The sequence below is a fragment of the Phoenix dactylifera genome, chromosome 12 (assembly GCF_051530095.1).
Source record: "Phoenix dactylifera cultivar Ajwa chromosome 12, Ajwa_hap1_PhDact_Kaust_v1.1, whole genome shotgun sequence".
In the NCBI taxonomy this organism is placed as follows: Eukaryota; Viridiplantae; Streptophyta; class Magnoliopsida; order Arecales; family Arecaceae; genus Phoenix; species Phoenix dactylifera.
The window spans coordinates 11715857-11776804 of record NC_143201.1 but is presented as its reverse complement, the minus strand read 5'-3'; the positions used below and the strand labels follow the sequence as shown (position 1 = coordinate 11776804).

General features: G+C 41.0%; 3 protein-coding genes and 1 non-coding gene across 4 annotated transcripts; 2 read left to right on the top strand and 2 right to left on the bottom strand.

Annotated features, from left to right (window-relative positions):
• Positions 1-8317: 8317 nt before the first annotated feature.
• On the top strand, positions 8318-8426 carry LOC120106751 (small nucleolar RNA R71). Its single transcript, XR_005508799.1, has one exon. It is a non-coding gene; the product is annotated as a small nucleolar RNA R71 (small nucleolar RNA).
• A 10710-nt stretch (positions 8427-19136) lies between these two features.
• Positions 19137-21088, bottom strand: LOC103698542 (pentatricopeptide repeat-containing protein At5g56310-like). Its single transcript, XM_008780573.5, has one exon. The coding sequence runs from the start codon at positions 21086-21088 to the stop codon at positions 19253-19255; it is 1836 nt and encodes a 611-aa protein (XP_008778795.5). The 3' UTR covers positions 19137-19252.
• A 2-nt stretch (positions 21089-21090) lies between these two features.
• LOC103698539 (pentatricopeptide repeat-containing protein At3g18970-like) lies at positions 21091-22980 on the top strand. The gene has a single exon (XM_008780571.3). It carries the CDS (start codon positions 21091-21093, stop codon positions 22462-22464), a length of 1374 nt encoding a protein of 457 aa, XP_008778793.3. The 3' UTR covers positions 22465-22980.
• A 25714-nt stretch (positions 22981-48694) lies between these two features.
• Positions 48695-49923, bottom strand: LOC103695862 (uncharacterized). Its single transcript, XM_008777292.5, has one exon. It carries the CDS (start codon positions 49731-49733, stop codon positions 49113-49115), a length of 621 nt encoding a protein of 206 aa, XP_008775514.1. The 5' UTR covers positions 49734-49923; the 3' UTR covers positions 48695-49112.
• Positions 49924-60948: the final 11025 nt, after the last annotated feature.

The following is a 60948-nucleotide window of genomic DNA, read 5'->3' as shown; positions in this document are numbered from 1 at the left end:
CCGCCCATTTCTAGCTACTTCCAATGCTTTGATCAACTGTCGAAATGGAATAATGAAAATGTCATTCGGAAATATGACTATAGATTTTAATATATTTAACATTTGCAAACAACCCGATAATGATAACGAAAATGATGAAATTCATGGAGTTAATCTGATCGACTCCATTGTAGAAGATGCTCTTGTCCCATCTCTTTCTTCTGATCCTTTAGAAACATGCCTAACTTATTTCGGAAATACAGATATCAACCAAAACTTTAGAGAAATCAGTGCTATATTAGACTCAGCTCCTTTGTTGGATACAGATAGGTGGAAATCTCGTTTTGAAGAATTGCCCACACGTAACAATAGTCCTCTACCATCTAGTGTTCAAGCACCTAAACTTGAGCTAAAGCCTTTGCCATCTGAGCTCAAGTATGCATACCTTGGTCAAGAAGAGACTTTTCCTGTGATCATATCATCCCAACTCGAACAAAGTCAAGAACTAAAATTATTGGAAATTCTCAAAGAGCATAAGGGAGCAATAGGGTGGACAATTGCTGATATCAAGGGAATTAGTCCCTCAATTTGCACTCATAGAATCCACTTAGAAGCTGATGCCAAACCTTCTCGTCAACCTCAACGTCGATTAAACCCAAACATGAAGGATGTGGTTAGAGCAGAAGTTCTGAAACTTCTGGATGCGGGTATGATCTAGCCAATTTCAGATAGTAAATGGGTAAGTCCAACCCAAGTGGTTCCAAAAAAATCTGGTGTTACTGTAGTCAAAAATGCCAACAATGAATTAGTTCCAACTAGGGTCCCCACTAGTTGGCGTGTATGCATTGACTATAGGAAGCTTAATTCTGTCACTAGGAAGGATCATTTTCCTCTACCTTTTATTGATCAAATTTTAGAAAGGTTAGCAGGTCATAAATATTATTGCTTCCTAGATGGCTATTCAGGTTACAACCAAATTGCAATTGATCCTGAAGATCAGGAAAAGACCACTTTTACATGTCCTTTTGGCACATTTGCTTACAAGAGAATGCCTTTTGGATTATGTAATGCTCCTGCAACCTTCCAAAGATGCATGCTCAGTATTTTCTCCGACATGGTTGAGCGTTTTTTGGAAGTTTTCATGGATGATTTTTCGGTTTTTGGCTCCTCTTTTGAAAACTGTGTGGACCATTTAAGACTAGTCTTAATTCGGTGTGAGGAGAAGAATCTAATCTTAAACTGGGAAAAGTGCCATTTCATGGTAACTAGGGAAATTGTTCTCGGGCATGTTATTTCATATGAAGGAATTGAAGTAGACAAGGCTAAAATTGACTTAATTACTAACTTACCCAATCCAAAAACTATCAAAGATATACGCTCATTTTTGGGTCATGCAGAATTTTATAGGAGATTCATTAAAGATTTTAGCTCAATATCTAAACCCTTATGTAATCTCCTTCAAAAGGAAACCCAATTTGTGTGGTCTGAAGAATGTCAAAAAGCTTTTGATAAACTTAAAAGCTTGCTGACCTCTGCTCCCATCATGCAACCACCTGACTGGTCACTTCCTTTTGAAATTATGTGAGATGCTAGTGAATATGCAGTTGGGGTAGTTCTAGGGCAAAGAAAAGAAAGAAAGCCTTATGTTATCTACTATGCAAGTAAGACTTTAAATAGTGCACAAAAGAATTACACCACTACAGAAAAGGAACTACTTGCCGTAGTATTTGCACTAGACAAATTTAGGTCTTACTTGATTGGATCCAAAATCATTATCTACACTGACCACGCTGCCCTTAAGTACCTTCTTTCAAAAAAGGATGCTAAGGCGCGTTTGCTTAGGTGGATCCTTCTGCTCCAAGAATTTTTTCTAGAAATAAGAGATAAAAAGGGGGTAGAAAATGTAGTAGCTGATCACTTGTCCCGTCTGACTCTTCCAGATTCCTTAGACAATTCACCCATAAAAGACACTTTTCCTGATGAGCAACTGTTTGAGATCACATCTTCACCCTGGTTTGCAGACATTGCAAATTTTCTAGTCACAGGTGAACTACCAAGTCAATGGAATAAACAAGACAAAAGAAAATTTTTGACTGAAATAAAATTTTTTTTCTGGGATGATCCTTATCTTTTCAAATACTGCCCAGATCAAATTATTAGGAGATGTGTACCTAATGACGAATTTATTAGTGTCATTTCCTTTTGTCATTCTGAAGCTTGCGGTGGTCATTTCTCTGCTAAGAAAACGGCTGCAAAAATTTTACAGTGCGGTTTCTATTGGCCCACCTTGTTTAAAGATTCCCATAACTTTTGCAAAGCTTGCGAGCGTTGTCAAAAGTTAGGTGGAATAACTCGTAGGAATATGATGCCCCTCAACCCAATTTTAATTATCGAAATATTTGATTGTTGGGAAATAGATTTTATGGGCCCATTTCCTCCTTCATTCGGAAATTTGTACATCTTAGTAGCTGTGGATTATGTCTCCAAATGGATTGAGGCAATTCCTTGCAAACATAATGACCACAAAACTGTTCTAAAATTTTTAAAGGAAAACATTCTTTCCAGATTTGGAACGCCTCGAGCCATCATCAGTGATGGGGGTTCACACTTCTGTAATAAGCCTTTTGAGGCTTTAATGTGAAAATATGGGATCACCCATAAAGTCGCCACCCTTTATCATCCACAAACAAGTGGACAAGTTGAAGTATCCAATCGATCAATTAAGAATATTCTGGAAAAAACGGTTAACCCAAATCGCAAAGACTGGTCTTTGCGTTTAACTAATGCACTTTGGGCTTATCGTACTGCTTTTAAAAGTCCGATTGGTATGTCTCCGTACCGTCTTATTTTTGGCAAACCTTGTCACTTGCCTGTGGAATTGGAGCATAGAGCCTACTGGGCTATTAAGAGATTTAATTTTGATATGGATAAGGCTAGTTCACTACGCAAACTTCAACTTAATGAACTAGAGGAAATCAGGAATGAAGCATATGAGAATGTTCGAATTTATAAGAACAAAATGAAAGTCTTTCATGATAGAAATATTATGAGAAAAATATTTGAGCCTTTCCAGAAAGTTCTATTGTATAATTCAAGACTTCATTTATTTTCAGGAAAATTGAGATCTAGGTGGACCGGCCCATTTATAGTTAAAACTGTTTATCCGTATGGAACTGTTGAGATAGAGAATCCAAACACCGGTAATATTTTTAAAGTAAATGGCCAACGTTTGAAGTTATTTTTGGACAACTTTACCCCAGAGGTTGAATCGACCAATCTGGGAGATCCTGTTTATCAGGATTGATCTCTATATCTGCTAGAGATCCTCTGTTTGTACATAATTTTTCTTTCTTTCATATGACAATTGGTGAGCAACAACAGTGTGCAGTCATTCTATCAGGTAAATTCTAACCTTCAGCCTTATTATCCTTCATACAATCATATTTAATGCATTCATGTTGAAACATTGGGGACAATGTTGAATTTAAGTTGGGGGGAGAGATTACTATATTTTTCTATATATCATACCAATTGTCATATATTTCATATATTTCATAAAAAAAATTCTGTTTAAAAATATATATATTTATATATATAAATAAAAAAAATAATACAAAAAAAATATAATAATAATATATAAAAATAATAATAATAATAACAAACATATATTTTGTTGCATCTAATTACCACTATATTTTTTTTCAAAGAAATAAACATGTGCAGCTATTAAGGCAAGGAGCATATTATGACTTATTAGAGACCTATTATTAGATCCCCACACAAGTATTCAATGACAATAGGAAAACCTTAGAGTTCACTTGTGTTACCTATTTGTTTGTTGACCTTATTCACAAGAGAAGTACGAGTGTCCTTGTCTTAAAGTCCATGTTTTGGTTTTCACATAAAGATAGAGTTTGAAATTTCCGGCTAGACCACCTGGGTGCCTTATGTTCTGACCTTGGTTGACCTATAGTCACAATTCAGTCATGTTACATATGTATATATATATATATATAGTAAAAAAAAAAGAAAAAAAAAGAGAGAGAAATAATACTATTTGTCTTCACTGAGTAACTGGGCCTCTTGCCTACAAAGCAGCGACTGTTCGCGTAAAAAGGTGAAAATGACTGAAATAAGTGACTAGTCTGGTCTCGTGGCGTAGTCTGGTTCGAGTAATTAAGTCCGAGGGGTGTTTCACCTAATGCCTTGAGCCAACTGGATCAAGAGTCATTGACCCAAAGCTCGTTACATGGACCTTACTAGAGCCTAATGGAGTTGGACTGTTGTAGTCACTATGTGAAAAAAAATATATAATAAAAAAAATAAAAATAAATTAAACATGAGTAAGTTAGTTAAACTTAAACCAAGTGACGTGTGGATGACTAGTTTGACTCCATTGTTTTAGAACTCTGTATACCTGGGATGTCTAGTTGGGATTGATAGCTTCATTTTTATATGCGAACCATTCTGGATAAAAAACATGTGATATTCAGAAAATTTAGTAGATCGGGAGCTAACAAATGGTAGTTAACACTTGTGAATTTGAGTAGTGCACCTAGAACTCAAAGGGTACCCAATTGTGGTGGAGGTATAGGTATTCTGAGACGTCACATTTACATTTGCCTTAAGAGTTGCTATGTTTTAAAGTATCTTCTAACTTAAAAACGATGTTTATGGGTAACATCACTGCAAATCCTCATGAGACAACACTCGTCCACTAGGGTAACCTAGGGGTTTAACGGCTTGTTGCACGTGCTAAGTGCAATCGTAATGCTCTACGAAAGTGAGTATTTATTTTAATTCATGCATATTAATAAACAATACTTTTGCACTCTCATTTTATCATTTTCACACTAAATTGCTAGAGACCAGCAATAAGCTAGTTGGGGGGGTGTGATGAGAGTACAAAAGTAAAATTTTCATATTATCTTAATTAGTATTATAGCTAATCTTTATTAATAAAATTAATTAATTAATGTTTTATCTGTGTCTGAGTGCATGTAATTCAAAAGACCCAATAATGCTGGATTTTAGCCCAATGCCTGGTAGTTCGAGCTTAACAAATTCCCCTGTGTCCGTGATGAGGCGACTCAACAGTTCCTAACATAAAATTTCCATGTATCCACATCAATGAGTTGAAGCAAGTGATTTCCCAACATCTTCAAGTGTCCCTGTGCCGTCTCGAAAGTCCCAAAACAATTCAATCCGTTTGCCATCAACTTCCCAATGTTTAAGTCCTCCAACCGACCGTGGCAACATTCCATTTCCTCTGTTTTGGAACAAACCCAGCACTCAGCTCTTCAACCGTCGCCACATTCCATCCGTTCGAGCACACGAGGAGTTTCCCACTTTTCCCAACCGATCATGGCATCTCCTCAGAGTCCTTCCATCTTCCCTGTTTCTTCCCAGCTCATCCACAAATCCAGCAGCTGTGAGGAGTCTTCTCAACACCCCAACGGTCATCTTCTTCCACACTTCCCAGCCGCATCCCAACCGATCATGGCATCTCAAGCGTTGTGGCATCAACCAGCCACATGGCTTCTTGTCTTCCAACGGATCATTCCAAGCAATAGTGGAAGCATCCCAGCAGCCGAAGATCCCAGGCGATTCAACTTCATCTACCCCGTGCTCATCCATTCCCAAACTTCTACAACGTTTCCAGCTGAAGAATCCCAAGCGATTCAACTTCATCCCGCATCTCAAGCAATCGGATCATCCCCAAACCTCCACGCGTCTCACCAGCCGCGCCTTCAACATGCTATAAAAAGGGGAGTCATCCGGTGGAGGAGGGGAGCCGACGGAAGAAGAAGAGGAGGATCTATCGGCATTATTCCCAGCCGGACAGAATAAAACAGAAAGGGAGAAGGCCGGATACATCCAAGTTCGGGCGAGATAGGAAGAGAGGAGAAGAGGACAGCTAGCCGTGCGACGAAGGAGGAAGAGGCCAAGGGAGGATCTACCAGCGAAGCTCCCTCTTCCGATCAATCCTTTCAGCCGAGCAAGAGAGGAGGAGAGGCCATGGGAGAAGAAGAAAGGAAACAGAGTACTCTGTTTCCTAATAGAAGAAAAAAAAAAAAAAAGGGTTTATGTTTATTTTATTTATTCTATGCTAATCCCTTTTATAAAATTGCTTGCATCTCATATGGATAGCTAAATATCTTTTAGCTAAGGCTAAGGAAAAGCCTAGCATTTTCTTCATGTATTTCATTTAATCATCAATGGGATTTTATTGTTATTGATTTGATTTATGGTGCAGTAAATTTATAGAAATTATTTCAAACTTATATATTTTCTTTGATTTGTTATTTCCCCCGGGTATAACAGATGCTTAGAAATCCTTGTAGTTTAAAATAGAATTACTATAATGCTGCCCATAAAAACTAAATCTATTTTATTATGATTAATAGATGATTTTAGGAAAGCATGATTAAGTGCTAGGCTGAATCCTAATGCCTTAGTTATATTTTTAAATCTGAATATTAGTTAGCTTTAAGTTTTTTTTTTTTGTTCACTGTCAAATCCCTGTGGATTCGATCTCGGACTCACCGAGAATATTACTTTGCTACACCCTATACTTGGGGTATTCTACATTTAATTTTCCTTTTTAAAAGAGCAAGATTAAAAACGTAGCACTTTAGCTAACAAATATTCTTTTGCGATGGTTTCAACCCAATCAACCTCCTTACTCTCTTCGGGATCATTGGGTTGTTTGCACACATTAAAAATGTTCAGTTCTAAGGTCATGTTTACCAAAAGAAAGCTTCATGACGCCATTCCTACAATTAATCAATGCATTAGAAGTTGCAAGGAATGGACGTCCTAAAATGACTGGAATCTGAGATCGTGAGTTCGAAGCCGGATGTGTGTCCAATATGATAAAATCGACAGGAAAATAGAACTTGTCTACTTGGACTAATACATCCTCGATAATCCTCCTTGAAATTTTAACTGACCTGTCAGCTAATTGCAAAGTGACGGAGATTGGCTTCAACTCACCTAAACCAAGTTGCTCATATACAGAATATGGCAACAAATTCACACTCGCCCCTAAATCTAACAATGCTCGCTCTATCCTAAAGTCGCCTATGATGCATGAGATGGTTGGGCAACCTGGATCCTTAAATTTAGGGAGAATGTTGTGCTGCAAAATAGTACTCACATTTTCAGTTAAGAATGCCTTCTTCTTAACATTTAATCGGCGCTTGACAGTACACAAGTCCTTCAAAAATTTGGCATATGAGGGTACTTATTTAATTGCATCAAGAAGAGGTATGTTGATCTTTACTTGCTTAAAAAGCTCAAGAATTTCAGAATTAGGTTCAAGCTTTTGCAATGGCTTTAACCGTTGTGGAAAAGGTGGAGGAAAAGGACATTCTACTTTCTCGGTAGAAGTTGGGACCTCAATTTTTTCTTTGTCCCTTTCATCGGCTTTGGGAGCATCAGAATTAGAAGTGACCTGCGGTCTTAATGGGACGGTCTGATTAATGACTTTTCCATTACGCAAAGTCATGATGCTCTTTGCATGTTCTGTATGCGAACTAGAGGGAGCCGTATTATTACTACCGTGCACTTGTGGGTTAGGTTGGGGTTGAGCTGGAAGCTTACCCTTCTCTTGGGTACTTAGGACGGTAGTCAACATTGACAATTAGTTCCTTATGTCTTCAAAATTTCGAGTATTTGAGCATTGATATTAGCGTGACCTTGTAGAAAAGTTTGTATGGATTGCAAGGTATCCTCGATATTTGGCTTTTGAGAGGGTGGTGATGCAAAAGTAGAATGTGCAGGTGGAGGAACTGAATGGTGTGACTGTTGAGGATGATCATTTCTCCACCTAAAATTTGGATGATTCTTCCAACCAGGATTATAGGTATTCGAGTATGGATCGTTATAAGGCTTTTGGTAGGAGTTCATAGCATTTGCTTGATCGTGCAAGACTTTTTTGAATGCCGGTATGGTGGGACAATCTGTAGTAGTATGACCCGATATATCGCAGATACCACAACACTCGTTTCTAAGCTCTATAGTCTTGACAGGCTCAACCTTCCTAAGCTCAATTTCTTCTACCTTCTTAGTGAGGGCTGCCATTTTAGCGTGAAGATCATCCTCAGTTCTGAGGTTGTAAAGGCCTCCCTGTACAGAGCTAGTAGGCTTAGGCAAAGACTTGTTGTTTCTATCCCCGTTATCCCAAAGTTGGGCAGTCTCAGCAAGGGAATCCAAATACTCCCATGCCTCATCAGGTTGTTTTTCTAAGAATCTACCATTGCACATGGTCTCTACAAACTGTTTCAACTGTGGAGATAAACCTTCATAAAAGAGGCTAATGGTTCTCCAAGTTTCGAATCCGTGATGAGGGCATGAGAGAAGAAGGTCTTTAAATCTTTCCCAACATTCATAAAATGTTTCATTATCTTTTTGTTGGAAATTGCTGATATGTCTTTTCAAAAAGTTGGTCCTTTGTGTGGGGAAGAACTTCTTTAAAAATTCTCTCTGCATATCTTGCCAAGTTCTTATTGATCTAGGTCGCAAAGAGTTTAGCCATGTTTTGGCCTTATCCTTTAGAGAGAAAGGAAACAATGTCAACTTGAGGACATCCTCGGTGACGTTTGGCACTCTAAATGTAATGCTCAATTCTTCAAAATCCTTTAAATGAAGATACGGACTTTCGGACTCTAACCCATGAAACTTGGGCAGCAATTGGATTACCCCAGGTTTGATGTCAAAATGTCCTACATTATCAGAAAAAATTATGCATGAAGGCTGACTAGTCATAGCCGGTTGTAGGTATTGTCTTAGAGTCATAACATGGGGTTCTCGTTCTCGATTGTGGTGACTCCCCGCATCTTCATTTAAATCAGCCATCTCACAAGGTGTGAGATATTGCGAAGGAATTTCAGGGGTATGTCCTAATGGATGATCTAAAGTTGTACGATTTAATCGACCGGTGTCGTCCCTATTCCACTTTAGCATGCAAAATATTTCCCTCTCTTTTTTTTCTGTTTTTTTAAAAAAAATAATAATAAATATAAGTACCAACTAAAGATACCCTAAAACGACACCCTAAAATAAAAATCTATTCACAATCAAACATGCAACAAAACATTACACCTCAATTTCTAATGTTTTTCTTAAATTTCAAGACAGCTCCTAACTGGTTTGAAGAGGGTACCTAAGCCTCCAATCCGGTCTAATGAACCAAGTTGACCAGGTAAGCTCCCAGGTAAGTGGAGAGGTCACGATGCGTTCGCAAAGGTCCCACTTAAAACCCACTTGCCTCGAACAGATGAATTGTCTCCCTTATAGGGACAAAGCTTGCCTAGACATCAACTAAGCCACAGAGCAAAATTGGTGCAACTTTCGGTGGTCTTCGTCCTATTGAGCTCGAATGTCCTTAGGGGCCAATGTCTAGTTGATTTTAGTTAAGCTTAGGATATTTATGCACTGGGGTGATTTTTGGGCTAAGGACGAGTGATGAAATCCCGACCTTATCTTTTTAAATGGGTTCAGCCCTTAGAATATTTTATGCTGATGCTTTATACTATATGCAACAATCAAGAGATTTTTTTTTTAATGTTTTATGACATGACATTAAATTTCATTGAATAGGTGATTAAGCAAATTATTTTTTTTTTAAATTTTATGAGTTGAAGTTTGAAATTTGAATTCTGAAATTTGAAATTTGAAATTTTAGTTTTTCCTCTTTTTTTTTTAAATTTTTGAATAATCACCCTTGATCTTTTCTCAATTTTTTTTTATTGATTTTCAATTAGCAACAAGGGGTAATGAGATATAATAACAATAAAATTCTGATTCTAAAAAAAATTAAATGCAGAAAATTTAAAACAGAAAGCAGCAAGGTTTCGTATTAATCTAATGGTCTTAAAGGTCTCAGAATGTCAATCAGACCGTTAAAATTATTGAAAAATGTGTCTTTCACTAGCTGACCAAATTTGAGTCCAATCAGACGGCTAATTTCTATGATATCAGAGGTTGATGCAAACTGTGCAGGGAATTAAAAATAGTAGTAAAGATTTAATTTATTTTTTTTTCAAAAGAAAAATACTAACTACTAAGGTAAAAATTAAATCTAAAATTATACTAATAACTCAGCCGTTCTCCGGCAACGGCGCCAAAAATTTGGTGCAAAAATAAAATTGCTCTCCCAAGTGCAGGAGAATCGCACAAGTAATATAACTCAGGAGTCCGAGGTCGATTTCTCAGGGAACGATCTATAGATTATTAGCGTAATTTTTAGATGTAATTTCTAGGTGATTTTCAAAAATTAAAAGCAGAGGATTAATAGATAATTAAACAAAGTTCAAGAATATAGAGAAGACTAGGGATCTGGAATCCTCCTTGACAATATTACTTTCAATAAATAAACTCGGCGATTCTTGATTAAAGATTAATATGATAGAGTAGTTCTAATCATGGAGTATACAATCTGAAAACATGAATTCAACATCTGAGTATTTATCGTGCCGGTTACGTCTACGACAAATCAAACATCGAAACAATCCATGCATCAATATATATATAAACCATAAAAGATCCATCTAATAAATAAATATTCAAGAATTCAAAACATACCAATGGATATAAAACAATTAGAATAAAAGTTTAGAGTATACTTGATGAAAGCAACATGGCAAGGATTCATCCATCACCCTTTGCCAAAAGAGTTAGCAAGCTATTACAAACATCAACTCCCCTATTTTTTTTTCTTTTTCTTTTCCGAAACAGGGCATACCCTGTTTCTTTTTCTTTTTTTTCTTCTTCTTCTTCTTCCCACAAATCAGCCCCTCTGTTTTTCCGAATCAGAGCTCCCTTTCCCAGTCGAGAAGGCCCTTTTCATATAGATCGCCCCAGAGCCCATGGACAAGCTAGGATTCCCCTGATCGCGCGTGGAGAGGAGGTGACAACGGAGCGGATCCGGCGCTGATGGGTGCGACGCTTCACGGGATGCTGGGGTCTTGGGCTCAGGCGGACGCTGTGGAGGAGATTGCGGGCGGATCCGGCGCTGAGGGGGTCTGATGCTGGTCCGGCACGTGAGGCAGGCTCGTGGAAGAAGAGGAGGCAGATAGCTGGGAGATTGAAATGGATGAGAGCTGCGGCAGGATCTTCGAACGCTGGGATCCTGGGACGCTGCTCACGGACGGCTGTAGGCGGGATCACATGCTGAAGAACGGACTCGGAATCTTTGAAACGGTGAGGGAGGCGGATGCTTGGGAGGTGATCGTGGCTGCTGTGGAGGAGCGTTGATCGGGTTGTGAGGCTGAGAAGGAGGAGAACACGGACGAGACGAGTGCCGGAGGTGATCGCGGACGCGGACGACGTGCGGATGCTGGGAATGAACACGGGAGAATCACGCTGAGAGCTGGACGCGTGAATGGAGGAGGCGGACGCTGGGGGGTGATCGCGGTCAAGACGGGAAGGGAGCTGATCACTGGTGCGGATGGAATCAGGATGCTAGGATTGGGTGCGGGAGATCAGATCACAGATCCTAGCTCACGGACGGCTGGAAGCTTTAGTTGCATTACGGAATTTGGGGAGTCGCTTGGGTGCGCGGAAGAAGAGTCATAGACTCTGTTCTGCAGTTGGAAGGATGCATCCTTTTTAGATGAATTTATATAAAATAATGTTAAAAATTATAATAAGTGCTAAGGATAAAATATTAATCATGCAAATGTTAACATCTATTATTTATCATTATTTTGCTAGCATTAGGCTAAGTTAATTGGTACTTAGATCGCACTTTTGTGCTCTCATCACAGCTCGCGATCGCAATCGCCCGTGGGATTGCCAAGGAGATCACCCACAGGATCACGATTGCGATCCCGATAGCAAGAAAAGAAGACGGGACAATAACATAATTTCAAAATTTTATTTTATTTTTAATTAATATAAATATGATTTTTTTAACGGTGTTAGAACAAACGTTATATTAGGGTAGGGCATTTATATAATAATAGTGTTTTATGATGGTATAGATACAAATATAAATTTTAAGAGGGTATTCACGCTAAATATTTAGAAGGATATCAATGCAAAAAAAATTTTTTTTTTAATATCAAGTTGAGTTCGAACTTAGATATTAAGATTCAATCAATCTTGAGTCAAGTTTCGAGCCTGAGTAATTCGAATTAAGTCGAACTCAAGCCTCTAGCTACTCGACTCGCCTCGGCTCGATTGCACCCCTCCTTGTTACAATCTACCTGAATGTTGATATTAACTTGTTGTAAGAATAAGTGCAAGAATATTAGTTGACTAGTACCTGATTTGAAAGCCCATGAAAATGTGCATATCCTTCTAATAATACTTGAGAATTGGATGCTGCGGTGCATATTGGCGTGGACTTTACCGTTGTCAATGCAACCACTTTATGATTAGCCATAGGCATGGGAGGTGATGATTTGGCTTCCTATATATTGCTTAGCATTTTGGATTAGAACTTCTACAGATCTGACGATATTCCAATTGTTAATTAAAGTAACCAGGATAATCTTGCTGTCTGTGTGGTTAGAGATAGTTAATGATTATAATCCTATATACGAATGCCAGTTAATTTCAGAATAAGGAAGAGCAAAATAAGTAGAATAAAATGGAGTGCATGCACCCCAAGTTACAACCGATAGGATATGTGGTAATTTATCTAGAAAAATTATCTACGAATATATTCTTCCCTATAATTTCGATTATACTTACATCCGAAGATTTTCAACATTATTAGAGAATTCTGAAGAGATAACCGTGCATGGATAGGATGGCCAAAAACCAGGGCGAAGCAAAGAGACAAGCTGTGCAAATGAATGGTGGTTTTTGCTGCTTACCATTGATTGGTTTTATAGTATTCATTAAGTTGACCTCATGCATAGTTGATGCAATAGAGACAAGGATATAATAGGGGGCATTTAGTAGAAGATATGTGAAGGGAATTGATGATGGTATAAAGACTTTTGGGACTCGTTTGGTTCGCGGGAAAAGAAAGGGGGGAAGTGTGGTCAACGGGAAAGTAATGAGATGCCTCTTATTTAGTTGAAGTTTTCAAATGAGAGAGATGGAAAAGTTATATTCCCATGGGAATATAATTCCCACATTTCATGAGAAAGTCTTTTACATGAGAAACATGAGAAAGTTACTTTCCCATGAGGCGGGAATCACTTCATCTTTATTTTTTTTCCAAAAAGACCCTTCAGCATTAAAGAGGCATTAAAGACCTAATTTTTATTAAAGGTATAATAGAAATTACACATAATATTTCCAGGAAAGTGGATGATCAACCAAACATAAGTACTCTGAAAATCTGTCACTTTCCCATGTTTAACCAAATATGTCAAAAGTACATTCCTAGGCATTATCTTCCTAGGAATTTTCTTCCCAAGAATCATATTCCTAAGAGAAAAAATGCTTTTCGCGAATCAAACGAGCCCTTGGCTAATGGCCTTTAAGGGTGCATTGCACAATGTCTTGTTCCCCGATTATTAAATGCTTCTAGGCATTTGGCTCAATTCCTTTATGGATATTATCTGCGTAATTATCTGTTTTGCTTAGACTAAGCTACCCATCACGCTGATTTGGCATTATTTAGTTTAATAAGAGGTGCTTGGCGAGGACTCCATGCATGATGCCTTGAATGGAAAGCTGATATGCATAAATTACCAAGGTTACTAAGGTATGCGATTATTGGTCCAGGGAGCCCTGTCCATGAAATAGTTTTCCATCAAATCTCATGGATAGCTCTTTTTCTTTTTCTCTTTTTTTTTTTCTTTGTTGTAGATATTGCTATCTCTTTTCCAACTTCATGCAGCCATTATCCTGTTCTATGAAAATATAAGAATATACCGCTAGCTCTCAAAGATGGAGAACTTCAAACCAGTCAATACATGATACTGTTCCAGTGATAGAAATAATCATACATGTCAATAATATTGATCGAACATTGCTAATATGAGATTTTTCTGTGCAGGGTTTAATATTAAATATCTTGTATATTTATATACTACATTATTTTGATAACATTACCATAATACCATGTAAAAAGTAATATATTATGGCAATACTAATAACATATTTTGGATGGTACACCTGCAAAAATAGGAGCATGTTAACATTAATATTAATAATAACCCTTAATTAAATAACATTCTATCTGGACTTATCCAAATCAAAAAACAAAATTTGTCATGCCAAATGAATTTCCTAGGAGTGGATCGAAAAACCATTCCTAATTTCACTTCTTGTCAATTAAACATGGCCTGTGCAATGCTAGGTAAGGAGGAACTTTCCTTGTGCCCTAGGTACTTAAACTATCCTATGCTAACCTCTCCGGTGACAATGATTAACTATTTAAAACTTGGTTTCTTTTTCTTAATAAACTCCGTCCCGAGCTACCAAACAAAATTTAAAAATATTCATAGACAATAAGAAGTACGGTATAAAATATAGGTGAATTTCTCCATATAGGAGAATAGGAGAAGTGGACTTTATGGAAAAGGTAAAATAGTAGGCAGTTGCTACGATGCTCTAATTTTTGTGCATAATTCATTTTCTAACTAATACTAATCTTTGTGTAATTGCAATATGGTGGCCAAGATGGATCATAGTTCAAATACTAGTAGCCGGACTAAATCAGTAATTAACAACTACAGTAATTAACATAATTAAAATAAAGTAGAAGGGCTATCTTGTATGAGACAGTGAAGAACTTTTTACTCATCCCCAGTTCCTGACTCCATATAGAGAAGAGGTAATGAAAGAGGTGATTGGGATGGTGTCAGAGGCAAGGTGAAGGTGCATGACCAAGGTTGAGGAATAGGGTAGAGAAGAATGAGAAACGGTTGTCATTTCCCGTAAGAGTATAAACAAGCCAAACATGAGCCAAGCTCAAGCTAGCTAACCTAATTTCAAGTGGAGCATGAGCTATTCACAATCAGTTTGTTTATGATTTTTTATGAAAAATTGAGATTAGTTTGTAGTAATCAATCTAATTTAATTTAATTTTATAGTTACAATAATTCCATCTATATAATTTATATTAATCTGTACTAAATAATTATAAAATTATTATATTACTATTTTATATAATATAATAATAAATAAAATAATATATAGTATATAAATTATTTTAATTATTATTTTGTGCTAATTCGAGCTGAACTCGTGCTAGCTCATGAATTGCTTGGACTATTTTCTAGCCTAACCGTAGGAGTAAAATATAGAAAAATAAATGGCAACCATCAATCTACCAATTGATTGCATGTTTAATTTCATACATACTATCACTTAGACTAGGATTCAATTATTAATTTCAATAAAAAATAACAAAAAGTTACTATAACCAAACCCTAGATGGTAGTCTAATGAAGGAGGAGTCGCATGAATCTCTTCGCAATGGCTTCTTTATTAGACTTAAATTCTTTGAAGCCCTGCAGCCGATCAAGTTTACCATTTTGTTTCCACTAGAGGAAGCCAGGTTATTCGTTAGTTGATTCTTTTCATCCTGAATCACGAGGGCATTATATAAACTATTTTAAAGCATGTAATTTAATTGAATGGCCACAATGCCGAGTTAAGCTCTCAGAAGAAGGGCCACCCTCTTTCAAGGTGGAAAAAAAAAACACTCTCAGAGTGGAACACTACCTGCAGGTTTCCATGCTAACGAGGGGCATCCTCTTTATCTCCGCCAAAGTCCTCGGAGGCCTTTGAGGGAGAAGAAGAGCAAGCACCTCGGATTTCATCGCCGACTAATTAACAATCTGTTTCTGATAATCCTCTCCAGTTGAAAAGATACTGCATAACTCTGCTCCTCATTTAGCTTGGTAAGATTGAAGGACTCGACAACTACTCTTAGTTGCCAAGCTAAACGGAGCACATCCATATATTTATAGTAGGATAAAGGAGTTGAAGTGCTGTGCGCCAAGGCCATGGATTGTTCCCTCTAATCTCAGCCATTTCTATATTATTCTTTATCTTACCTGTTTAGGGCCACTTGTTTTTGAACTTCCATGATATAGATGGACTTTGATCATATATGGTGAAGGATGTTCTAGGTGATTGTTGTAGTACTAGTAACTTCGATAGAATCAGTTCTTAACTGGGGTCGGCAGAAACTTGGATATCGAGTCACTAGGTGTCCATTCTTGTTCATGGGAAGACAAGATACACTTCTAATGCACGTTCACTAGAGACTATATTCCTAGTTGATCTTGTTAATGAGATCTTATCCATAATCTAGAAAAGTGAGCGCAAGGTCAATTAGCATTTAGCTATAGCCCTGAATTTTTCGACAATGAATTGTTCCAAAGTATGACAAGATTTTGTAGACACTGAGGTGGGGCCAGAGCTAACCAATATCTTCGATTTGGGTGTTCCTGGCCGCATCATCCCCAGGGAGAATTGGTTCATGAGCTAAAGCTAGTGTCTAGTGGAGCCCAAGTGGCTTGTTCCCTTCACGTTGACTTGATGAAAAATATGTCAAACAACATTATTTTCTTTCTCTGAAAACAAAAAGTCGAGCACTAGAAGTTGCCCACAAGTTTTGGCACTTGTCTTCATCAGGTGAGGAATACCAATATTCTCGTTAGTGGCACCTCTCATTTTCGTAAAAGATAAGATAATTTGTTGGAGTATCTAACACGCCCCCGACCCTAGAATCACAATTCGAGGTATGACAGCCGCCGCATACTCACAGAGCTGGCCCTATAAGCATGCAAGATGTTCAACTTGCCAATGAATTCAATATAACCTGTGAACTATACAATTCATACATAGGAGATAGTGAATATTAGAATAAATAAACTATTAACCCAAAATATTGCATATATTATACACGCCACACAAGTCATACCACAGAGATTCTTCTAAATTTTACAACCCTAAACTTTTAGTGTTTAAGTTATTTATACATCATTCGGAAAACATTATAATATACACACACTAATCAAACCAATTATACTATCTACAAGAACTGCATTGCCTCTAATATTTTTCTAAATGTCGATACTAGTCTAGAGTCTGGAACCTGGATCTGAAAAAATAGATGAAGATTATGAGATTCACAAGTTAGTAAGTAACATGTATACTTTATAAAACAAATTCAAGCCATATTAATAATGCGATTCCTTTAAATCATATGACATAGCATTTATTATCAACAATTTCCATGTTCTAAAATTGCATATTATCTTTTCAATAATATCAACAAAAAGAATCAATACATCATATTAGAGTCCAATATGGGCCATTATCATAACGTACTCATATTTATATACTAGAATTCAGGTACCCAGTCCTTTTAGCTCTACAACCCTAATTGCAGCGCATGTATACCCCTATGGCTAAGGTATCACCATGATAACCCTTGTGGTGGGGTCACCACGAAGACCCCCATGATAGGGATCACCACGATCACTCCCATGCCAGGGTCGCAACACTATATCTCTATGGCAGGGTATCACCATGATCACCCCCATGGTGGGGATCATTATACAATCAAGTCCGAACTTATACATAGTTGCGCTAAGATTTAGATGATACATACATACATACATACATACATACATACATACATACATACGTGCATATATATATATATAATTATAATTTAAGCATTTTTTTTTATGAAACTGCTTTGAAGTGTACCATCCAATATGCAATATTTATGATTTTATATGCCTGATCCAATCATAATAGGTATCACCATCCAATTTAATTAACAGAACCAAAATCACTAGTTAATTATCCATATTTATAGAGATTTCATACGTGACTATATTTGAATTTATCATAATAATTTATACCATTTTGAATAATTTATATGACAAGAGTAACATGTAAATCAGACAGATAAAATATGGTTTGGACTATTCTCATCATGGAATAGCTTCCACGAGCTTATGCATGTAATAGTGTCCATGGGCTTACATGTACGATAGCTTTCAATGGTTTACATGTGGGCTAGCCTCCACAAACTTATGTGTGGGATAGCCTTTACGGGTTTACATGTGGAATAGCCTCCACGGGCTTATGCGTGGGATAGGATCTACGAGCTTATGCATGAAATTTCGTCAGTTATGGACTGGGTCATGATTTTGGTTAGTTCAAAGATGGAAAAATATTGCTATGAAACATGAAAATCAAGTTAATGAAAAATAGATGATATGACATAAGAAACTGTTCCTCTGAAAGGTGGCTTGGAGCTGGCTGCCGACGAGATTGGTGCTATGAGGGCGGGGACTAGGCATTCAACCTCAGTGCCCTAGGTGCTGGTTGGATGAGACCGTGGACCACGCTCTATTTCAGTGCGAGCTAGCTAAGAGGATCTAGAGGCTCGTCGATATCCTGCTGAATGCTCGATGCCATTCGGGCCCCTTAATGCAGGCGCGTAGATGGTGAGCCACCACCCCTCAGACTCGGTACGTGGCTATAGTAGTGACTTATACTGCTTACCATATCTAGCTGATCATGAATTTCTGGACATTTAGAAAGAAAAACCCTACACCTAGGTTCGTCGTGCAGTGGGCCCACGTATAGGTGGAGAAGATCACCCATGTAGGTCCATTGGATGAGCCTTAAATAGCCCGAGGCATCTGAGGCTCTACATCTTCTCTTGTAGCACCACAGACGATGTTCTTCACCTAGGAGCCCTCGCCCATGAGTTTTCTCAAGATCAATTTCAATAGATGCGTGTTAGATGGTGGCATGGCGAGTGATGTAAGTTTCGCCATCAGAGGTCCGGACTCTAGGATAATTGTTACTGGTGGGTGCCAGATCTTCGACACTTTTATTCTAAGGGCAGAGCTGAGAGTGGCGTAAGCTGGTCTGGGTCATGCCCGACGTGTTATATGGGCCAGAGTAGTCTTGCTCGAGAGAGATTCGGCCATGGTGATCGGCTGGATCTAGGAGGCACTGTTGCATGGGTGGGTGTCACCCATTGCTCCGGGATATTTGGACCATGGTTAATGGTGACGTTGCCTTTCAGGCCGAGCATGTTTATAAAGAGATTAATGGAGCCACGGATTAGGTGGTCTTGTTTGTGGCCGATCACTCGAGAGAGGAGCCTGTGGGTTGGAAAAAGGGAGTTGCCTAGAGCACTCCAAGACTTGCTATTTTATAGCTTTTTTGCATATATCTATACTAGAAGTATATGAATTATCCACCGCAAAAAAAAAAAAAAAAAAAAAAAAAAAAAAAAAAAAAAAGGGCTACGTCCAAACAGACGAAGCACCAACAACAGGGACTAACCCCATCCAAAGCACAGCGTATTAAATTCCCTTCTCTATTTCCTAGAGCTCTCATTAAACGCCCCAATTCCAGTGAGGTAGGCCTGGTCCTTGAGCTGCCACCACAGCAACTCCAACACCATCTCCAATCCAGCATCATAGACTTCCCCTGTCAAGAACTTCCTCACATTCCCTTCCACCTCCACCCAACTGCACCCTGGGGGCTTCTTCATCCCTCGGCTCCTCATCAGTGCCCGCACCCTTGCCACTCCCTCCCACCTCCGAGCCTTCGCATATATGTTCGACAACAGCACATAGTTTCCGGCATTTTCTGGCTCCAACTCCATCAAATGCCTCACTGCCTCCTCCCCAATCTCCACATTCGAATAACTCCGGCATGCACTCAAAAGTGCTCCCCAGACACCAGCGTTCCTTCGAACACCTGGAGGCATGTCATCAGTGATCAACCTATAAGCTTCATCGACCCATCCAGCCCGGCCGAGCAAGTCGACGACACACATGTAATGTTCGACGGTCGGAGCAATGCAGTACTCATCCTTCATCATTTGAAAGTATCCCCTCCCCTCGTCCACCATGCCAGCATGACTGCAAGCATTTAAAACCGAAACAAAACAGATGGCATCAGGCTTCAAACCGGCTTCTTTTAATTCATCAAACACTCCAATAGCATCCTTGCCGCGCCCATGAATGCCAAATCCAGCAATCATAGAGCTATAGCATATCAGGTCCTTCCGCTTCCACCCTCGAAACAAATCATATGCCCTGTCCAAATCTCCGCATTTGGAATGCAGATCGATGAGCGCAGCCACTGTGTGGCTGTTCAATAGCTCGGCATGGCGATGGTCGATGTAGTTTTGGATCCAATTCGCCAAACTTCGAGACCCTGACTGGGCACACACAGAGACAATGGTTGCAATGGTGGCATGGTTGGGCTCCACCTTGCATTGGCCAGTGGTGCTCAGCATGAGCTTGAAGAGATTCAGGGCTTCATCATTGAGTTCGGCATGCGAATAAGCCGAGATCATCGCATTCCATGTAGCAACATCGCGCTTGGTCATCTCATCAAACATCGACCGAGCAGCCGATATATCCCCACACTTGCCATAGCCAGTGATCATGGCAGTGCTCGCCACTGGGCTCTTCTCTCCATTAGCTAATGCCGACTCAAAGATCTCGAGGGCAAAATCCATCTGACCCAACGCAGCGTAGCCACCAATCATCTCAACCCATGTGAAAGTGTTCTTCTCGGGCATACTCTCGAATAAGCAACGGGCAGCCCCCATATCCCCGGCCTGGGCATACACGGCGATCATCGTATTCCAAGCTTGGACATCCTTCAGTCCATATCTAAGAATGTTATCAAACACCTTACGTGCTTCCACCAAGCACTTGCACCTTCCGTAGAAATCGATAAGAGTAGTCTGAACACGAGCATCGAGCTGAAATCCATGCTTGAATGCATGAGCGTGAATCTGTCCTCCTTCATGCAAAGCCGATAATTGAAGACAAGCTTTTAATAGGGACGACAAGGTGAATGTGAGAGGCTTTATCCCTGGCCTTCGGCTCATTTGGGTATACAATAATAGAGCCTCTTTCCAAGAGCTACTGCTATTTGACAGCGAATAGCCTCGGATTAAGGCGGTCCAGACGAAGACGTTGGGGTTGCGGACGGCGTCGGCGATGTCTCGGGCGTGATCCAAAAAGCCGAGCTCGGCTAACGTCCGGACGAGCTTCGTGGCGACGAAGTCATTCTGGGACTGGCCGCTGGCCACGACGTGGGCGTGAACCTGCTTCAGCTGGCGGACACCTGCGCACCGCCGCACCAGCCCGACCACGCGCTCCTCCTCCGCTCGGCTCCAACGCCGCGCCATCTATGATCGCACTCCCGCGAGCAAGATGCTTAGCTCTCTTGGAACTTTCGTTGTGCAGGAAGCAGGTGAAGCAGATCCACGCGCAGATGATCGCGAACTCTCTCCTTTGCCAGCCTCTTGCCGTGGGGAAGCTTATCGAGCGCTACTTTGCCGTCCTGGGCGGCGCCGACGACGCCCGTCTCGTCTTCCGGCACGCGGACGTGGAGCCCGAGGGCAGGGCGTTCGTGTGGAACGTGATGATCCGTTGCTGCCCACCGCAAGAGTCTCTTCTTCTTTACGCCCAGGAAATAACGAGGAAGCGAGTAATAATGCCGGATAGCTTCACCTATACCTACGTCCTTAGAGCGTGCGCTCGATTGAGTGCTCTGACAGTAGGAAGGCAGGTGCACGCCCAGATTCTGAAGGCCGTGGTCGCGTCGCCCGTGGCGGTCCAGACGACGGCCATCTACTTCTACGCGAGCTGCAAGGATATCGATTCCGCCCGTCACCTGTTCGACGAAATGACTACCAGAAGTCGCGTGACCTGGAATGCCTTGATGACCGGTTACTGCGTCAACGGTTTGGCCAAGGAAGCGCTGGCTTTGTTGAAAACTATGTTGGAAGAAGGCATGAAGCCCACAGACAGGACTGCTGTGTCCCTTCTCTCTGCTTGCTCTCAGCTCGGAGATTTGGCGATGGCGAGCGCTGCACATGCTTACGTATACAAAACTGTTCCATTTCACCAAGATTGCTTATTTATCGGCACCGGGTTGATCGACATGTACTCCAAATGCGGATGCCTGAGCAGTGCTTCAAGAGTGTTTGAAAGAATGAGCAAAAGAAACGTTTTGACATGGAGTGCGATGATGACTGGCCTCGCATTCCATGGCAAAGGCAAGGCAGCTATGGAGTTGCTGGAAGTGATGGAAAAGGACGGCGTAGCACCCAATGCTATCACATTCACTTGCTTACTCTCTGCTTGCTGTCACGCTGGGCTGGTGGACGAGGGCCTCCACCTGTTCGACGCCATGGACAGGTTCGGCGTCGAGCCTAGAATGCAGCATTATGGTTGCATGGTGGACCTCCTCGGGCGGGCGGGGATGGTGGAAGAAGCTCACGGCTTTGTAAAGAGAATGCCAGTGGAGCCAGACGCAGTTGTATGGAGAGCACTTCTAGGGGCTTGCGTGACCCACGGACACGTCGAGCTCGGCGAGGAGGTCGGGAAGATTCTGCTGCAGATCGAACGGGCAGCGACAACGACACCTAGAACCTGTGAAGACTTCTTAGCACTATCAAACGTGTATGCATCGGCAGAGAGGTGGGAGGATGTCACAGCATTAAGAGAAGCAATGAGGCACAGTGGAGTACGTAACAGAGCAGGTTGCAGTTCAGTTTAAGCTGGATCAAGAGGAAAACGGTGAACTTGTTCAGGGTATAACAAAAAATTAACTTATTTAGAAAGGAAATGAAATCGTCTTCTAGACTTGCAACCACAACAAACATGCACAACGTCAATATCCATGCATGAAAGCGACTCTAGTTACAAACGTGTGCACAAATAAAATTACCAACAGCTAGATTCCCCCTTCGGAACAATTTCTTCAAGCTGGAGCTTACTTTCTAGCGTTCAAGTTGCGCTGTGAAAGAACTGTATAATTACCTGCCACAAGTAAACCATCAAACTGGAAAAGAACAACAAAAATAGAAAACAGATGACCTCATCCTGAGGTAGCTATAATATCAAAAGATCTGATGTGTTAGATGCTAATATCACTATTATCAGTTTCGTCATAGAGATTTAGTTGCATTGACAAATTAATCAATACAAGACAGCATAGCAAAAATCTACATCTTCTATTGCAAAAATAAACATTGTACAAAGCAATACCACCTGGGATATCAAAAATCAAAAAGAGAGGGCAAAAAAATCAACAACACCGGATCCTTGTGAGCGAAATTGTAGTCACATACTTCTTCCTTGATTCTGGATCCGTTCGAGCTCATCATTCTAGTTCCTCGTCATTATAAAACTAGTTCCCAATTAGCTGAATAGAGTGGAAAAGTACAAGCATTCTAGTACCATCATTTTAAAGACTACTCCATGATATGGCTCGGTTTGTCAGCCCTAAAATCAGACGATGACACATATCCAATAAAATCAGCAGCCAATCAAATCTCCGAATAGTCAACATGATCGATTATAGTTTGGTGCAATCATAGTTACTTGAAAAGAAATATTATAACCAATTGGATCAGCAGATAAAGACAACGTTCGATCACGGTGTACCGAAAAATAAATATCTTAGCCTTACTAATCAGCAAATATAGAAAGCAAAACTGCCCATCCCGTGAATCATGGATCCTAACCGTGTAGATTCATAACCTCTCTTCTATAAATACCAGATATGGAGATCTCTCAGGTATGATGAGAAATTTGAATACCATACTCATATTTCTATCTCTCCTTCATCTCTCCTAAATACCAAGTATGGGGACCCCTCAGGTATGATGAGAAATTTGAATACCATACTCTCATATTTCTCTTTCTTTCATCTCTTCTAGTTTCTTTTGAAACTTAACTTAAGCATCGAAGGGTCCCCAACCAACTGGACACATTCCGATGACCCCTTGATTGTTTTCTATGGTTGTAGATCAACTCCAACGTCGTACGATGCTCCTCCAACCCAACTTCATTCATCAGTTCGTCTACCCATCAAGTCAGGTTTTGAGCAGCAACAAATTAGCGCTAGAGGAAGATCTCTTTTTTTGAGTTTTTTCTAAATATTTAAGAGAGATGAACTCCAGACGAAACAATCACCATTCCACCAACTAACCTAAGCAAGACTCTAACAACTCCTGACTTAGCCCTCAACGGTCTCTGACTCCACCACTGGCTTCTAAGGCAGCAATGACTGAAAAGTTTAATTTGCTCGTCCAGCAAGTGCAGGCTCTAGCGAAGATAGTTTGAGATGCAATGTCTAAGAATGAATGACTAAACCAACAAACTACCGTTGCACCACCAGACTGCCAGGATCGCTCAGCACAATACATTGGTCATTACCCTAAGAACTCTAGTCGACATCGAGAAGATGGTCTCCCTAGTGCTTATTCTAAAATAGACTCTAGCTCGAGAGATTTGGAATCCCTCTTGTTTGAAAGGCTCTCCAAGAGAGAAGTCAACCTCAATTGAAGGATCGAGGAGATGAACAACAAAATTAAAGCTCTGAGAGAAAAGTAAGCCAACTAGGGAGAAGATATGGAGATTACAACCAATACAACATTCTCCAAGATGATTACGGAAGAACCATTGCTAGAAAGATTTAGGATGCCTTAGTTTGAGGTGTAAGATGGCACCTTTGACCCAATAGATCATCTCAAGAGCTTTAAGACTCTTATGATGTTACAAAGAGCAATGATGCAGTTTTATGCATAGCTTTTTCTGCCACTCCGAGGAAAATAGTTCGCCTTTGGTATTCTGATCTTTGATCAGGATTTGTTTATTCTTTTGATTAGCTTAGCCGCCAGTTCGTGACTCACTTTGTGAGTAGTCGAGGGTAGAAGGACACCACTAGTCCATTCATGGTGAAGAAGAGGAAAGACAAGTTTCTCAAAAGCTATATCAATTGCTTTAATATGATATGTTGGAGATTCATGATCTGGTTTAGAAGACTATAGCATCAATAGTGAGGAGAGGGTTGAAATCTTTGTGTTTCTATTTCTTCTTGGAGAAGAGGACTTTCAAGTATCTAGCTGAGCTGCTGTCTCGAAAAGAAATATATCAAGGCCTAAGAGGCCATGACAACTCGGAGGGAGGCAATTAAAGGTGGAAATGACAAAAGAAGGGGCCAAGAAGAAAGAGAAGCACCAAGAAAGAGGCCTGGACATGAAAGGGACAACTGCTGACGTCCGAGGAACCTGCCACTAAGGTTTGAGGGATATACTCCTTTCAACACACCTAAGGCCTAGATCCTGATGGAGATAGAACATTGAGATTATTTGAAGTGGCCGAAGAATATGATGACCTATTTAGCCCACCTGAATCCCCAAAAGTATTATTGGTTCCATAAGGATTACGTCCACAATACTGAAGAATGCATCCAGTTGGAGGATGAGATCGAGGCTCTTATTCACTGAGGATATCTTGGTTAGTACGAAGAAAACCGATGTTGAAAGAGGAAGCACAGTAGGAAACTTACCCACCTGAGAAGTTGGAAAACCACTAATTTATAGTGGGGTCATTAATACTATTTTAGGTGGACCTGCAGTAAGAGGGTCGAGTTTATCAGTCCGTAAAAATTACGTTCGAGTAGCCCAAGTAGGAGATTAGGCCTTAAAGAGGCCAAGATCCGAAGAGGTCATATCTTTTCTCGAACGCCGACTTGAAGGAGTGCAAACCTCTGATGATGATACAACTGTAATGGCTCTTACAGTAGCAAATTATGATGTAGAATGAATTTAGTGGATAATGGAAGCTCTACAGATATCTTTTCGACGAGGCATTCTAGAAAATAAATTTACCAACAGATCGGCTAAGGAGGATTGGCTCTTATTTGATTGATAGTTTTAGTGACCATACCTATGGAAGGAGTAACCATGCTTCGATCCGGTCACAGCCAACCAAGAATCTCAACAAACGATCGTTGTGATGGACTTCTTATTGTCCAACACACTCACACACACACACACACACACACACACACACACACACACACACACAGAATCAAACACATCTTAATATTCCCTGCCCTGTGCTGCATGGACTAGATAATCCGGTTTTTTATTAAAACCAGCTCCACAGAAAGGCAGATTCATTTTGGTCACAATCATAACTGACCTAGAATGGGTTAAAAGCAAAAAGGGCATTTGGCCCTGGGTTTCCACTGATTCTAGCCGACAAAATGCAGCTTCTGACAACATTTTGCAAACACTACCAAAATGATGTCCTTAATAATTTTAGAAAAACATTATAAACTGAATGTGCAGACGAGCTAGCATTAAGCATTTTAGGTCTTTTGAAAAAAAAACTTGTGAGACGAATCCAAATGGCATGTCTATGATAGTCATGCTGCAACATGATAAAAAGAGTATCTAGTATAAGGATCAATCAACAACAAAGCTGTTATTTTCAGTTTACCTTCCTATTAAAGATATGGGAAAACAAGCCTATACTTGACACTTCTCATGAAATTTTATCAAATTGCAGGTAACAGAAAAAGATAAAATAAGACATAGTGATAATCATAAGTATGGAAAGGTTGGTAGAATGTCGAACAAATAAGCTGGGAAGCTTAGGAAGGCCTTAAAGGTGATGAATAATTTCAAGGATTTCTCCGGATTCACATGAACCCACTTGCTGTCATGAGCAAGCAGCAATATGATGGTGAAGTGGGGTCTCACCATCCAATAGGCCATGCCGGGGAGCCTCGGTGTTTCCTTCCTGGCTCTCAAGACATTAGGAGATGGACATGTCAAAAAATTTGTTAGCTACTAGAGAAAGGATAATGAAACTAGGATCGATCCAAATGCCTTGATCTTTAAGGGCTTTGTCAGGATCAAGCGCTACTATTACACCAAAACCGGCAGGTGTTAGTAAAGGCGCAACTTTATTTTCTTAAACTAGCGCAGGGGCCCATAGCGCCACGAGTCGACTCCGACCAAGCCTCGCCCGACTCCGACTCCGACAGGGCCTCATCAGTGGGTTCAGGGACCCCCTAATGGTATAACCAAGACCTATGGCTATGATACCAATTGTCAGGATCAAGCACTTACCATTACACCAAAAGCAATTGCTGTTAGTGAAGGTGCAACTTTATTTTTCTTAAACTAGCGCAGAGGCCCATAGCGCCACGAGTCGACTCCGACCAAGTCTCGCCCTAGGGGAAGTAGAAGGACGAATAACCAACTGTAGGGCTTGGTCAAATCGATCGACCAGGGAAGGATACGGGAAAAGGTCAAACTCCATATCATTTTTCTCCTCAGTTGTTGGAGGTGCGAGAGGAAGGGATGCTGCTATTGATGGACCGGTGCTACCTCTGGATCTAAACCAGAATCAGGGAAGACGTAATTCAAATATGCACTTGGAACCGTTAAATCAATTCCCTATGCCGAATACCACAACCCAGAGATACGAAGGGGTCCTCGGGGAAGCGAGATATCCACGTGTGTCCCCATCATAGGGGCAGACCCAAGCTGTCCACAGGAGAACCTTTAGTCACAAAGCAATAGGTAGCAACCGTCGCCTTTGGACTAGCAGCTCCGACAGAGCCTCGTCAGTGGGTTCAGGGATCCCTTAGTGGTATAACTCACCCTACTCCTCCAGCGCATCCATGTTGGCAGGCGGCAGGACTGACTCGGCCTTTCAGGCCTCCACCAACGTTGACTCGGCCCCTCAGGCCTCCGCCAACAGGCTTTCATTACCATCATACCACCGATCGGAAGATAGATTTGGATAGGATGTAGTTAGAGCTATAATAGAACGAAACTACATTACAAATACTCCTATTGTAGAGTCTTACTTACAATTTAAGTGTAGGATAAAATAAAAAAGAAAAAATAGTTAAGATAAAACTGGATTGGTTGATGTGTTGAAGATCTTTCTTTTAGCATTACAATATGATATTTATAAGTGATGCACATTAACTATCTTGACACTTGTTCTTACCATTGCATACCATATAAGCCACTATTGCCAAGAGTGGTAGGTAGTGCTATCACTTCACCACATCCTAGGTAGTGGCAAAATAAGTGTCATTAATTACTTCTACCACTTGTCCTTATTAGTATGCTACATGGCCCATTTTTGTCATGCACGGTAGGTAGTACCACCACTCTTCTCACTTCTTAGGTAGTTTGACTATTCCTATGTCATGGATATGACAACTAGCATTCTCCACTCTACTAAAGTCCTTATTGTAGATCTATAGCTCTCATTTCCTTTGGTCGACACTATAATTACTCAGTTCATACTTTGGGGTTTTAGCCTATGCCCTTGATTTGGGCCCCTCACTTGAAGGCCTACTCCTTAGTCTATTTTGGAGGGTCTTTCGAAGCTTATTATTTGATCGCCCTTTGGAACACTATTGTCGGTCTGAATGTGGAATAAACAATGCCCCCACATTCTATCTGTTGATGCTTAAGAGAGTGATGGAATATATCTGATACTACATCCATCGACCTTCTAAATGTGAGTCAACTTGGCCGATCAATTTGAAAGAAAAAGCCAAAGAGATCTTTCAAGCTTGAGTAGTAGGTAGAAAATATAGAAGATTTGGTGGAGGTACAACCCATCATCATGTTTCCCTACTAGCATAGAGCTCTATTTATGTATCAATTTACACAATCTTGGAGACCTCCATTGAGAAAGTTGACCACCGGTATAGAAATTTTTCATGTATATGTACAATCTGCACAATCTTGGAAATCTCCATTGAGAAAGTTGACCCCCCGACATAGAAATTTTCCATGTATGGTTGCTGATGAAGGGTGAGTGGTCATACCCCTTAGGGTGGTTGCCCTCTAGCCCTTGGAATAATGGCATATTTCACTGAAGGCTGGTTGAATATTTGCCCCTTATCTATTGCATCTTGGGAACAATCGTTCCCAATAGTAGCGATTTGTGTTGGCATGATTCCATCGACATTTTTTCAACATCATGCATATCGAGATCGCCGAAACCTACTTTGGGATCGATTGTCGGCATAATGCTGTCAGGAACATGGGCGATCATAAGTTTAGCCTGACCCACTGGTCCGCTTTTTGCTTGAGTAATCTATCCTTCACCTCGGTCTTTGGGCCTCTAGGATTTTTTAGGATAACGTACGGCCTTGTCCATCTAATAGGCTGAAGTCTTAAAGTTCTCTACCATGATTTTTTGGTAGGCTAAAGTCCAAAAGTTAGGTTTTCTAAGAATCCTGATGCTTTTAGGTTATGATGTCCTTCAACCTATGGCTTGTACAAGTGCATCATGGTTAACTGCAATTAGGTTTTGATTCTTCAGCCTACCTTTCAGTTTCATGGTATCCTATCTTTTCAGCCTACGTCTCCACCCTGATTCATTACAACTAAACTCTACCCTATCTAGCAAGGATCACATGACTCTCATTTGCTTCGCTCCCATCAAAATCTAATTGATGTGGTGCTTGCTCTTGGGCACTAGTTGGATTATTGAGATGGGATATAAATACCTTCATTAATATCCTACAAAATTTATGCAAAAATATAACTAATATATAAATTAAATATTAAATATGTCAAGGATACTAATATAAAAAGAAAATAGTGAAATTTTATTCTTAAAATAGTTACTTTTTTGATATTATTAGTCAAAAATATTGCAGAAAAAGTATCGCTGCAAAAAGAAAATTATTTGAAGGATATACGCAAATAATGATATGTGAATGGCAAAAAAATGCAATAAGACATGTTGACTGAGGTATATATATGTAAAAATTAAGAAAAATATAGTATTTTTATCCATTTTGCGTTCCACTTACCACTGGCGGTTAAAAAACTAAGTTGAAATTCTTCATCTTGCAATTAAATGGCTGAAGTGCCTTTATATTTGAGGGTCACTATTACGTTAACAAGAAACAATGGTATTAACAAGCAGATAATAGTAATTTAATCGCTTATAGCCTCACTACAAAAAAAATTGGACATTAGCAACGCTTTTTTTGGCCATTAGTGATGTTTTTATGCATCGGTAAAAACCTTCCCAACGCTTTCCTAAGGATCGGTAAAGCGTCGCTGATAGTCAACTTTAAAGACCACGCAATAGCACGTATCTAGTAGGATAGTGATTACGGGTATCGATCCACAGGGATTGAGGTATAGTTGTTTTCTTAAAAAAAAATATTTAAAAGGATGAATTTGTGAAGACTATTAAACTAAGCAATTTAATAAAAGAAAATGCAATTAAAGGGATATCAGTTTAAGAGAACCTAGGGCAAGGAATTCACCACTAACATCGGAACAAGGATTATTTATATTTTATTTCGTTCTTGGATTAACATGCAAATTGGCTACAAGCCTAATAAGCATTTAAATAAAAATTCACAAAAGTAATTTGGGCATAATCCATCTTCAATAGGCATGAAATGTCTACCCTAATCTAAGGTGCCCTAGTGAGGAGATCAGCCTTCCATGAAGTGGTGGATGGCAGCAGCAGCACAGCAGCGGGCTCCCATTCCTTCCTTCTCTTTCTCCTTTGAAATATTCCCAAAATAGCCAAAGTCCTCTCTCTCCTTTGTTTCTCGTGGGACTCTGCCTCCCAAGAGCTTAGTTGATGGGAGAAGCCCACCGTGGGGAAGAAGAATGAATGGAACCGAAGAGAAGCCTGATGGATTCAGAGAAGAGCTGGGATCAGTCCCCCCAATGGGGAAGAAGGATAAATCCCAAAGAAAACCCTCCTCTTTTTATAGCCTCTCAGCCCCCCCCCCCCCCGGTTTCGTGCGAAGGATAAGCTTGAATGTGGGATAAGGATGGCTGGCTGGAGTTGATCCGGTCGTTGGAAAAGTTGAGATTTGTTGGCCGCGGGAGATCCGGATGCGGGAGAAGTTGGAAGGAGCTCACGGACGCTGGGATGAATTGGAAGGGGGTGATCTGTGAGGCTCTGTTCCTTGATCCTTGGACACACTGCTGGATGGAGTTGATCGCTGGATCCTTGAAGCTCACCGAATGGCTGGATTGGTTGGCTGAAGTCACCTTGATCCTTTGGGATGCTTGCTTTCTGGACGTTGGGAGGAGCTAGATTTGGTGGGAGGTGATCCGAAAGAAGAGGCTTGGGAGATGAAGCAAGCGAAACAGGGGAGGCGTGGGTGGATAAAGTTGGCTTGATTCTCGGATGCAAGGGATGTTGCTCACAGTTGAGATGGCGGAAATCGTTGGGAAGAAGATAAGGATGAATCGAGAGAGAAGGAGGATGCTAGGAACAAATACGGATGGGATGGAGTTTGGATTTGGTTCGAGATGAAGATGAGCTCGGAACAAGGGAACCGGAAGCTGATGTTGTTTTGTTGCTGGGAAGAAATCGGCTGATAGCTGGGAGGTTTGGGAAGTTCATGAGATTTGACTTTATCCCATGGAGATGGAAGATGGGATTCTCTGATTCGTGGGATCTTGGGACGGATGCGGAGAAGCTCAGCTAGGAGAGATTCTGAAACAGGGGAATGTGCCGTGAAGCTCGGGAAGATGAAGCTGCGGACGTGGAGCAGGGGGAGAGAGGAAGATGAGGTTAAGATCATGGGATTCGGCTGGTGGTTATTCCGAAACAGAGGAAGAATACGTGTGGTTGCCGTGAAGCTCGCAAGGATGAAGCTCATCCGGTTGAGATGCGGCTGGGAGTATGAACAGAGGAGTTTGTTCGTGGACGTGGCTTGGATTGATGAAGACTCGGACTCTGTTCCGAAGCAACAGGGAATACGTGGGTGATGAAGGTTATCCGGAAGAGGATGAGAGCTGGTGCCGTTTGGGAGTGATCTGGAAGAGGCCAACGCGAACGGGAGGATGGAAGATCACGGACAGGATGTGGGCTGCGGAGGCCATGCACGCGTGAGATTGGTTGTTCCGCGAGATAAAGATGATCTCGGAACAGGGGAGGTTGGAAGAGAGACGCGTGGAATTTGTTGATGGATGCTAAACGGTAATGAAGGGATCCGGCTGGGAGTGAAGATGTTGAGACTTTGTTTGTGAACGTGGGAGTGAAGGAGAAATAAACTATTTGGGAGGAATACGCTAAGAAAAGGAATTGGGGTTGACTCGGAATATTGAATTTTTAAATGGAGATGATATGGAAAAAATGACTGGTGAATGACTGGGAAGTGAATCCCGGGAGTTTGATACAGGGGATGTGATCCTATTCAGTTGGGAACATGTGTGGGAAGAAAATTAGGTGACTGAGATGTGACGCAGAAAAGTTTGGTGGAGTCAAATGTGGGAAAGAAACAAGGGAGGATGGATCTGAGAGGGTCTTGATTTGCGGGGTGCATACGATTTGGGTTCAGAAATTAATGAATTTGACTTGACCTGCATACATTAAACTCAATCAGTAAATAAATAAGTAAAACAAACTCGAATTAATTTATTAAAATGCAATGATGAGGGTAACACATTTTTTAGTTAAATTTACAAAATATGTGAATTAAAATAATGATAAGTGCTATGAATAAGATATGAATTTATGCATTATTTAGCACTTATCACACCCCCCAACCTACAATTTGCTAGTCCTCAAGCAAAATAAAATAAAAAACTAACTCACTTTCGCAGGAATCGTGATTGCATTTACCGTATGCAATAAGGCTTTAAACCCCTAGGTGGCCCTAGTGGACGAGTTTTGTCTCGTGAGGGTTTCCGGCTCAGATACCCACAAACTGTTGTCTCTACCTAATGAATTTATTTTATTGCTTTATAAAATCTAATTTTAAATGCATAAGTGCCAAGAATTTTAAAAGCACACAAAGTTTTAATTACTAAGTCAGCCCAAATTCTAAGTCAGTATGCAATTTAAGTTGAAGTCATTAAGTTTCTGTTAGAGAGTTATAAGGCTAATTTATACTTGGGTGCTCGGTGATGTCTGGACCATACACAAGCTAAGGCTTTAGATTCTCCAAAATACTGCTAAAACTAGTAGTTTCCAAGAATTGGTCAGATAAGACCTAATCACTGATTCAAAATCATCCTACCTTGCAGGATTTCGAGAGTTGTGGATGTTTACTTTAATACCTCATGGGCTTTATCTGTAATATTCCAGTTTACTCGAATTTTTATAACGACGGCTTTCACACTATCGTCTTTTTCAAGGTCAATATTATTATCTCTTTTTCTCTTTTTTTTTATTTTTTTTAATTTTTAATTTTTTTATTTTTTTTATTATTTTATATTTATTACGCACTTTTACTCTTGTAATGATTCCTCCATGTAACGAGCATTCAGTCAACACTCCCACACCAGATGGCATAAGGTGTTAGGCATCAAGACTCCCCTACGGACCTATGCTCGGATTCATCATTGCAAGCCCGCTGACCTTTGACAATAGGTAGCCCTTTTCGATGTACCTGACTAAATTCACTTTTTTTTTTAATAGCGAATTAGATAGGTATGATTCATCAGGACTCAAGGTTGTTACCAGACTTAACAACATCATGTTAAACCTAACCCTTAGAAGTGCAGGCCATGTGTGTTGTGAAATTTCAAAGTAAAAATTATCTTACAACTTGCTAAAAGAATTTTTAATGAAAAGAACTCAAATTGACTTATTCCTGACTAATCATTGGGCTTTTTAGATTTTATATACTTTGTGTGATTATCATTTCAGCAGTAAGGCATAGAAATTAGGTTTTTTTTTGAAATTCACTTAAAAATGTGAAAATACGAAAAATTTCTTCAAAAATTCGAAATCTATACCCCCCAACCTAGATCAGACATTGTCCTCAATATTTTTTTTGAATATTATATTATTATTTTTATTTTTTAATATATTTTTTTATTTTAGACAAAAATATGATGCATATGGAGGATAGAAGCATTTTACCGTAGTTGCATCAGTAATATGAGGGATCCTGTTAAGAAAATAAAAAAAAAATGCGACAAGAAAATATGCAAAAATAACCTACGAGAATTGGGTTGCCTCCCAACAAGCGCTAAGTTTAACGTCTTCAGCCAGACGCAGTGCATCCTTATCAAATCATACCGGGTTCATGCGGGGTTCTCCAAGGAAGAAAATTTGTGGAAGACTGATTGTTGGGCAGGAAGTTGACTGCTTCTATGGCCTTGTCTATATCAAAGTCAAAATGGGCCAAGTATGTTTTTAGAGGGTTATCTGCCAAAATATAGGGAAGGATTTCTTCTACAAGATCGTCCATTTTGTCTATTAGGAAGCACTCAACTTCCTTTGCAGGTTGATCAGAGGCACGAAATATATTTAACTTGACCTTCATATTCCCAAAGGATATATTCATCACCCCAGTTCTACAGTTTATACTCGCATTGGCTGTAGCTAGAAAGGGGTGCCCAAGGATCACGGGGATTTGTTTCTTAGGATTAGGCTCATGTTCCATATCAAGGACGATAAAATCTACTGGAAAATAGAATTTGTCTACCTTGACAAGAACATCTTCAATTATTCCTCGTGGTATTTTTACAGATCGATCAGCCAACTGAAGGGATACCGAGGTTGGTTTTAACTCACCTAACCCAAGTTTCTCATAAACTGAGTAAGGTAAAAGATTGACACTTGCCCCTAGATCTAAGAGTTCTCGATCAATGAAATTATTTCCTAAGACACAGGAGATGGTGGGAGCACCAGGATCTTTGAATTTCGGTGGGGTGTTGTGTTGGAGAATAGAACTCACTTGCTCAGTTAGGAAGACCTTTTTAGGCACATGTGTCCTAGATTTTCGCTTTTGGGTACAAAGGTCTTTGAAAAATTTGGCATAGGAAGGAACTTGTCTAATAGCATCAAGAAGCGGGAGGTTGATTTTGACTTGTTTGAAAACCTCCATCATCTCCTCTAGTGAAGTTCCTTTCTTGCCAAAGGGAGAGGGTGAATTAAGAGCTTCAGAAAATGGGACTTTTGGAATATGAGTTTGGGCAGAAGCTGGAAGAGCTGAAGAAGAAGAAGGTTTTGGATTTTCATGTGATACATTTTGCTCCTCCTCTTTACCTTCCTTATTGTTACCCTCCCCAATCTTATTGTCTACTACACGTCCACTCCTTAGGGTAGTCAGAGCATTGGCTTGTTCATGATGAATTGTATTTAGCTGATTTTCTTGAGCCATGTATTGTCCCCTAGGATTACTCACTGGTTGGCTTGGAAGCTTTTCTTCCTCTCGCTTGTTCAGTGCATTAGCTAGTTTCTCCATTTGGGATTCTAGCTTGGCGATAGATTGTGTGTGAGAGTGCACCAATTGTGTAATAGTTTCCAAACCTTGAAGGGAGGTCAACACTTTCTCCTCAAAGGCTGTGTTTCTTTGGGGTGAAGGAGGAGTGTGTTGAAATTGAGTCAAAGGACGGTAGGGATTAACATTCTGGAATGGTTGAAAGTTTTGGGAATAAGGCTGGGAAGTATTGGAAGTCTGCTGCTTCCAAGAGAAATTTGGATGGTTGCGCCACCCCGGGTTATAAGTGTTAGAATATGGATCATTATCCGGTCGGGATTGTGTTTGGGCAGCATTTACTTGCTCTTGCACAAATTTAGGGAATTGTGCTGCCGAAGGGCATTCATGAATAGGGTGAGACGGGCTAGAGCAAAGAGCACAGACTTGTGTTTGGAAAAAATTTGGAAGCTGTTCTCTAGACATTAGCTGGTCCAACTTGCGGGACAGTGCATCTACTTTGTCAGATAGACCTATGGACTGGCTAACTTCATATATGGTCCCTTTTCTTTGAGAACTCGGGGGTGCTTGACGAGCGGAGGAGGCATGGTGGAGAGAGTTTTCATTAAGATTTTCAAATAATTGCCATGCCTCATGGTCACTTTTAAGCATGAAAGTTCCCCCGCATGCGGCATCGATCATCTGACGGTTTCGTTCAGTCAATCCGTCATAGAAACATTGCACTAACTGCCATTTAGGTATTTGATGATGCGGGCATTTTCGGAGTAAGTCTCTAAATTTTTCCCAAGTTTCATGAAATTCTTCCCCGTCAGATTGGGAGAAGCTCGTGATAGCACGCCGAAATTGGTTTGTTCTTCCTATGGGAAAATATTTCTTTAGAAATTCATGTTGCATTTGAGCCCATGAGAAAATGGAATTGGCTTCTAATGAATGGAGCCATTGTTTAGCTCTATCCTTAAGGAAAAAAGGAAACAGCTTGAGTTTCAGAGCATCATCAGTGAAGTTCTGAATTTTGACAGTAGTGCAGATCTCAAGGAACTCATCTAAATGTTTGTATGGGTCTTCATTGTTAAGTCCATAAAAAAAGGGAAGCATTTGGATGACACTAGACTTAATTTCAAACTGCATAGCAGCAGTGGTATCAGGTAGTCGGATACAAGATGGAGAGGTATAAATGGAAGGAATAAAGTACTCCTTTAACAGCTTGGGTTGTTCTTCAGCCATCTCGACAGGTGGAGCAGATTCTATGGTTCTATAGGTGTGGATTTCAGCTCGAAGGGCCCTAATAGAACGCTCTATCTCAGAATCAAAAGTTACTAATTCAGGAGATCTGGAACGACACCCTAGCATACACTAAAATTTTTCTGATCAATCAAGTGCAATCAAGCATGCATTAAAAGAAAATCACATCAAATCCTTATGTTTGCCCTAAAATTGCTAGACAGCTCCTAACTGGTTTGAAGAGCGCACCTAAGCCTCCAATCCGGTCTAATGAACTGAGTTGACCAGGTAAGCTCCCAGGTAAGTGGGGGGGTCACGATGCGTTGCAAAGGTCCCACTTAAAAACCACTTGCCTTGAACAGATGAACTGTCTTCCTTAGGACAAAGCTTGCCTAGACATCAACTGAGCCACAGAGCGAAATTGGTGCAACTTTCGGTGATCTTCTTCCTATTGAGCTCGAATGTCCCTAGGGGCCAACGTCTAATTGATTTTAATTAACGTGATGGCTATGTGAGAATTGGTTCACCTAATTTGGGCAAGAATCTGGTGATGAAATCCAGTTCTTATCTTGTAGGGATAATTGCCCTTACTATGTGCGGATTAATTGGTGTATGTGTATCAAGCATGCATTCACACTTTTGCTGAATTTAAAATCAAACAATCACCACAAAAGGAAATTTAAATAAGAAAGGTTTAGAGGTTACCAAAGGGAATTTCCCCAGCAATTTTGAAAAAAAAAATTTAGGCAAACCTCGACAGTATTCCTTTTCCAGCAGTTCCCTTTTTGATTGTCCTAGATGCTCTCTTTGATTCCTGATCAAATCATACAAAAAGAAAAACCCAAAAATTAGTAAGAGAGAAAAAAAGGATAAGTAAAGTAACAAAAATAGAAAATATTTTTATTATTATTTTTAGATATATATATATTATTATTATTATTTTATTTTTATTTATTTTTTTTAAAATTTTTTTTTTATGAAAAGAAAAACAACTATGCTAGCAATCCCCGGCAATGGCGCCAAAAATTGAAAGTCAACTTTAAAGACCACGCAATAGCACGTATCTAGTAGGATAGTGATTACGGGTATCGATCCACAGGGATTAGGGTATAGTTTTTTTCTTAAAAACAATATTTAAAAGGATGAATTTGTGAAGACTATTAAACTAAGCAATTTAATAAAAGAAAATGCAATTAAAGGGATATCAGTTTAAGAGAACCTAGGGCAAGGAATTCACCACTAATATCGGAACAAGGATTATTTATATTTTATTTCGTTCTTGGATTAACATGCAAATTGGCTACAAGCTTAATAAGCATTTAAATAAAAATTCACAAAAGTAATTTGGGCATAATCCATCTTCAGTAGGCATGAAATGTCTACCCTAATCTAAGGTGGCAGCACATAGAGATGGGCACTGGGCCGGGCCGCCCACGGCCCGGCACGGCACGGCACGGCACTAAGCGGGCCGTGCCTGGCACGGCCCGCCAGCTACAGTGACGGGCCGTGCCTGGCACGGCCCCTTTGATAGGGCCGTGCTGGGCTAGCGAATCCTGGCCAGCGGGCCGTGCCAGGCACGGCCCGCTTCGGGCCTGGGCCGGCACGGCCCAGTCTAGGCACGCGGGCCAAGCACGGCACGGCCCGCGTGCCAGCACGGCACGGCCCATAAGGGCCTGGGCCGGGCTGGCACGCGGGCCTGGCACGGTCCGGGCCTGGGCCCGGCTCGGCCCGATAAAATTTTTTTAATACATTAATAAATTATGAACACTAAGAAATCTTGATTTATGAATATAAAGCCACCTTAATGGTGGGGGGTTTGGCATAGACCCCTACCAGTTTATTAATTTCAATCAAAATGGTACATGAAGGGAGGTTTGGACCTTGGTCTGACCTCTAGATTCTAGAATACAATAAGAAACTAAGAAAGGGCCGAGGTTTGGACCTTGGTCTGACCTCCAGAATACAATAAAAATGTACAATTATAAAAAATTAAGAAATCTTACTAATCATCAGTGATTCAGTGAATCAGTATTCACTCTTCAGTCTTCAGTCTTCAGTGGTGTTTGTATCATCATCATCAGAGGATGTTGTATTATGTCCACCTTTATCTTGAAGTCTTGCCTCAGCATCCAGCCAATCCTTGAAGCAGAGAAGCATCTCCACCGTTTCGCCCGTCATCCTACTTCTCTTTTCGTCAAGAACACGCCGACCTGCACTAAAAGCGGATTCCGATGCTACCGTGGACATCGGCACAGCTAAAATATTGCGTGCAATTGCAGACATAACAGGATATTGATTTCTAACACTCTTCCACCAAGATAATACATCTAGATTCTCTATTTGATTTTCATCATATGCAGACTGAAGATCATTTCGTAAATAAAATTCTAGTTCACTACTTAAAGATGAAGAAGATGAAGAGGAACTTGAAGCATGTGTGTGTCTTCTCTGTGCAATGAATGAAAAAATAGATGACGAACGAGAACTACTAGAAGGAGGAATAGAGGTTTGTATTTGTGTTCTAGATCCACGAATTTTTTCATCATATATAGCATAAATATCATAAAGAAGTTGTCTTACCTCATCTTTAGCAGATTCAGCATCTTGATTCATATTTTCAGCGTATGCATCAAGTAAAATTAGCACGCCATTTAATTTAACTCTAGGATCAAATACAGCAGCTAAGTTATGCATAGGACATATCCTGTCCCAATACTCATTCCATTTAGATTCCATTAGGTGAATAATAGGCATTAAAACATCATCATATCTATGTTCTGCAAATTTTTGACTAATTATATATGCTTGTTGTAAAAATGAACATGAAGTAGGGTAATAAATACCAGAAAGAACATTGGTAGCATTATAAAAACTAAGCAAAAAATCTTCCAAAATTTTTCCTTTATTCCAATCAGTTTCAGTCAATGTAAATCCTAATCCACGATCATTAATATATGCACTTAATAAATTTTTATATGGGTATGCATCATGTATCATGCTATATGTGGAGTTCCAACGAGTAATTACATCAAGTTTAAATTTTTTAAAACGTTTACCATGATTTATGCATAATTCCTTAAATTCTTGAAGTCTTGATCTAGAAGCATGAATAAAAGAAACTGCATTTCTAATTTTTGAAATCACATCTTGAATCATGCCCATGCCAGCTTGAACAGAAAGATTTAAGATATGACATGCACATCTAATATGCAGTAAATTTCCATCTAATATGGGATGCAATGAGTCTCTTAATAATACAACAGCAGAATTATTATTAGATGCATTATCAAAAGTAATAGACATAATTTTATCATTAATATTATATGAACATGCAGTTTGATAAATTATATTTAAAATTTGTTGCCCAGAATGTGGAAAATCAAAAGCACGAAAAGCAAGAATACGTTTATTTAATTGCCAATCATTATCAATATAATGAGCAGTAATGGCAATAAAAGAATTACTACCTACAGATGCTGACCAAATATCAGAAGTTAATGAAATTTTTACATTTAAAGTAGAAAGTGTTTCAATTAAATTTTGTTTCATTGCTAAAAAATTGGTCATAGCTACTCTTCTAAATGTACGCCTACTAGTTCTTTTGTAAGCAGGTTGTAGGTTTAATTGAACATATTCTTCAAAATTAAAAGATTCACATAAACTAAAAGGTAATTCATCCTTAACTATCCATTTTACAAGTGCTTTTCTTTGATTTTCATGATTATATGCAAAATTACCTACAAGTAATCCCCCTTGTATATTAAGGCTACTTTGAGTTTGAGCATGAGAATCATGCATCCTATGACTCTCTTGATGTCTTTTTAAATGCCCTGTTCCCCCACTACTACTACAACTATAAAGTTTGGCACATTTTTTACATTTAGCTTTCCAGACTCCCTCAACCATAACTCTATCAAATTCATTCCATACAGTACTAGTCCTCTTACGAGAAGAGGTTTGACCTTCACTCGGTTCACCAGTTCTAGAGGAACTAGGAACAGGGGGTTGGGGATTAGTTTCTTCCCCCTCAGAAACAGGAATGCCAAACTGACTTTCCTCAAAAGATGACATATCTATGATTAATTCAAAAAATAAAAACTAACCGCAAGGAGGAATTGAGTAGAGGGTCGGAGGGCAGAGGCAGCGCCGAGATTCCGAGCTTCCTCTTGTGCTCTCAACAGAAGCGACCTTCTCTTCTCAACAGGAACCTCCTCTTGTGTAGCACTTGAACAAACTAAAAATTAAATTGCTAGAAGAGCACTTTAGAAGAGAGAAATAATAGCAGTAGAGAAGGAGAGAATGAGAGGTTTGGTGTGGTGAGAATGAGGGAGGAATGGGCTATTTATAAAAGCCCAAAATTTTTTTTTCCCAAAATACCCCTCAATTCAGCCGTTATAGGACTGTTGGGAGGGGCAAAACCGTCTTTTTCCCGAAAATAGCCGTTGGAAACGGCTATTTTCTTTCCCCCTCTCCAGACGGGCCGTGCCAGGCAAGGCCCGTCTGGAGCCGTTACGGGCCGTGCCAGGCACGGCCCGTTTAGAGACGTTGCGGGCCGTGCCTGGCACGGCCCGTTACCGCCCGTTACGGGCCGTGCCTAGCACGGCCCGTGCCGTGCCGTGCCCGGCCCGGCCCACCAATAGAGGGGCCGGGGGCCGGGCCGGGCTTGCCTTCCGTGCCTCACGGGCCGTGCCAGGCACGGCCCGTTTAGAGTTTTGGCCCGGGGGGCCTGGGCCGGGCCGGCCCGGCACGGCCCGTTGCCCAACTCACATCACATCTTCCCTAAGCATGGATTATCTTATATTTACTTAGTGATCATGAAGAACAGTTGTACGAACATCATACTTAAAATCACAGAAATTAAATATGATTCAAAAGAAGATATCCATTAAAAACAATAAGTTCATACAACCCCAAGAATATAAAATAAAATATAAAACCCGTGTCCCTTTGTTAGGGCTGCATCCAGCCCTAGTGAGGAGATCAGCCTTCCATGGAGTGGTGGATGGCAGCAGCAGCACAGCAGCGGGCTCCCATTCCTTCCTTCTCTTTCTCCTTTGAAATATTCCCAAAATAGCCAAACTCCTCTCTCTTCTTTGTTTCTCGTGGGACTCTGCCTCCCAAGAGCTTAGTTGATGGGAGAAGCCCACCGTGGGGAAGAAGAATGAATGGAACCGAAGAGAAGCCTGATGGATTCAGAGAAGAGCTGGGATCAGTCCCCCCAATGGGGAAGAAGGATAAATCCCAAAGAAAACCCTCCTCTTTTTATAGCCTCTCAGCCCCCCTCCCTGTTTCGTGCGAAGGATAAGCTTGAATGTGGGATAAGGATGGCTGGCTGGAGTTAATCCGGTCGTTGGAAAAGTTGAGATTTGTTGGCCGCGGGAGATCCGGATGCGGGAGAAGTTGGAAGGAGCTCACGGACGCTGGGATGAATTGGAAGGGGGTGATCTGTGAGGCTCTGTTCCTTGATCCTTGGACACACTGCTGGATGGAGTTGATCGCTGGATCCTTGAAGCTCACCGAACGGCTGGATTGGTTGGCTGAAGTCACCTTGATCCTTTGGGATGCTTGCTTTCTGGACGTTGGGAGGAGCTAGATTTGGTGGGAGGTGATCCGAAAGAAGAGGCTTGGGAGATGAAGCAAGCGAAACAGGGGAGGCGTGGGTGGATAAAGTTGGCTTGATTCTCGGATGCAAGGGATGTTGCTCACAGTTGAGATGGCGGAAATCGTTGGGAAGAAGATAAGGATGAATCGAGAGAGGAGGATGCTAGGAACAAATACGGATGGGATGGAGTTTGGATTTGGTTCGAGATGAAGATGAGCTCGGAACAAGGGAACCGGAAGCTGATGTTGTTTTGTTGCTGGGAAGAAATCGGCTGATAGCTGGGAGGTTTGGGAAGTTCATGAGATTTGACTTTATCCCATGGAGATGGAAGATGGGATTCTCTGATTCGTGGGATCTTGGGACGGATGTGGAGAAGCTCAGCTGGGAGAGATTCTGAAACAGGGGAATGTGCCGTGAAGCTTGGGAAGATGAAGCTGCGGACGTGGAGCAGGGGGAGAGTGGAAGATGAGGTTAAGATCATGGGATTCGGCTGGTGGTTATTCCGAAACAGAGGAAGAATACGTGTGGTTGAAGCTCGCAAGGATGAAGCTCATCCGGTTGAGATGCGGCTGGGAGTATGAACAGAGGAGTTTGTTCGTGGACGTGGCTTGGATTGATGAAGACTCGGACTCTGTTCCGAAGCAACAGGGAATACGTGGGTGATGAAGGTTATCCGGAAGAGGATGAGAGCTGGTGCCGTTTGGGAGTGATCTGGAAGAGGCCAACGCGAACGGGAGGATGGAAGATCACGGACAGGATGTGGGCTGCGGAGGCCATGCACGCGTGAGATTGGTTGTTCCGCGAGATAAAGATGATCTCGGAACAGGGGAGGTTGGAAGAGAGACGCGTGGAATTTGTTGATGGATGCTAAACGGTAATGAAGGGATGCGGCTGGGAGTGAAGATGTTGAGACTTTGTTTGTGAACGTGGGAGTGAAGGAGAAATAAACTGTTTGGGAGGAATACGCTAAGAAAAGGAATTGGGGTTGACTCGGAATATTGAATTTTTAAATGGAGATGATATGGAAAAAATGACTAGTGAACGACTGGGAAGTGAATCCCGGGAGTTTGATACAGGGGATGTGATCCTATTCAGCTGGGAACATGTGTGGGAAGAAAATTAGGTGACTGAGATGTGACGCAGAAAAGTTTGGTGGAGTCAAATGTGGGAAAGAAACAAGGGAGGATGGATCTGAGAGGGTCTTGATTTGCGGGGTGCATGCGATTTGGGTTCAGAAATTAATGAATTTGACTTGACCTGCATACATTAAACTTAATCAGTAAATAAATAAGTAAAACAAACTCGAATTAATTTATTAAAATGCAATGATGAGGGTAACACATTTTTTAGTTAAATTTACAAAATATGTGAATTAAAATAATGATAAGTGCTATGAATAAGATACGAATTTATGCATTATTTAGCACTTATCAGTCGCCTATGCTATAGTGGAAAAAATATTTTCCGACGCTTCCAAAAGCATCTAGAACTAGCGATGCTTTACCGACGCTTTTTTGCGTCAGTAATTTATAATGTAGCGACACATGAAAGCGTCTTTAATCGCAATTTAGCGACGCTTTAAAGTGTCGGTAAATATTGAATTTAGTGATGCTTTAAAGCATCGTTAAGTCAAACGTACTGACGCTTTAGAGCGTCGCTAATTGATACATCTTCGTGATATTAACGACACTTTAAAGCGTCGTTAGCGTATTATTTTTTTTAAAAAATTTTTAAAACTCTATTTGCAAAATCAAAGGTATACACACTAAACGAGATATACACATGGCACAATCAAACATATTTATCTAAATATTCATATTGTCAAATTATATTCATACTGTCAATTTACGTTTATAATGCACTTCGAAAAATATAAAAAAAATACATATAAAACTCCAACATAAAAGCTTCAGGGGTCAATAGCATCACCATCTCTACGCACAGATGAAGTATCAGGAACCTGTAATAAAAAAACTTAAGAAGTTAAAAATATGAAAATTATTAAGCTCATTAAAAAAAATATGATACTTATGTAAAATGTTCAAGTAGATGTAGTAATTTACCTGAGGAGGGACAAAATGTTGCAATAAAGATATAATCTGATTAATCTAAGCCCTCAAAGATTATATCTCTATCTAGTAGCTCTGCTTCAACTCTTGTATCTCTGTCTTCAGATCATTAACCTCTGCAGTGTTACTAGTCTGTCTAGCATCTTGAGTATATCTACCCACTGCAGATAACTAAGTGGGGGTAACTCCAACGCCATAACCCCTCACTAGATTATAACGCTCCGAGTCCATCAATTCGGTAAACACCTAAGCTTCGATATATCTAGTATTATCGATTGAAGATGAATCGCCGATATGCTCTGAAATAAGGGATGTAGCTCTATCCTATATCTCTAAAAAATAATCAAATTAATTTTTGAAAAATTGAAATACATAAAAAATCATTGCACAGATTATTAATGAATATATACAACTATATCTCTCAACTCCTTCCGGACAAAGCTGCCATCTCAGTGGAAGTGAGTCATCTTATAGAATTCCACTCACCAGGTTTCCTCCCATGGTCTTCTATCTACAACAAAAAGTATATTGGAAGTGCTATATATCATGATACATACTATATGATACAAGAGTTTCAAAGAAACTTACGAATTCAGCTCTGAACCTCGTATAACTCTTTGAGCCTGAAGTGTGAGGAACTGTCTGAGATACTCGTGCGGCTCGACTAATGTCAGAATATATCTATCACGGAAAAAGTAAACATTGTAATATATTAAATGTATTAAACATTATATAAAGTATTGAGAGAGTATAGACAACCTGTCCTCTCTTGAAAAACCAATAGTGAACAAGCTCCCTCCACTGATGATGGTCTATATCAGGAGGACAAACACGAGCAACCTCCTCCTTCGTCATACCCTCGTGCTTCCATCAAGGAAACCATCTTCGATGATGCATGCATCCTTTTCAATCTAGGTATGAGAGAAAAATATCTCAACACTTTAGCCAGTTTTTTCTTAGTCTATGCAGCATCCATTTCATTCAACAAATCATGCTCGTCTTTGCTTTCTTCCATCATGAAGATCCACATATTCGGTACGATTCTTCGTTAATATTTCCACCACGGAATAAAATACAGTCATTCGGACAACTGTGTATCTTCTCGTATCCAAGATCCAATTCTTTTACTAGTTTTTTGGCTTTATAAGAAGATGATGGTAAAGTAACGCCTTCCGAAAATGCATCATTTAATTATTGGAGAAGCATAGTAAAAGATTTGCTAGATCACCCATTCAAATACTTCAAAAAGAATAAATGCACAAAAAAAGAAATCTTCGTAAAATTCTTACAACCTCTTCATCACAAGCTTTCAGCAAGTTATGATACCGAACTGTGTCATCATCAGAGTGTATATGTTCCTCAACATGCATAAAATCAATTGCTGTACGCTCATCACATATTCCAGTTGCTTCTTGTCCTCCACTAAAATCTGTTAAATTTCTAATACTATGTTCAAGAGCATTTCTGAGTAAGCCTCTTATATCATCTTCTCCTACAGGATTTCTTTCTATGTTACTGGATCCAAAACTAGAGGTGTCTTCTATATACGAAGGTTGGTTACATGGAGATGACAATATGAACTCTCCATGAAATATCCATTCAGTATAACCTCTCGTAAAACCATTCCACACCAAATGTTCTTCAACAATTTTTGGAGCGCGAGAAGAAGCATTTACACATTTTCGACATGGATATAAAATCTTTCCATTCATATTAGATTTCTCAAAAGCAAATTTAATGAAATTCTAAATTCCATTCAAATATTCGTCACTGAATCTCCGCTTATTCATCCAACTTTTATCCATTCTATTAAAATACTGCTTGAACTGCAAATTATATAAAAAAGATATGGTGGCAATGTCACAATCTGTAGTTGAACCCAGGAACTTAGAATAAAATATATAAAGAACAAAAGTAGGAGAGCTTGACTTGGATCACTGTCCATTATCACCCAAACAGATATTACTAAAAGTTACATGATCAAGCATTTAACAAATGTAAGAATGGCACAGTGGCCATCTAGCACCTTCCATATAACGATCCCATTCGCAGGTAATTATCTATATCCCCGCTATTCAGAGATAGTTATTGCTAGCAATCTTTTTATTATTGAATTATCGACAATGTACTTTTCACTGGCATCCTTTGCATTCCACTGATGTGCGATGTTTGTAGTTGATTATTAACTTGTTGGTCTTACATCGTTGTTTATATGTTGGAATGCCCAAAACTGTAAGTTTAGTTTTCTGGAAAGAAATGATGGCATATGATCTAGGAGATAGTTGGGGACTCACATTTCAGTTTGCTTACAAGTAGTCAAGAACAACAAGAGAGAATGTTTATTAAAAAACGAACAAGAGGAAATAAACCAGTTGTTGTTTTGGACTTTGGGTGATAAATTGTCACCTTTTTCTTTTTTTTTCCCAATTAAAAAATCAATAAATCACTATTTGAGAACAATGAATATGTCTGTATTTATTTCTTTTATTCTTTGACCTGTGTGGTTCCTGATTAGGGAGGATTCAGATGCAGTAATATCAATTTGTTTTATATATGGTTTAATGAATTTTGCCTGCTGGAGGAAAGCTACACTTTTATTTTAATTTTTTTATTTATTTTTTTGAGTAGAAGCTTTTGCAGGCGAGCCTAGTCTTTGGTTATCGTTTGTTTATAGCCAAGCAAGTAAGGTGGAGGGTTGACTTCGGGGTGCTTTTGAAGGGAATACAGATATTTACTCTTATTTCAATATCTTTGGACATCTGTAACATTACAGGTGCTTTTTTCAATGGTCTATTACATCAAACAGAATTCTTTTTCAGTGTAGTTGCAGAAGTTTCCGAATTATGTTGCTTCTCTTTTACATGGATTGCATCTCTTTGATTCATTTGTCTTCTATTTCTGCTCCCAATATTGCTGTTGTTGATAAATAGTACAGATGTTTGAATATAATATCTTGCACTTTCAAACCCTTCTGATAGCCTTCGTCTAACTGTTTGCCAAAACTTATCATGTGCCCAAACACCTATACAGATGGTCATCCATAGATCTGTATGGATTCCAAGTTCTGTAGAAATTTTCTAATGCCAAATTTGTTACAATCACCTATTTTTCTAAATGTGCTATCATTTCCAGGATAAACTGAACGAGCAGAATGATGAATGCTGCTCGTATACAAGCTCAAACAGAGAGAGCTGGGGGAGGTGTTCCTACTGCTTCAGGTTTTAAGGTTAGTTACACCCGTATCTCTAGAATTCTTTGATAGATTTTTTTTAAAGGTTTGATGACAGTATAGCATGCAATAAATTCCGGAAGTGGAATGATTCCAACTGGTATTGATTTCGTACGTGGAAGTGCATCCTGGATGCCCTTCAAATTTGAATGCATATGAGTGGGAACAAACAACATTTGATTGCATAATCAGATAAAAATTAATAATAAAAATGAATCTAATAATCCAATTATAAATTCATGAAACAAGAGAAACTAGAACAAAATTTCCAAACAATTCGATTATAAAAACAAAAGAAAATCCAAAACATCCAGAATTTAAAGATTGAAGGAAGAGAAGAAGATCCCAAACCTGGCCTTGTCCTTATCCTTGTCGGTTCCAAATTTTAAACGCCGCGTGAGTGCTTTGTGGCGGAGGAGGAGGAAGATGTCCATGGAGAGGAGGCCAACGGAGAGGGGGAGGAGGGAAAGGAGATGCGGTGGAGGAATGCGATTTGGGGTTACTCGAAGGAGGAGAATGGCTGAGATCGGTGAAAAGAGCTGAGGAGGGAGGAAGTCAGTCAGCGTGAGCTAAGGATTTAAGGCTGTGGAGGGAGGGGGTCGATCGGGTTTTGTTGTGGAGGAATGAAGTCCGACGACGCTTATTTCTCCATTATGCCGATGCTTATAAGCGTCGGTGATTAAATATTTCGACGCTTATAAGCGTCGGTAATGGATCCCAGATGCCGACGCTAAAAAGGCATCAGCGTAACATTTTTTACTGACGCTTTTTAGAAGCGTCAGCGGTTACTGTCGCAAGAAATAAAATCGCCGACGTTTTTATCTAGCGGCGATAATATCGAGTTGGCAAAAATCTTTTTTATTGTAGTGCCTGCATGGACCTATCTTTATGCTGAAATGGCATAGCTATCATTGCTGTCACAATTTCTACTACAAGCCAGCCAAGTAGTGGTTTGGCACTTAAATTATTGAATCACTCCATCTCCCACGGCCAACTTAATCATTAAGCCCGAGGGCATTCATGATGATAGTAATTGAATCACAAGATGATGCTGCAAGGGATGAGTGCTGTCATCCGTTCACTTGGTTTCCAAAGCAAATTTCTAAAATGATTCCTGGGCTTTCCTTCAAGTAGCAACGAGTGGCCAAAACAATGTTCTATGTTAGACCATAGACCGATATCGATTAGGATGCACAATCGAGGTTTGGCTAAAGCCAAATTGAACGATTGGGATTTCACACCCAACACACAGGAAAGAGAAGATATAGCAATTAAAAATATTTAGGTCGCTTAACCACTAGCATTATTGGACCCATGTAGCTGGCCAAAGGCTATCCATTGGCATCCGAAGTCCACCAGACGACAGTGATGTTGCAGCATGAAAGTGAGGCATTGCCCCTCTGTTGAGATATGTAATCTAAAGGTAAATAGAGACGGTGGCAGAAGCCAGATGATGATAAACAAGAAACCTATTCAACACCCAGAATAGGACCTTTTCACCTATCCAAGTTTCCAAACCCATACATGATAGGGCCACGTCAATGAAAAGATAAGCTATCTATTCAAACTCATTGCATCACATTGAGAAACTTCTCTCACCAAACGCCAACATAATCATGACAGCAAGAATGCATCACAATAGCATGAGTTATAATTATTAAGAAAACAAGCAACTAAGGGAGAATGATAACCACATATAGGCATATAAACAACCACTCGAAATAGAAGTTTTTTTAACACTTCGAACCATTATGTGACGGGTAATATTAAAAAACATAACCCATCTTCACTCTCCCTGACATCCACAAAGCTCAATATACCCACTTAATTAATCATAATAACATAGATATAACAAGAGTAGTAGTCATAATGCACACCCCCACCCACCCAAGAAAAAAAGAAAGAAAAATGGAAAAGAGCAAATACAATGAAATAATATGTAGTTGTGCAACATGAGATGCAGCAATCAAACATACACCAAACTCCCTTCCCATCTAAAATGCTGGAAGGTTCTGAACACCATATGTGAAAGCAACGCATCTGTACGTATGTACATAGACATGCATCACGCATACGTATGCGTACAATTCCATCACGCTCCTCTTGCAAGCATCTCCTGGTACTCCATCTCCTGGTACTGAAGCAAAGCAATGCGGCTCTGGGCCCGTAATTGCTCATAGAACCTCCTGATAAACTCCTCAGCCTCATCATCCACCTCTTGGCCAGAATCGTCACCTTCCTCATCCTCAGTTGAATAGTTCGAGATCCTAACAGAGAAAGGTGAGGGTGAGGAAAGCGGGCTACACCTCTCCCCCGGGGCAAGTTCTTGTGATAGAAATGAACACTGGGGGGAGTACTCAATTCTTGGCAACACCACGGCAGGCCGCGGGGTCTCGTCGGGCTCTTCGACGACGGCATTTAGGCAAGGAAAGTAGTTGTGGCGGCGCTTCACGTGGAAAAAAACCGGGTTAGGGCTGTTGCTGCATGAGAACTCGTACTCTCGTAGGCCGAAGCTTGGGGCATGGGGTGGCCGAGTGTGGTGGTGGAACATGAGATTGCCGAGGGACTTACCGAGGAGCTTCCCTCTCTTCATCATGAGGTTCATGTCTATAACTAGCCTCCTCTTGGAAATAAAGCCCTTCCTCATCATGAAGAAGGCGACGCGGAGGTAGTTCCATAGCTTTTTAGCAGCGGCAGGAGAGTGGAGCTCCATTTCGAGAGATCGAAGGTGGTGGTGATCGAAATATGATATGATAATACTATGTGGCTTTCTTATGGGCTTCTAATCTCTACGAGGTTATGAAACCTCGCAGAGAATAAGAAAGCCCTTATGGAAGAGAATGCGAGGGGGAGGACCGTGGGTTTATTTGTAGATAGGAGAAGAAGGCAAGGGAAGGGAGAATAAAGAGCACGAGAGGAAAGGTACTCAAAGAAACAAATGCTTAGCGCACAAGAGAAGAGGACGGTGGTGGGGGACCCATGAGCGCGCCTTTACTGAAAACGCCAGCTCAAGTGATACCCGCGTCTCGGCAAAGGGAAAGGCATCGTCAGACAGTCTGAGATTACAAGGCTTGAAACTTTCAAAGTTTGGTACAGCAAAGAAAAAGTTAGAGAGAACATTTGAAATAGGAGAATCAGAGATGCACCATAGAAATAAATCGAGATGAGATATACAAAATAAACAGAAATCCGACACAAGCATTTTGTATAAAATCCATAAAAATTGAGATGTATGATTGATGTGTGGTGCATCATACAGTGGTGTGCCCCCACATAGAAAATAGGAGTTATTAATCATCTCTATGTTCAACTTTTTCTCTTTTAATCACATAAAAAAAAAACCCCTACTCTTTCCAATTTTAAATAAGGGGACATGCGAGAAACTACTCGATTCACTGAATGGTCAAATGTTAAAAGCTTTAGCATGGAAACTAAGTAACAAGAATCCGACATTATGAACATGTACTCGCCCTTTACAATAAAGCAATATAGAGGTGGTGGAAAATACAAAGGACAAGAAGGTCGACAACCACGTTTCAATAATTGGAGCAATAAACAAACCACATGTCAAATACATATGTGGTCAGATTAAAGAAAAAGAAGGCCTATTTCGGCTTCATACGTAAGTGGCTACTCATCTGAGCGCATCACTGCCAAATAACTAATATAAAGGGCATGGCATTGTCATAACCTGATTTGATTTTCTGTCATTTTTAAAGAAGCCCGTAGCTCAGTAGCACATAAAAAGGATCCTTGTGCACTTAAACCTATGAACAAAAGGAAACAAGGTAAAATGAAAAGAGATGGGCCACAATGATCGATGATGGTACTCGGGATCTTTGCAGGTGCAATGTCCGCAAACAAACTGGGTTGGCTCTACTCCAACCTGTGGTCCAGCATGATCATTTTGATCCAACTCACATCCAAAGTTGGATGCTCAATCTGACACATTTAGCTGAAATATTGAATTTTTAGATAAAAATATTGAGTCATAATTAGATATTTTTGTCAACCCTCTCTCCACTTAGAAAAGCTCTAATATACATCTAATCCAACCAAGTCGATCAACCGATCCAAGTAATTGGATTCATATCCATATCCCACTCAACCCACTTTTTTTCCATCACATCCTCCTAATTCCTAATATGCATCAGGCATCTCAGATGATGGAACATAGTGATGGACGTATTGTAAACTGCTACATTATTTTCCTTGATGCGGTTATTTTAATACAATATTTCTGATTTGAATTGCGCAATTAAGTCACTTTCTCATGATTTGAATTGAGATTAATCCACTCTCTCCATTTTTAATATTCTTCAAACTGCCTTGCGACTTCCACATATCATCGACTTTCCACCCTACCAATAACTATTAGTGCTCTCTTTTTTTTTGTTGGTCTTGTTCTGCCATCTTTTCATTGGCAGACCGGCTTGCCCAATTAGCCATGGTCATTACTGTGGATTTTCACGATTTCTATTGACAAATAGTAGCTCTTACGAGTGCTCTTAAACTTTTCTTTTAATGCAAGTGGCTATGAAGGCGCGTCTCACATAAAGCACTTGCACAAATCTTTGCTTCTAATGGGAGCGGGTTGTAGGCTTTATTGCATGCTGGAAAATAGGCTGAAGACATGGGATTCTGCTGGAAAACGTGATCATGAAACCTAAGCAATATAAGCATCCAATTATATATCCAACGAAAGTGGCTTTCTCTCTTTCGTCTCTTCTAAGCGCCAATATAGATTTTCCACACTCCTCTTTTCTTGTCTCCAGTTTTCCTGAAGAAGTAAAGGCCTGTCCTTCGTTTTTGGTGGGAAAAGGCGTGTCCTTTAAGGTTGAATAAGTTGGGTTTCATACACTTGTAACCCCTCAATTTTGTCAACCCCAAGATTCAGCATCCCAGCACCGACAGCATAAGAGGGCCCACCACACAAGCCATGGGAGGATGGGGGTAGTACTATGAAATTGTTGTGCCTTTTGTGAGACACGGGGCTGAAGTCGGCAGCCCTCACCGACTTCAGCCCCGATTCAATTAGGGAAGGAGCCAGAACAGAGGATCGCGATGGCGATCCTCTCCGGCTCCTCCTGGGGGGCAAACGGGGCACCCTTTTCAGTCCATCCGCGGCCGATTCACGGCCGTGGATCTCGCTCGACCGCCGCGATTTTCGCGGCGGAGGACCGTTACGATGGGACGATAAAACCCCATCTATTCCTTCCCCTAGGGCCATCCCGAGCCTCTCCTCCTCCTCCTCTTTCCTCCTTCCCTCCTCCTCCTCTCCGACCGGTGTGCCTTCCCGACCGAGCGCCGTCCAGATCCCCCTCACGGCCATCCCCTGTTTCGAGATCTCCTTCCTCTTCGGAAAGCACCGCCGCCACCGCCGCTTGACCACCGGATCGAGCACCGGCGACTGAGATCTTCCTCCCATTGCCTCTGCCACTGCCGGTAAGCCTCTTTTGGCCCTTTATTTCATGATTTTTCTTCTGTTTGGGCCCTAAACCAAAGTCATCCTTGGACCCTCCTTTCACGGCCGAGCCGCCGCAGCACCCTGCCGCCGGCCACGACCGCCCTACCGACAGCCGCGTCCCCCGCAAGCCACCGGCCGGGCCACCGTCCGGCCACCTAGGCCAGCCACCCTGCTGCCCTCCTTCCTCCCTCGTTTTCCCATCTCCCCTGTCCATGGGGAGATCGGGAAGGAAGAAGGCCCATTGTGGGCCGTGAGCACTTTGATGGGCCGTTGGGCCCAGTCCACTGCAGGCCCAACTTAGGCTCAGTCCGCTGCAGGCCCAACTTGGGCCCAGTCCGGTTGGGCCCAGTTGGGCAGTACCCTTGTGGGCCCAACTTGGGCCCAGTTCAGATCCGAGCCCGGAACCCGAACCCGAAACCCGAACCTATTTGGCCACTAAATGAAATTTTGCAGTTAAGCCCTTTGCAGAAAAAAAAAGGGTCTTCTGTAATTTGTATTTGATCCCTGTAGAAAAGATTTATTATATAATGGTCCCCAACTATATTTGTTTAGTCCCTTTACTCAAGCTTTATTACGGAATGGTGCTATATAATTAAATATTGGTTCCTAAAATGAATGAACCAATTAGAAGCCAACCATGGGGGCCCTATTGGGCCGAGTTTATGCGGGCCCATTGGGCCGTGTCCGATATGGGCCCTATCGGGCCATGCCCATTATGGTCCAACTCTGGGCCCTGTTGGGCCATGTACAATAGTATTATTATTTTTAGTTCTGCTTAGCTCTGAAATTAACAAAAAATTAATTAAATTTAAACAGGTGAATCTGATCTGCCTATCTGAAAGTAGGGATTAAGGGAGAAGAGGTAAGTAACTTAATACTTCAAGTGTGATTTTCAAATTATTTGATAAATAGATTAAATTCTGAAATATGTTTTGTATTTAGTAAAATGGGTCTGGCATGTTAAATTTCATTTGAAAATTATGCTCTGAAATCCGTAAACTATGATTGAAAAATTTGTGAAATCTGTTTATATATATATGTATTCTCAGCATGGCTATGATCTGTTCTGTTCTGTTCTGGCCCCGCCAATGGGGATTATATGTTGGACCTGTTGACTTGTAATCTGTGAGGAACTGGTTTCAACACCGCGCCACCGGTGATTAGAATAGTGGTTTCTGGACACCGTTTCCACCGGTGACTAACAATAGTGGTTTCTGGTACTCTGTGCAACCCATGCCACTGGGTTAGTGGCCGTAGCCTATCATGTTGAGATTCTGGTATCAGAGTTTTTGAAAAAATGATAATAAGTTTTGAAAACAGTAAAACAATGTTATTTATGATTTATTCCAGTCATTATCCTGTGTTTTGATCTGATATGCTCTGACCCCACTTTGGGATATTTTGTTGCTTACTGGGCTAGTGTAGCTCATTATTTTATTTTCTCTATTTTTCAGATCCAGAAGCTTGATCGCACGGGATTGGGGAGTGCGTTAGATTTTCCGATGATTTTTCAGTTATTGGCATTTCAGTTAGATTAGTTTGGACATTTTGAATTATGTTACCAAATGTTATTTTAGAACTCTATAAGACTGCTTTTAACCAACTTAAATAATTATGTCATCTTTAAATTTGTGTGATTGCTTTGATATGATCTGCTGCCTTGCACGCCTATGCGGTCTGCCGTGTGGGCGTGCGGCGTCTGCCGCGCCTCGGGCTCGGGGCGTGACAGATTTGGTGGTATCAGAGCCAGATTTAAGATTACTAGGGATCATAAGAGAAACAGTCATATTTGAGCCTAAGTTTTAGGATTCCTAGGATTCGTCGAAAAGGTTGAGAGATGGGTAGGAACTAAACAAGGGGATAAGGTTTATTTGTTTTTTCTAATTATTTCGTGTTATTCTGTTTCGATGATTTTATGACATTTATATATTTTCACTGAATCAGAATGCCGCCTCGCCGTGTCTGTGGCTTGAATCGGATGGTTGGACGCTCTCGGGGAAGAGCCCCCACTAACCAAGCGGGCGAGGCATCGCATAACTCAGAGCCCCAAGGTCAATCAACTCCAAAAGCTGCTGCCGGAAATCAAACTCGGGTGCTTGAACTGATCGAGGAGGTCGTCAGGTTAGTACGCCAACAGAGGCAACAACCTCAGCAACCAATCTAGCAGGATGTTGCTCCTCCTGATCAAAGAAGAAGTATAGCAGAATTCAAGAGAATGGCACCTTCGGCTTTTAAAGGCACTACTAGTCCTCAAGAGGCCGAAACCTGGATAGATGAAATGGAGAAAGCCTTCAGGGCAATGGAGTGCACCGATGAAGAGAAGGTCAGATTTGCCACCTATATGCTTCAGGACCGAGCTCATCATTGGTGGATGTCTGTGGAGCGCACATTGGCACCCGAGCAGGAGGCACTTACCTGGCAAAGATTCCGCACAGCATTCTACTCCAAGTATTTTCCCTCCAGTCGCCTGAGGGAGCTAGAGAGGGAATTTCTCAATCTGAATCAAGGAACTATGACTGTGGATGAGTATGAGGCAGAGTTTGATAGGCTATCTCGGTTTGCTCCCACCCTCGTCATGGATGCAAAGTCCCAGATAAGGAGATTTGAAGAAGGATTGAAGCCTCACTTACGTCGGAGTTTGGCTGCAATACACTCGACGAACTATGATGATCTGGTAGACAGGGCTAAGAATCTAGAAATTGTCTGGAAAGAAACATATGATGCCAAAGATAGGAAACAAAAGAAGAGAAGCAGAGATTATGATGCTCGCAGTGGACAGAATTCTAGCAAGACTGCAAAATCACATAACCAATCTTGGCAATTAGGGAAGCAAAGATCTTATGGAAAGACTATTCAGCAAGAGAAGCATAAGTGTGATGCATGTGGTGGTATGCATAAGACTGAACACTGTAGACGATTATCTGGTGCTTGTTTCAGATGCGGCCAACAGGGTCATAAGGTAGCTGAGTGTCCTCAACAGGACCTTCGATCAGTTCAGAGGCCTCAAACTACAAGAAACCAGCAAGTGCAAGCTTCTCCTGTTCTAGCTCAGTCAGCTCAGCTTTCTTCTCCTAAGCAACAGAAGGGGGGGAGACTGCGCACACAGGGTCGTATTTATGCACTGACTCAGCAGGATGCTCAGGCATCCAACACGGTGGTGTCAGGTACATTGTCAGTTGCTTCTGTTTATGCTCATACACTATTTGATTCTGGTGCTACGCATTCCTTTGTGTCATCTACATTTGTGCAAAAACATGACCTGTCTTGTGTGCAATTAGAGTATGATCTGCATGTTAGCACTCCTGCCGGAAGTGGGATGATTGGTAATCAGGTCTGCAAGACTTGTCCAGTTCAGATAGTAGGTAGAGACTTGCCTGCTGACTTAATAGTTATAAATATGCATGACTTTGACATAATCCTCGGTATGGACTGGTTAGCATCACATTTTGCCACCATTAACTACCATGAAAAACGGGTAAACTTTCGGAGCCCAGGAGATACTGAATTCAGCTTTATGGGCAGTGGTGCATATACCTCCCCTCGAATTGTCTCCGCTATGCAAATTGAGCGACTACTTAGAAAGGGGAGTTTGGCATATATTGCCACAGTGGTTGACACTAGACTATCAGATCAAAGATTTGAAGATATTCCAGTAGTAAATGAATACCCCGATGTCTTTTCGGAAGACCTCCCTGGTTTGCCACCAGATAGAGAAATTGAATTTGCAATTGATTTGATTCCCAGTACCACACCAATCTCCAAGACCCCCTATAGAATGGCTCCTCCAGCTGAAATGAAAGAATTAAAGGAGCAGTTGCAGGATCTTCTTGATAAGGGTTTCATCAGACCTAGTGTCTTTTCTTGGGGAGCTCCAATCTTATTTGTAAAGAAGAAGGATGGTAGCATGAGATTATGTATTGATTACCGAGAAATAAATAGGGTAACGGTAAAGAATAAGTATCCTCTACCAAGAATAGATGACTTATTTGATCAGTTAAAGGGTGCTCAGGTATTTTCCAAAATTGATCTTCGTTCTGGATACCATCAGTTAAAGATAAGAGCTGAAGATGTGCCAAAAACTGCTTTTCGTACTCGGTATGGGCACTATGAATTTTTGGTCATGCCTTTTGGACTGACAAATGCCCCTACAGCTTTTATGGATCTGATGAACATGGTGTTCAGACCCTTTCTGGACAAATTTGTAGTGGTCTTTATTGATGACATCTTGATCTATTCTGGGAGTCAGGCCGAGCACGAGCAGCATTTGAGGTTAGTACTGGAAACCCTAAGGCAAGAGCAGTTGTATGGTAAGTTGAAGAAAAATGAATTTTGGCTAGACAGTGTAATGTTCTTAGGGCATGTAATATTTAAAGAGGGTATCTATGTGGATCCAAAGAAGATCGAGGCAGTGGTCAGTTGGAGCAGGCCCAACAGTATTACTGAGATTCGTAGTTTCTTGGGCCTAGCAGGATATTACAGACGATTTGTTGAGAGTTTTTCCTCTATAGCTGCACCTTTAACTCGACTAACTCGTAAAGAAGTTAAGTTCGAGTGGTCAGATAAATGTGAACAGAGCTTCCAGGAGCTTAAACAATGTTTGGTGTCAGCTCCCATCCTTACCCTTCCTTCTAGTGGTGAAGGTTATACAATCTACAGTGATGCCTCAAAGAAAGGATTGGGTTATGTGCTGATGCAGAATGATAAGATGATTGCCTATGCTTCCCGACAATTAAAGTCATATGAGGAGAACTACCCTGTTCATGATCTTGAACTTGCTACTGTTGTGTTTGCATTAAAAATTTGGAGACATTATTTATATGGTGAATCTTGTAAGGTGTACACTGATCACAAAAGTTTGAAATAACTTTTTACCCAGAAAGAACTAAACATGAGACAAAGAAGATGGTTAGAGTTACTGAAGGATTATGATTTGTCTATTCATTACCATCCAGAAAAAGCTAAATGGTAGCAGATGCACTGAGCAGAAAATCCACTGGTAGTATTGCTGCCTTACTCACCTCTCAGAGGAGAATTTTGGAAGATCTAAGAAGAGCAGAAATCGAGGTATGTTGGCATGATCCTGATGCACTTTTGGCAAACCTACGTGTCCAACCTACCTTGATAGAGAGGATCAGGATTGCTCAAGCAGATGACCCTCAGTTGCAAAAGCTTGGAAGTGATATTGAATCAGGTTCTCAATCAGAATTCAGACTTCATGAGGATGGATCATTGAGATACAGGAACAGAATTTGTATTCCAAATAACTCTGATTTAAAGAATGAAATTATGAGGGAAGCTCATAATACTGGATATACAGTGCATCCTGGGGGTACTAAGATGTATAAGGATTTGAAAGGTACATTTTGGTGGAATAGTATGAAGAGAGAAATTGCACAATTTGTGGCTCGGTGTTTGACATGTCAGCAAGTTAAAGCAGAGCATCAAAGACCGGCAGGGTAATTGCAGCCCCTACCACTTCCTGAATGGAAGTGGGAACACATTACTATGGACTTCGTCTCCGGGTTGCCTCGCACTCCTAAAGGTTATGATGCTATATGGGTGATTGTGGACAGATTGACAAAGTCGGCACACTTTTTGGCATTCAAAGTAGGAATGACCTTAGAAAAGTTTGCAGAGCTCTACATTGAATAAATAGTGAGGTTGCATGGAGTACCCGTATCCGTTGTTTTCGATAGGGACTCGCGGTTTGTATCTCACTTTTGGGGTAGTTTGCATAAAGCCTTGAGGACCACTCTGAGCTTCAGTACACCTTTCCACCCTCAGACTGATGGCCAATCAGAAAAAACCATTCAGACCTTGAAAGATATGCTAAGAGCTTGTGTAATGGACATGAAAGGTTCTTGGGACCGTCACTTGCCTTTGGTTGAGTTTGCATATAATAACAGTTACCAGGCAAGTATTCAAATGGCACCTTATGAGGCTCTATATGGAAGAAAGTGTAGATCACCTATCTGTTGGGATGATGTTGGTGAAAGAAAAATTATGGGCTCCGAGATTGTGCAACAAACAGTAGAGAAGATCCAGCTGACCAGGGAACGCCTGCAGATAGCTCATAGCAGACAGAAAAGTTATGCAGAGAATAGAAGAAGGGAATTAGAATTTCAGGTCGGAGATCATGTGTTTCTGAAAGTGTCTCCTACTAAAGGGGTGATGCGATTTGGAATACACGAAAAACTCAATCCACGCTATGTGGGCCCCTTTGAGATTCTGGAAAGAGTAGGAGCTGTGGCATACAAATTGGCACTTCCACCTTCACTGTCTGGAGTTCACAATGTTTTTCATGTTTCCATGCTAAGAAAGTATATTCCAGATATGTGCCATGTGGTAGAAGTGGCTCCCTTGCAACTTAGAGAAGATTTGACATATCCCGAGCAGCCTGTACGTGTGGTTGATAGAAAAGAGCAAGTGTTGAGGAGGCGCATGATTCCTTATGTTAAGATTCAGTAGAGCAATCACTCAGAACGTGAGGCTACGTGGGAGCTGGAGGACGAGATGAAGGAAAAATATCCGGACCTTTTTGCAAGCTAAGGTATATTAAATTTCGAGGACGAATTTTTTTTTTTTAGGGGGGGAGAATGTGAGACACGAGGCTGAAGTCGGCAGCCCTCACCGACTTCAGCCCCGATTCAATTAGGGAAGGAGCCAGAACAGAGGATCGCGATGGTGATCCTCTCCGGCTCCTCCGGGGGGGCAAATGGGGCAAGGGCGTCGCGGGAATCCCGCGGCACCCTTTCCAGTCCATCCGCGGCCGATTCACGGCCGTGGATCTCGCTCGACCGCCGCAATTTTCGCGGCGGAGGACCGTTACGATGGGGCGATAAAACCCCATCTATTCCTTCCCCTAGGGCCACCCCGAGCCTCTCCTCCTCTTTCCTCCTTCCCTCCTCCTCCTCTCCGACCGGTGTGCCTTCCCGACCGAGCGCCGCCTGGATCCCCCTCACGGCCATCCCCTGTTTCGAGATCTCCTTCCTCTTCGGAAAGCACCGCCGCCACCGCCGCTTGACCACCGGATCGAGCACCGGCGACCGAGATCTTCCTCCCACTGCCTCTGCCACTGCCGGTAAGCCTCTTTTGGCCCTTTATTTCATGATTTTTCTTTTGTTTGGGCCCTAAACCAAAGTCATCCTTGGACCCTCCCTTCACGGTCGAGCCGCCGCAGCACCCTGCCGCCGGCCACGACCGCCCTACCGACAGCCGCGTCCCCCGCAAGCCGCCGGCCGGGCCACTGTCCAGCCACCTAGGCCAGCCACCCTGCTGCCCTCCTTCCTCCCTCGTTTTCCCATCTCTCCTGTCCATGGGGAGATCGGGAAGGAAGAAGGCCCATTGTGGGCCGTGAGCACTTTGATGGGCCGTTGGGCCTAGTCCACTGCAGGCCCAACTTAGGCTAAGTCCGCTGCAGGCCCAACTTGGGCCCAGTCCGGTTGGGCCCAGTTGGGCAGTACCCTTGTGGGCCCAACTTGGGCCCAGTTCAGATCCGAGCCCGGAACCCGAACCCGAAACCCGAACCCATTGGGCCAATAAATGAAATTTTGCAGTTAAGCCCTTGGCAGTTAATTATTTCAAAAAAAAGGGCCTTCTGTAATTTGTATTTGATCCCTGTAGAAAAGATTTATTATATAATGGTCCCCAACTATATTTGTTTAGTCCCTTTACTCAAGCTTTATTACGGAATGGTGCTATATAATTAAATATTGGTTCCTAAAATGAATGAACCAATTAGAAGCCAACCTTGGGGGCCCTATTGGGCCGAGTTTATGCGGGTCCATTGGGCCGTGTCCGATATGGGCCCTATCGGGCCATGCCCATTATGGGCCAACTCTAGGCCCTATTGGGCCATGTACAATAGTTTTATTATTTTTAGTTCTGCTTAGCTCTGAAATTAACAAAAAATTAATTAAATTTAAACAGGTGAATCTGATCTGCCTATCTGAAAGTAGGGATTAAGCGAGAAGAGGTAAGTAACTTAATACTTCAAGTGTGATTTTCAAATTATTTGATAAATAGATTAAATTCTGAAATATGTTTTGTATTTAGTAAAATGGGTCTGGCATGTTAAATTTCATTTGAAAATTATGCTCTAAAATCCGTAAACTATGACTGAAAAATTTATGAAATCTGTTTTTATATATATGTATTCTCAGCATGGCTATGATCTGTTCTGTTCTGTTCTGGCCCCGCCAATGGGGATTATACGTTGGACTTGTCGACTTGTAATCTGTGAGGAACCGGTTTCGACACCGCGCCACCGGTGATTAGAATAGTGGTTTCTGGACACCGTTTCCACCGGTGACTAACAATAGTGGTTTCTGGCACTCTGTGCAACCCATGCCACTGGTTAGTGGCCGTAGCCTATCATGTTGAGATTCTGATATCAGAGTTTTTGGAAAAATGATAATAAGTTTTGAAAACAGTAAAACGATGTTATTTATGATTTATTCCA

Bases quoted from the DNA above. Each gene is read 5' to 3' on its own strand.
- LOC103698539 (XM_008780571.3), top strand. From the start codon at position 21,091: ATGATCGCACTCCCGCGAGCAAGATGCTTAGCTCTCTTGGAACTTTCG.
- LOC103695862 (XM_008777292.5), bottom strand. From the start codon at position 49,733: ATGGAGCTCCACTCTCCTGCCGCTGCTAAAAAGCTATGGAACTACCTC.
- LOC103698542 (XM_008780573.5), bottom strand. From the start codon at position 21,088: ATGGCGCGGCGTTGGAGCCGAGCGGAGGAGGAGCGCGTGGTCGGGCTG.